At 33.0% G+C, this 66,796-nt stretch overlaps 3 protein-coding genes and 1 non-coding gene across 4 annotated transcripts; 1 reads left to right on the plus strand and 3 right to left on the minus strand.

Annotated features, from left to right (window-relative positions):
- Nucleotides 1-28,855: 28,855 nt before the first annotated feature.
- Nucleotides 28,856-28,927, minus strand: Trnae-cuc (transfer RNA glutamic acid (anticodon CUC)). Its single transcript has one exon. It is a non-coding gene; the product is annotated as a tRNA-Glu (tRNA).
- A 59-nt stretch (nt 28,928-28,986) lies between these two features.
- On the plus strand, nt 28,987-43,373 carry LOC132719746 (tRNA (cytosine(38)-C(5))-methyltransferase-like). The gene is made up of 9 exons (XM_060703596.1): nt 28,987-29,101; nt 31,269-31,378; nt 32,098-32,246; nt 33,583-33,694; nt 34,371-34,478; nt 36,214-36,821; nt 38,346-38,403; nt 39,287-39,443; nt 43,132-43,373. Exons 1-9 carry the CDS (start codon nt 28,990-28,992, stop codon nt 43,242-43,244), a joined length of 1,527 nt encoding a protein of 508 aa, XP_060559579.1. The 5' UTR covers nt 28,987-28,989; the 3' UTR covers nt 43,245-43,373.
- Nucleotides 43,374-46,998: 3,625 nt separating this feature from the next.
- Nucleotides 46,999-47,741, minus strand: LOC132719739 (ras-like GTP-binding protein RhoL). Its single transcript, XM_060703590.1, has 2 exons — nt 47,561-47,741; nt 46,999-47,420 (listed from the first exon to the last, which is right to left on the minus strand). The coding sequence occupies exons 1-2, from the start codon at nt 47,739-47,741 to the stop codon at nt 46,999-47,001; spliced, it is 603 nt and encodes a 200-aa protein (XP_060559573.1).
- Nucleotides 47,742-56,193: 8,452 nt separating this feature from the next.
- LOC132719740 (rho-related protein racD-like) lies at nt 56,194-56,903 on the minus strand. Its single transcript, XM_060703592.1, has 2 exons — nt 56,759-56,903; nt 56,194-56,618 (listed from the first exon to the last, which is right to left on the minus strand). The coding sequence occupies exons 1-2, from the start codon at nt 56,901-56,903 to the stop codon at nt 56,194-56,196; spliced, it is 570 nt and encodes a 189-aa protein (XP_060559575.1).
- Between the last annotated feature and the right edge of the window lie 9,893 nt (nt 56,904-66,796).

Consider the following 66,796-nt stretch of genomic DNA (forward strand, 5'->3'; position numbering starts at 1 on the left):
ACCTAAAACGTCTTTTCCAATGGCATACTTCAGTTACTATCTACTTGCTTTGTTAATAACAAGCATTTGTATAACCCTGGCAACAATTTTCAACCTGCGGATCTACCATTTCACTTCATCCGACCCAGTTACAGGGTGTTGGGTAAAGATCACATCTTGTTTAATTTCCGGGAAGACGAAACGTAAGAAAAATGAAGTTGAAAATACAAACGTGAAAATAGGTATTCAAAATTTAAGTAACCGTGAATATGCATATGATAGAAATAGGATTGTACATAATTTATATTTACCTAGCTATAAACAGCAAAAGCGTCAAAGTGATAGACAAAAATTTAACCTACACGACACGAAAAAAGGAATCAGAGAAATTTGCCGACATGAAAGTGACCAAACAATGACATGGAAAGATGTTAGTTTTGCTTTGGACAAACTATTTTTTATAGGTTTTTTTATTATTCTTTCAGCAGCAACAATCTGTTTTGTTCTGATTATTGTTTGCGAGCGTACACGTTTGTGATCTGTTACGATTGTGAATTGGTATCTGTAAGCACAATCCAGTTACAATAACAATTAATTTGTATCAAAGCTATTCCCTTCGAACTTTGTATGCATGCTTGCTATCAATATGTGACACTTTGTGAAAAGTGTAGATAATTTTGCAACTATTTTTGTAATGAAATCCTCCCTTTTCGACTTAAGGTATTTTCCCTTAAGTTAACCTTTTTTGAAAGTTCATGTCTCGAAAACTATTTAAAGTGTTTGCTTCAAACTTTAATTATAAAAACTGAAACGAATTTTAAAAGAACAGTCACAGTTATGATTTATTTTAGCCCAGTTATGCTCATGCTCATTTTCGATATTGTTTGTCTTGTATTTCTCGGTTAACTTATTAACATTTCTTATAATATATTTTTCAAAAACTAACACACGTATTCATTTTAAACTGTGTATACCTATTCACTATCAAAATATGACTGCTAAAGACCTATAACTCTGAAATATGATAAACATGATCAACAAGGAAAGGCGGCGTTCAATGAACGCAACCCCCATATGACCCAGCAACAAGAACCAATGGCAAGGAGCCCAGGCGGACCCCGAACAAAAACAGGACAGGCCAAAGACAGAGCACGGACAGGTTAATCATTAAATGATAAATAATTTGGAACCGATTAGTAATTCAAAGCAAATAATAATAGGCCCAAAAAGGGGAAGGGGACAGGAGAAGGCGGGGGGGGGGTAATTAAAGAAATAAAAACTAGAGGCAATGGGGAAGATACTTACCGTAGACGAGAATTTTTCTATTCATTTTTGCTTATTTTTATTTTCATTTATTTATTTATTTAATTCTTCCAGTCAAAACAATATTTTTATAGTATTTTTTATTGTGTTATAACAGAACGAGCTTTATACATCTAGTAAGTTTTTTAATCAAGTTCACAATGACTTGATGAAATATTTCGTTGTGTAGTGGTAAAAACCGAACCATAATTCTTCTGACTTCAGTTCTTTTTTCATGAGACGGAATACTTTGGAATATTTATATAAAAAGTGTTTTCCTGGGATAGATATATCAAGAGGTAAAGCTCATTGACATTTTTTTCTGTTTTGATCTTGGCTTTAGCAGTTTAGATTACCTTAGAAATCGAAATGAAAAAAGAAACAAAACTAGTTATCGTCACGATAATTGTTCCCGTAGGTAAATTATTGGCAGCATACGTTATATTTATTATTCCATGTATTTAGGAAAAGGGTAAACAAATAATAACATATTATGTAGTACATGAATCAGTCATATTGAATGAACCAAACTATTATTATATAACATGTGAAAACGTTTATGAAACTTTGATATTTAAACTTTACAAATGACTCCAATCCATACAATCATATATTGATAAACTAGAAATGTGTCCAGAGGATACGGATGCCCCCACACGCCACTGTTCTGTCAATCTTATGACTCTAGGTCAAATATTTTTTGGACTACATGTGCCACAAGTTGAAAACTAAAAATCAACAAAAGCCATAATTCTGTTAAATTTGGTCGCAGCAAAAATTCCTTCCTTAACTACTATTTACACATTAAAGTTGTTAATCCATGGAAGTTTAAGCAAAATCTGCCATCTGGTTTAAGAAGAGTTGCGTTCACAAAATTTCTACATAGTAAATAATGAAAAAATCAACAAGGGGCCATAATTCTGTTAAATTTGGTCGCAGCAAAAATTCCTTTTTTACTGCCATCTACACATTAAGGTTGTTCATCCCTGTAAGTTTAAGCAAAATCTGCCATCCAGTTTAAAAGGAGTTGCGTTCACAAAATTTCTACATAGTATCTAGTGAAAAAATCAACAAAGGGCCATAATTCTGTTAAATTTGATTGCAACAAAAATTCCTTCCTTTACTACCATCTACACATTAAGGTTGTTCATCCCTGTAAGTTTAAGCAAAATCTGCCATCCGGTTTAAGAGGAGTTGCGTTCGCAAGATTTCGCGACGAACGGACGGACGGACGGACTGACGGACGGGCGGACAAGTGCAACGCTATATGCTCCCACATTGTGGGGGCATAAAAACATTGTTAAAGGTATTTCCTGTTATCAAGCTCTTTATTAAGGTATGTAAGTAACACCCTGGTCAGGCCTAAAATTCTGTGTATTGGACAATCCGACCCTATCTAGCGTAAGCCTGAAGATATAAATATTCTAATATTCTAAGTGACAACTTAGTGAAAGTTATGCTAAACTGTTAAAAAACAATCCTTAACTCTTCCGAAACTATTCTTAAAAAACATTTTCTTGACCGATATTTAATACTTATGTAATGTTATATAAATATAGCATATTTGAAATGAACATACGGTTTGGCAGAACAAATGATAAAATATGTTATCAGCTAAAACCGTGACATCACAGTTAAAGTAGGTTTGACTCAAACCCTAAGAGTCCTGCGTTGGCGTTCACTATGGATCAAAGATTTGTCGTAGCTGTTTTATAACATGTCAAAACTGAGAAATCTTACACTGTCTTGCGTGATCGCCAGTTTGTCCTCCATCGTCCTAATTATGACCCTGCTTTGTTTTGTCATTTTAGTCGTGAAATTACGTAGGGCTGACACTGCAATGACTGATACTACGTTAAATGATCCAGTGTCTATGCATGTCGTCATACGATAACGTAAATTATCTACTGGGCAATGTCCTTGACTTGCCGTGTCCTAGTTTTAACTAGTACTGGATCAACATGACTACTAGTTCAACGGCTTCTACTGCCACGGTCCATACTTAACCTTTTTATTAAATATATATATTTAAAACACAGTTCGATTATAGATCTTCTGTGCTGATGCAGATTTGGGCGAACCTGACCAGGATCTATCGCAAGTTATTACCAAAGAAATTTGTACCGTAAATATAGCTCATTTAATTTTGACATTCGCTGCTGATGTCTAAAAGTAAAAGTAATTTTCAATGTGGATGTATTAAATCCATTACTCAAAATGACCTTTTACATACTGTCGATCACTCCACAATACACTGTCAATTAACGCACGTGCAACGTTAATCTGCTATACGAGGTGAGATCCAAACAAAAGTTTTGTCATTATTTTTACTACATGGTAAAAAGTAGTTGTCAATGAGAGTCCAAGTTAAATACAACAAATGTATTGTAAAATGACCAATAAAAATCCTACATCAGTTCTTACCGTAAACAGTCACAAACATCTTGACCTCCACCTTTCAGACGATTGCTCGTGGCATTGTCACATTAACTTTATTACCGAACGAGCCTGGAAGAGGATACATGGATTATGATTATGAGGAAATTGAAGTTTCAGCTTAACCGTATATATCCTTAAGTGATATATTTAACTTTCATCCGACCGATTTTGGAAAACGCCGATGTTGTCTATCTAGAATGCACACAATATGAGAAACTTGAGCTTGACAAACGTCTCGTATTGTGTGCGGTGCTACAAAACTTGTATCATTAGATAAACTCCATAGTGAGGTTCCTTGGGAATCCTTAGAGAACCTCGAAGAAACAATCATATGCTTATCTTACTTCATAAAATGAAAAATGGTTTAACACTAGATTACTTGTGTTCTTTACTTCCACATTCTGTAGGCGAAAATTCAAGGTACGATCTACGCAATGCTACAAATATTCAGACTATTCGAACCCGAACAACTCGTTATCAAAATGCTTTCATTCCAACTGCTCTGAATAAATGGAACGCCCTTCCAACTGAAGTACAAAATTAACGTTCATTGTTTGCTTTCAAATCCCATTTGAGACGAAGCAGCTCTAGTTGTCCGATTTATTTCTATGAAGGCGATAGAAAATGGCTGATCTATCATGCTCGACTTCGTACTGAATGTAGTTCTCTAAATCAGCATCTATTTAAGAAAATATTTCTCCATCTCCTCTTTGTCAGTGTGGCATAGTGGAAAGTAATTACCACTTGTTCTTTGAATGTCAACGCTATGCTGACAGCAGGGCCTCTTTTCTTAACACTATATCTACTATTTGTCCAGCAACTCTCCATAAATTATTAAATGGAGACCCAAACATTACTGATGATGCAAACCGAAGACTGTTTGAAGCGTTCATACATACATCCGAGAAAGCAGGAGATTCTCTTAAGCATATTCACATCAGCTCAAGTCAGTAAATACTTCCCATTTAAATCGTCGAACTATTCGAATGATCCACATTTCATTTATTTTTCTTCTTTTCTATTTTGTTGAAACTTTCTTCCGTCATTTCTTTCTATCTTAATTTGCGTTATTTCTCTTTAATTTTATATAACACAATGATGCAGTCTTGATTTCTCATTCCTTTTTTTTGTATATTTTTTTGCTTTATATTATAACTAAATGTTAGATACAATTTTGTTTTTAACTTCTTAAAAACAATGTAAAATCAGATACATGTATATTTCAAGCAAGTCACATATACTGTCATACCGTATTTCATGCATTGTAAATCTATAAGGTGAAGGCCTTTACAAGCTCAGCTTTCGGACCCAATCCTTTTTCAACATATCATGTTTGTATTGTCTGTATATATATTGTGAATTTGTTCGAAATAAACTGTGTTTAAGCTATTAAACTATTTAAAGATTAATGAACATTTTATAGAGTATATGAACGATAAGATAGAAGACAATTACATATTTTGTTTATTGTTGGCGTCCGCGCCAAAGCACGACGCACGCCCTTTATGGAATGAAATCAGATTTTGTAAAAGGGTTATTTCAACTTCTCGGACCTTTTTTGTTTGTCATAATAGCCGAACATTCCGATTGAAATGAGGGTGTTTGATTATCAAAAATGAAATGTCGCGATGTGTACAATGAATAGCCAACTGGAGAATTTCGCAAAGGAAATATATTTAACTGACATTATCTTATCCGTCAATTAATCACGCTCATTTGTTTTTTAATCATGTGGGTTATAATGTATGTTACTGCTGGACCTATAAATTGAATGATGACCTTAACATTGTGAAAGTCCGAAAATCTATTTATTGAAGTAGTTTTAGTTTAACAAAACGGTCATTCGTGTCGCGCTTTGGTAATAAATTACGAACTGGAGAATTTTGCAAGAAATGACATGCAAACATATTCAAACAATTAATTGCACTCCTTATAAATCTATAGAAAAAAATTAAATAGGCCATTTTTACGAATTGTTATATCATGGTATTATCATTTTTGAATTGTTTTTACGACCCTGATTGCACTTATGACATTTTAACGTGAATTTTTAAATAGACCTATAGTTCAAAATTTTAAATGTCACTTTTATTTCGACGTCCTGTTAACATGTCTAGCAGTAGTATACTATAGTTCAAGTGTCTTAAGCTTACTGTTCTTCGAAGTAGTTTAAGTGGATTTTATATTTTTGCCGAATATTGTGACATTTAACAACAGAAACTTTCGTCTGCAATTTTAACGTGAGTTGTTATGGTTTTAATGATAAAAATATAAACACACTGGTGGGTCAGACGAAGTTTTTTAAGTTATTCATTAAAATAGTAGATTGACCTCCCAGTTAATCAATTAACAGACTTTGTTTATGTTGTCTACTATTTTGTATGTCTTAACAAAATACCATATGAACTTGAAATTCTATCAAATAACCAAAATTAATGATATTATACAAAAATACCCCCTATTTAATATAAATAAACCACCATATAGGACGTATATTTTGGATATTATAGACCTGTATATTCTAGATATTAAAGTTAATATTGATACAATGTCAAGTTCCTGTGAAAAAGTATTTTAATATTCTTATCTCTAGCACGCCTACAAAAGTTCATGAGGAACAATGTATTTTGTCTGCCCATTCATAAATAATATACAATGCCTGTCAAAACCAAATACCCTTTGAAAATTTTATAAGAATATCTGGTCATCAGATGTCTACTAGTTCATCTTCACTTGCTGCATTTCTTGCCTTGACTCCTTTGATGCTTTGCATCAATGCTTTTCTTGTAAAGGTATTGTAATAAAATGTCTTCATGTAGTAGAACATTTCAACTTGACATTATGTTGAGTCAAACTTTCAAAAGTAGTTTTATTGTTGCTTATTTTTCCTAAAACTATATTGCAAATATGAACTATAATAACATGACTGACAGCATATCATAATTACATACTTAGATAATTTCATTCTGTGGCTTACAGGTTTTGCAATATATCACACCTATTTACCAATCAATAGGAGAAATCATGTTTAATTTATTCTGGTACATGAATAAATCAAATCCACTTCCATTTGGGGAATATCCCTTTTCAAAGTAATTGTTAGTAATATATGTTTTGCACAATAAGACATTTCTCTGCTGACCAGTACAACTGTCTGAATAATAGATTAATTAGATTATCTTGCTCGGAAAGTTGTCTATTGCTCTCTAATAAACACGACGCTTTTTCATCATTTCTACATTTTACAATTGTCGCATTGACCTCTTTTGATACAACATTAAATATGCTTGAATTGGACGTTATCAGTTTAAGAATTCATAGTGACGAAACGTCACTGAACTCCAGTTGGTCATCCTCATGTCAAAATTTGATTTTAATTTGTTTATCACAAACATTCGCATAATAGGAGATGGAAATGTGTTCTGCATTACACTTTTTTTCAATTGAGAGGAGGTGCAACATTTTTATAGATTCGAACAAATCATCATTAGTATCAATACTTTATTTTGGATTAATATTCATTATCTTGCAAACTCTTTACAATTTTTTACACTTTTCAATGAAATACAATAAGAATTCAGTCAATAACATCACTAATGGTGTAAGAAAATCTAATGATATAACAAGGTATTTGTATTGTTCTGTCCATAAGTCAGAAAATAAACATCCCATTCGGTTGTTATGCTCCTTTTAAGCTTCTATATTTGTCAACTTATCCTTTAAGAATGGTATGGAAAAACAATAACTCTTTTTACGGATAAAACGGTGTGTGTGAAGCAGGTTTTATTCTGTATAGAGCAGTTACAAACCTGTGTCAATTATCTCACTTTATATACAGATTATCAGCGCTAATGACTGATCTCAAGCTCCCTTTCTCTAACATGATCAATATAAACATAAACAAGAATGTCGAACGACACATATACCCCCCTTTCTAGCCATTGACTCACATAATTGGTAATTTTATTAAAGAAACTTGCCAAAAATGGGTACATGGAAGTGTTCAATTATGGAAAAATCAACGGAAACCATTTTGACATTTAAGGCCCATGTGACATTGACCTTTGACCTAATGACCCCTAAATCAATAGAGGTCATCTAATACTTATGACCAATCACTATGTGAAATATGGAGACTTTGTTATGAATATTTTTCAAGAATCAGCGGAAACCCTTTTGACATTTAAGGCCCCTGTGACCTTGACCTTTGACCTAGTGACCCCAAAATCAATAGGAATCATCTACTAGTTATGACCAATCACTATGTGAAATATGAAGACTTTGTGATGAATTCTTTTAAAGATAATCAGCAGAAATTATTTTCACATTTTAAGGTCCCTGTGACCTTGACCTTTGACCTACTGACTCCAAAATCTAGAGGGGTCATCTACTAGTTATGACCAATCACTGTGTGAAATATGAAGACTTTGAGATACATACTTTTTAAGATAATCAGCGGAAACCATTTTGACATTTAAGGTCCCTGTGACCTTGATCTTTGACCTAGTGACCCCAAAATCAATAGGGGTCATCTACTAGTTATGACTAATCACTATGTGAAATATGAAGACTTTGTGATGAATACTTTTCAAGATAATCAGCGGAAACCATTTTGACATTTAAAGCTCCTGTGACCTTGACCTTTGACCTAGTGACCCAAAAATCAATAGGGGTCATCTACTAGTGATGACCAATCACTGTGTGAACTATGAAGACTTTGTGATACATACTTTTTAAGATAATCAGCGGAAACCATTTTGACATTTAAGGTCCATGTGACCTTGACCTTTGACCTAGTGACCCCAAAATCAATAGGGGTCATCTACTAGTTATGACCAATCACTATGTAAAATATGAAGACTTTGTGATAAATACTTTTCAAGATAATCAGCGGAAACCATGTGGTCTACCGACGGACAGACCGACAGACCGACGGACGGACCGACAGACCGACATTAGCAAAACAATATACCCCCTCTTCTTCGAAGGGGGGCATAATTACCAAACTATAAATAAAGAAGGTATTAGTGCCTTTTTGCACTTTCTCCCATTTTACAAGAGAACGAAAATTCATAGCAATACAATTTATACCATTAAAGCCTATTATGTTTTAAAAATGCTTTTGTTTTTCAAAACCATTATTCTTTTAGTGTCCTGAAAAACAATTTCAAAAATGTTATTCACTTGCCAATTACCTTAAACATTTTTTCTCTGGTTTTATTTCTAGATAACATGTGTCAGGTACATTGTTTAACCAATATGATCCAACATTGCCATTTGAGTATTCATATATTGATATTTACAACCACAGTTACATATCAATAAATTTTTTCTATATGTTGATCAACGAGGTCATAGCTTTATTTACCACATGTTGTTTGCACCAGACAGTATGATAATATAGATATTGCTACAATTATCTTTGCTGTGAAGCCAAATGTCTTGATGAAAAGTTGTAATGATTTTTTATTGTGGATCTAAATTCTCCGCGGTGTTTGTATTACTTTGCAGTTTATAAACCGTCAATTGTTACACGCTCACCGGTTAAAATAAGAAGAAAGAAAATAAACATAGTCATGAATATGGTCACATTGAAAATTACAAAGAAAATTTTATCCAGAGCTATACTAACGTCTTTCCATTCTACTTCTGTTTCATGGCACTTTTTTCAGTTGACGTTGTATTCGTTTCATTTTCAATATTTAGCGGATGTACTTGGTTTTGCTTAGGTAGCTTTTCATTTTGAGAAGAAGTTTGAATACGAATGTCTTCGTGATCAGAATTTTGAGCATTTGTCATAAAACGATACAATGCCTCGTCGAACTTGCATAGGTCTATTTCATATCATTAAGAGCTGCTTTGCTTCCTTCAATTTTTCTTATGCACGAGCAGTTTAGATATGTTACTTATTTTGCCCACTTGCCTTTAGCTTTTGTAGTGTTATCTTTGTGATAAATCCGCAAACTAAAGATGGTTGCACAACATACACAGATGCCGGTCGCCAGCAACGATATTAGAAAGTAACTAAAATATGGCATCGAAGTGGATGTTTTTGGAAGATTGTCCCCAACTAATGTTAAAACACAGCAATCGCCAAGAGCATTGTAATGCTATATAAAATTCTCTCCCCACTTTCTGTCGGTATTAAAAACACAATATTACCTAAGAATGCCATAAAATTAAGAGGCAATAAAATGTTAGCTACTGTATACCGCGGTCTCTGTTCAGTTATTAATGAAATATCTACGGCCATGTAGTCCTTCACATATTGTAATTGAACTCTAGTGTCGAGTAATTTCCAAGCTCCGTTTTCACTGAAGTCGTCTAAAATGACTTTGTTGTCTTATATCTTGATGGTTATCTCAGTGCTCAAGTGACCTTGTGTAGTGAAGTGTAAATTGCAGATGTTGATGTCCCAAGGGTAAAGAGTTATATCAGCACTACAAGCGCTTACGTAAATTTCAAGAGGGAAGTAATAAGCTGTCCCGTTGTCAAACACTCGTATAGATTGCCAATCGTCACCAATTTTGCCCAATTTGGCCGCTGTATTAGCCAAGACAAAATTTAGCGTCCAAAGAGATTGGCTTTCAGACAAAATTGAATATATTCCGCCATATGTATAAGAGTTCCATTTAATAATCTCATCATACCAGTTGAGACGTAAGACAGCAATCATCGATAGTTTTTCATGAAGCTGGTCGAAATCCTGAATAGAAATCACCTGAAATCCAAAACTTCAATTAGATTTGATTGGTTAACTGTCGGTCTTACCTTCCGATTATAATTTGTAAGCTTATCGTTCAAAAGGGTGTAAGTGTCGTTTATTGTATAACAATCGTACAGGTGGTAAGATTGCAGTAGTTGAATACATAGCCAGAGAGTTTGAGAGCAGGTAAAATAATTCATTTTCAATACTGCGTTGATACTAATATATCCAAACTTTTTATATCCTTTTTTCATAAGAAATTAACAACATACAAATATCCCAATACTCTAAACACGGAATCGGCAATGCATCTTCGAGTGAAGCACATGGTCTAGATCAGAAATTTATTGAACACTGACAAACGCAACAGTCAGAAATTCTATTCTTAGTTTCTGTAATTGCTGCTCATGACGTTTGGAAATATTGAAATACTCTTTACTAGAAATGAGTAAAGGAACAGTTAATAGAACTTGCAAATAAATTAGCAGAATGATTTCAATGTTAATTACATGTACAATTTTATACAAAGAAACATCAAACACCTACCGCAAACTTATTGCACATTAAATTTAATCCAATTGTGAAATGTCGCGGATTATGTTATTACCTCTCTTGATTTTGCACCGATATAAGATATATTGTTCAATGTTTTTTTTTTGTATTCATATTTAATTCGGATTAAAAAGTGACCGTTGAACTATCTTAACTATAATTACAGTATTTTACAATACTGGCATTAAATGATCAATTAGATTCTGATTTCGTGTCAACTTTTTTCTATTTATCAATTGAATTGGTGTTATTTTGTTCAAACGGCCTTCGGCTTTTATTTCTTTTTTTGTTGGAAGAACAATTCTTTGCTGTTTCTTACTAGGAAAAATGCACTTTACTAGGTTAAGTGATGTGATGCAATTTAAATATAGAGAGCGGACCTGTAGAATAAATCTACTTGATCTTGTTAAATATTAAATACGTTTACCTGGTCGTTTTTAATTTGTTTTGATTTTGAAAATATCAGGTATTGTTATTAAATTTAGCACAATTTAACTAAAAACATATCAAAAATTATATAATTGAAATTAGGAAACAAAACATAAGATACATACCTATTTAATGTTAAAAAGTAATAATAAAAATAGAGACAACAAGTTTATGTTTCTTGGTTTGAGCCCACGACTTTAAATTTCAATTTGCAATTCAACTCAATATGATAGGAAAAATGAGCATTCATGCCACTTTAGTTAGACTATTTATTTTTATTTCATTTGGTTTGACATTTTTACAGCGTAGTATATTGATTTAGGAGTACAAAGTTAACGTCAATACGAAAGTTCACTTATTTTATCAGTTTAATTAGTATTCCATACAGTATAAATATATAGGGTCATGGTGTCAATACAATTAGAATTTCGGAGTGTCCTGTGAATTTGACCAAAATAAAGCAACTATATTGGAAGGCCTATACGTGCGGAGACTCATGTTGTTCGGAAAACGCAATATTAAAGTGTTAAAGGGTCACCGCTGAGATTTCTTGACATGACCGAGAATGAAAATGATTTTTTGAGTAAATGTCCTATTTGATGTTTGTCTAGACCACCACTAACTTGTGTGGAACTTTTTAGATCCTTCGCCATAATAATAATTCTTATTGTGAACAATTATCCAAAAATGGAAAAGGGTGGAAATGTTTTTCTCTCCAATAGAATTTAGAATAACACTAAAATACGATTTCAAATTGTTTCTGAGTATACTTCTTAATCATTTTGTTTTTGTTTCAGCAGATTTATGTAAGAAATTAAAATTTTATGTTTTAGGCTTTTGATATCTCATCTGAGTTCCTTTAAGTAAAAGATTAAACAAACGTTTGATGGATTCAAACTGAGAAATGTATAAATATCAACTAAAAACATTAGGTTGCCTGGTATTACAATGTATATTTATTGTTGTTGTTTGTTTGTTTTTGGTTGTTGTTGTTTTTTTTTGCATATAGAGTAGGAAATGAATTTTAAAAAACTAAACTCCAGTTAACAACACTAGCAAACATTAGTATATGAGAATATTTCATTAAGTAATTAAACACAAAGAAAAAAATATATGCAAAAACGATAAAGAATTTTTTATCTTTTACATAGAATACGTCTTATTACGTCATTGTTCTATTATCACTTTTGAAATTGTTTATTTCTTATAAAAATGTCATTTCCCTCATATTCATCTTTACATAAAGGTAAAATTATTTTGAAATTTAATAAATATTTGATGTACTTTAGTTGCCGCCATTATTCGGAACTCCTCGCCGATAACCAATCACCATCAAGCACCTCAAACGTAGTAATTAATCTTTGCATCACGAATAACCAATAATTCATTTTGGACATCGCAGTATCAAAGAGAATACATCTTTAATTATGTTATGATTATTTCTTGCATCCAGACAATTGAGAAATACGGGGGTTGATTGATTCAAACTTTTACACTAGAAATGTTTAAACAAGAAAAAAAACGGAATTCATGAACAATCAGTCTACGAATGACATTAGTGATTTAAGGATGGTAACCTTTCAGTGTTTGATGACAAAAGTTCATTTCGGACGCGTCGCAGATCACTGTTTGAAATGCAACGTGAGTTGAGGAGCTGTTAGATAATGACAGATGGTTTAAGGTGCGAGGTGCAGACTAACTATCCATCTAATGTTATAAAGTGCAGCTTAGTATTGTAGACAAGCTAAATATGGTTTTATATACAAAAATAAATGTACCTGGCTTTAGGTGGTGATTACGTCGACAAACTTAAACGGTCATACACCTTTCCGTTTATGTAATGCAACAGTGACCAAACGTTTACGTCGGAGTGCTTTAAGATCTAATAATTACCGTTGTTCAACGTTTCATTAAACTTGATTGTCAACGCATATGAATAATGTATGAACTGTATGTGTGTCGTGGGTATAAGTATCTCGTGCGTCGTTGTTTTCTATTCGAGGTTTTAGTAATGAAATAAAATGTAACAAAAACAACATATTTCAGCAGTTCCTTGCTCATTCAATTTTGTTATTTCTATGTATGAAATATGACAATCTAATGCATGCATTTTTAAATCCAGATATCGCAATCATGGACGTGTGCTCAAGTGTTCTATTTCAAACTATGTATATCTGCATTGTGCCTTCTTTTGCAACTTAAGAAATTTAAGCTATTATGCCCCTCTTTCTCCCAGTTTGCTTACCCTGCCCGTTCGATAGTACTTTGCGTGTCGTGTCATTAAATTGTCGGAGCTGCTGTGTGTCGTGCACGTTGCGCTCCATTGGTGATCTTTCGTATGTAAGAACCACGGCTTATTTAGTACGGATCAAAATTCCTTGCATTTTGCAGCAAAAACGAAATATTGTATAATACCAACAGTCATGCATTGAGCATCATTAACAAATCTGTTGATGCATCTGAGATTATATAAACTTTCCATGAGTTCGTTTCGATTTCAAGAAAAGCTGATAACGCTCTTTGTCTTTTTTCTCAAACCATTAAAAAAATTACATACGTCATGAAAACGTCATTTCACGAACAGTGTAAATTAAATTTTCATACAATATAATAACCTGTTCAATAAAATTGACAAAACATTTTTCTTCGCTCCCCAATATTTATTTATACAACATAATTATACACTTTCACTTTCTTTACGTAAATGTCAATCTAATTCGTGCCATCTTAAACTGTATACATGTACGAGTATTAAATAGCGTGAGGTGGCCAATTTTCGTATGCAAAGAGTATAATGAAAAGACAGTGGAAAATCAGATTGTGTTTGATATTTGTGCGCAATTAAACTATGTATTTCATGCACCGCATTGTGTAAACCGACAATGTCGAATTGTGTAAGTCCTATTGATCAAAATGCATACTTATCCGGCATGGGGTAATGTAAAATGCACTGTAATGATTTACATTTTCCAAAGCACTGCACTGATCTAAATGTAAACATGTTAACCTTTAAACATCTTAATCAATCTTATGTAACTGCAAGTAAGTTCTTTCTAGAGGGGATTGACATTTGAAGAGTCTTGAAGTACATTCCTTACGTCACATAGACAAAATAAATGAAAAGAGCTTAATCATACTTACATAGATAAATTTGCTAAAGTTTCAACATAAGTCACTTAAATGGAAGTACCAGAAAAATGTAGTTTCTATGAAGCCATTGTCGCCATCCCTCACATACTTGAAAAAATAAGATTGCCGACTTTGGTCATAACAGAATCAGAACAGAACAAAACTTTAATTCAATTTGTATATACCGGCAGATTATAAGTATATGCAAAATATTACAATCTTAAAGTAACACTTTATTTACTTCACAGTGCAAACACTAAATGAAATGAGCTGCGGCGTGACAAAACCAGCATAATGTGTTTGCGACCAGCTTGGATCCAGACCAGCCTGCGCATATGTGCAGTCTGATCAGGATCCATGCAGTTCGCTTACAATCCTATAACAAGTAGAGTACAGCATGGGTCCTGATCAGACTACGCGAATGCGCAGGCTGGTCTGGATCCATGCTGTTTGCAAATGCATTATGTTGGTTTTGTCATGACGCGGCGCAAATAATGAAAATATCATAAATTTTAATGTCGGTAATGAAACAACAGTAGATTGTTATGGTGTGTATTTTACGATTTAAGAAACCGTTTTCAAAACAAAACAAAAAAAGCTTTTTGAAATAATTTACAAGTTTCTACAACGATGTATATTTACAATCAATTAAAAGACTGTTTAATAATAATATACAAAAATAAAATACAAAACAACAATAAAACAACACCAACATCAACAATGTTTCTATAAAAAATAAATAAAAGTCTCTTTTGTCTGTTACAGCATAAACATTTTGTAAAGAGTGCTTTCATTTAGTTGTTTCCGGAAACTGTAGCCAATAATTATATCTGCTTTAAAATTATAGAACCGTTTATCATTTGAAAATATAACAACTGTTCCAATTATATTACAAGAGAAGAAAAAGATCCAGTGACCAACTTGACGACTTGGTTTCAAGGAGATCAAACATAATGCAGTACGAAGGTTATGTTCCCAAATTATGCCAAGAAGAGCGTCAAAGTTTACATCGGCATTGATCCAAGTAACACATTAACATGATTGTATACAATAATTAATTGAAAGCAACAAATGATTGATGTAAGAAAAAGTCACGACAAATAATATCATTAAGAAATGACCATTTTGTCATCACAAAGTCCCGTTCATGGAGGCAGCCAGTGCTAAGCAATGAATGTAAAAGTTCTTGGTCGATGAAGCAACGGTTTGGCCCTGACTGGGTTTGAACTCACACCACGACCAACAATCCTTACTCTGGCTCCTCTAATGAAGGGATAAGCAAATAGTGTCATCTCTCATGAACAGATTCTGGAAAACCGAGTTTTCAATGTTCAGCTATTTTTAAATATTGCCATGGAGGAATCTCATATTTCCAGAATTTTCATACATTCTAGAAGACTACTTTTTTGCTTAGAATTGATTTCAAAATTTCTCAACCACTTCTGACTTGCTAATAGGTTCGTGATTTATCAGATAATCATTTTATAAAAATTCTAACCATAATGGTTTCTTTCTTTAGATAGATAGATTTATTTCGGCAAAGGAAGCATATACATAGTTGACAATATAACATAGGATAAAATAATGAGCATTATTACATGTACATACTATATCACATACGAGTAAAACTATGACATGCTCACCAAAACCAAGGATAACACAAAAAAGGGCAAAAAAGCTCTTATTTCCATTGTGGTCCTTTGTATTGGCGGCATGACATAGAGAGGCAAAACTAAATATAATCATGTTTAAAAATACTTATAAATCATAAAAATGTATATCACAGTCAAATCTTGAGTTAAGGATTTAAAACACATTACTAAAATTTTAATAAGATAAATAGCAGACAATTTAAATCCTGAGCCAAAATATGTAAAATCATGTGTAAAAATTTTTTAAATACAGTTCATAAGATGACTTTAGATGGCAACCTTAAATCTTTGTAACCTGTTGATCTCCGTTAACTTTACAGGTAAATCATTCCATAATTAAATACCAGAGAAAGCAAAGGATTTAGAACCCTGGCCTTTGACCTTAGGTAGACAATATCCACCCTTTTGACTAAATCTTGTACTATAATTATGAATGGAATCTTGTGAAATAAAGTGTTCAGACATGTATCTTAAAAACATGACACATTATCTGTTCAACTCTTTTGTGGACTGGTAACCAGTTAAGGGACTTAAAGTGGGATGGGTCAATGTGGGCTCTGGAGTCCAAGTCAAGTACAAATCTCATTTTTTTGTTTTGACAAGTTTGTAACTTATTTTTTAAAGACAGTGTCAAGCTTTTATACCAAACAGAGCATGCGTCATCATAGTGGCACTGAATAAGAGACATAACCAGAAGTTTCTTGGCATGCTGAGTAAGAAACTCTTTCTTGCAGTAAAGAAATTTTAACAGAGAGTTGGCCTTCTTAAGAACAGACTCGGCCATGGCGCAAAATGACAGATTTTGGCCTTTAGTAATCCCAAGATACTTGATAGATGAAGTTGATTCAATGGATGTACCAGAACAGGTTATATGCAGGTTAGAGTGTGACCTAAGTTTTGCCTGGACCCAAATAAAATTGACTCGGTTTTACCCAAGTGCAATGACAACTTATTTTCCACTAACCATTGGCTGACCAATTCCATATCATCTGTCAATGTCTTTTCAACAACAGATAAACTTTTACCAGATTCAAGGATACCAGAATTATCAGCATACAAAAGCAATTTATTTTTTACCTCAGCTGACATATCATTTACATAAATTAAAAAGAGAAGGGGTCCAAGGATTGAGCCCTGAGGAACACCATATGTTATTTTGGAATTGGACGAATAAGTACCAGAGACATCTACAAGCTGCTGTCTATCTGATAAATATGATTTGAACCAATTTAAGACTTCAATACTAAGACCTGAAGTACTTTACGAAAGTTGAAATGGATATAAATATTACAAATTAAATTATTTTGATCGGAGCTATAGTAAATGAACAGATCAAATACACGTTGAAACATATCTGACAAAAAGCACGTTAAAATTGCATATTGTCATAACGTAAAAGAACTAAAGCTCAATCAGGAAAACACAGGAACAATTTATAAAACACATATGTGCAAACTGTTGATGTCTTCCTCGTGCAATGTCAATGGTGTGATGAGTACAAATTTTTTTTTGAAAATAATTGATCGATTTCAACTAAATTTTAATGTGTATTGAAGAGCTGACATATAGAAATTATAGAGAGATTAAAAAACTGACCCTTTTTTGACCTTTTATTTAAATAACGATAGATTTAACCACAAACGTTGGCATGTGCTCTTTCGCTAACAAATATGTTGTGGTGAAATTCTTACTGCATTCACTAATCTGATAAATAGAATAAGACAGGTCAGGGATCTATGCACAATCTAAAAGCGAACTAAAAACATTCAATCGATCACTGAAACTTCAGTCAAATCTGAGGTGACTGAAGCAGTAGAGAACGTGTATACGAAATCATCAAATGATGGATGAGGTGTATAAAGAAATGATAATCTGTCATCTTAAACGTACTGATACCAAAGCAGAAGTTTCAATAAGTTCAAACTCATGTCAAAAGGTGAAAGAACTATGTATATAATTATATATATTAGGGTTTTAAAAAAATACCAGTCAATAATCTCTTATTTACGGAATATCAAATTTTATCCTTGTAAATACTCACATAAAAAACCTTCATCTATCGATTTCTGGTACAGCCTTTAATCATCGGGTATTTATTATTATTTGTATGAATGTTGTGATAATTTAACAATATTTTAAAACTGCGAAGAGTAATCTATGAACTGATAATTTTTATCTTAAGGAAGTGCTATAACTAATCATCAATTTTTGTTATCACATCTATCTGTTCATTATTTTCACCCACGTTGCTAAACTGAAGATAATCAAAATTGCGAGACTGATACAAAACATCATAATATTCATTTTCCCTAGGAAATCAGCCCAAGTGTACTGATTGAAATTATCGCTTTCATTTCGATTTTTCATTAAATCTACTCTGACATGACTGGCAGAGTCCCTATTGATTTTGATGCGGCGAGTGTTCTGTTCTTTGATCTTTGTTGAATTTTCAGCCGTTTTATCATCGATTTTACCTGTAGCTTGAAGAAGCCCACCAATCTTAATTGATTTCGGCAACAAAGACCTTAAGCGAGATAATTTGAGATTGCATGGTTTTGTGCCCATTGTGTAATGTATTTTCGTTTCTACCATTACGTAAAGTACCGTTAACACGCTCATTACAAGTAGACCACATACGTAGATAACAAAGTAAGGGATTTGTACAGAATTGTGTGGAAGGGAATCCCGTGTTATTGCTATAAAGAAACCATAAGCAAGAAATATTGTAATTGACAAACTCCCTTTCTCACCACACTCAACTGGAACGAGTAACGTGAACAGACTTAGTACAGATAGTGTACACAATGGTAAAACAATTGTATAGAGCGTGAAGGAGGACCTCCTTTCAAGATGAAAGGTAATTGAAACAATGTTTGTGCCATAAATTGTTGATGTTGAAGGTGTAACTTGCACTAGTCGCCATTCAGCATTTTCTGTGAAATTATTAAGATTAACTTCCATGGATGTCATCAGCTTTACTGCCGAAGCCCTTTGGTCCGTGGCATAAAATTGCATATCACAACTCTGAACATCGTAAGGAAACAATGTCACATCAACGTCACATATAAAGCTGAAATTTACGATATAAACATAACTATAGAATATTCAAAGAGTCAGCATCTGAAAATTATCAATTTTATTTGTTTCTTTTAAACCAAGCACAGGTGCATTTATATCCTCATTTTACATCTATAAATACGTGATCTTACATTTTAAAAATGATTATGACGTTTTGAAAGAATTTATTTAGCTATTTTTTTTAAAACTGTATACGTAATTGCTACTTTTGTCATTATGACTTAAATAATTCAATAATTTTGCCCTTATATCATTTGTATCATACTTGGTTTTAAGTATTTTGGCAATATATATAATTCTTGTTTTATTTAAAAAAAGAAAATAATGTTATCGTTGCATTGCAAATAAGTTCACAAAGGAAAGTATGAAACAGTACCTATATATACCATTCGGAACCCATCGCACGTTGCCGCTGTCATCAACTCTCACTATGTCCATACTCTTTTCACCTATTATTCCATTTGTAACATATGCCTGGGAGAAATGATGTACTATGTTTGATATTGACATAGAAACTTTGTGTGTATGACTGTTAAATACATTATACATATCATGTATCAAAATGGAAACATATCATATTTTTCTCAAATCATTTAAAAATGCATCATGATTATGAATTTTTTAAGATGGTTACTTGCTGAAAAAAATAAATTTTTAATATACTTACTTTGTCAATGATCAATTTTGGATACCAAATATTTTTAAGTGGGACCATGATTGCACTGGTATCTCCAAATCTACTTGCATTCCATGTCATGATTTCGTCAGTCCATGATATACGAAAGAAACCTATCACGTCAAGCTTCTGACCCGTGACGTCAAAATTTACAATAGCGTTTGGTATAAAATTTGCCATCACTATCACGGAGTCGGATTGATTTAATCGAGGTCTCAGTCTTGTGTCGTAATCCGATAATTTATTTTTGAACAAGGTTTTCACGTTTTCGAGTGTGCCAGATATACCTGACTTACCACCAACTACGTAACCACTTGTTTCATAATCTTCTGAAGACGCCACGAATGTAGTATTCCAAGCAGTAACAATAATGATCGTGACAACGAATCTGGTAGTTCTAGAATGTAACATTTTTATTTCATTAGTAGATGTGCTCCAAATGGTAGCAAGGTATGAAATGATGATAGAGGTAATATGTACGCGATACAACCATGACCTGTCAGTCCAATACCTCATAAATTATTCATTGGAATTTTGTACTGTCCATTTTGAATCAATTGGTATTTAATTGCATAGGCTTTCAAAGGAATTCGGGATTCAGATGCAAACTTAATCATCACTCGTGTTTTGAGTTCAAGTCAATTTACGAAGAAATAAAGTCGCTTGTCTGTTTCAAGTTTCTGGCAGTTGATGTTTTAGGAAGTTTTAACATATTTGATATACTGGTAAAGTTTTGGCTTAAACTATCTGATATCTTTTCCCGTTGAATGTATCAAATAAATATATGAAACAACTTTATTTAAAACATATATTATTTCTCAGAATATATATACATGTTTCAATTTACAATTAACATAAAGCATTTTATATATTCTGACCAAATAGGATAAGAATGGAAGACAAAGTATCTTATAATTTTTTTCTCCTTATAGCTACTTTAATAAAGAATTTTCTTTCATATATCTATTACCAAGACATACATTTGATTTATGTCATTATTGCTTTTATTTATATGCAAATTATCGAATACGTTGATTTTCCGCCTCCGTCCCACTTAGCTTCTTTTATATTAAATACCATCCCTGCATATGTCGAACTCGCATATATCGATATCACATTAATCGATATAGAGTTAAGACGCAAACACATATATATTACCGCTATTAATACCACAATATTTCCGCCGTGGGGTATTTGTAAGCATGTTTATAACTAATTTAATTGAATAGAATGACCAGAAACACAGTCAAGATGTACTTATTAGTCTTGTTTCTTACAGCTTATCACTACAGGTGAGTAAAATGAAAACATGACATTGTTAAATATAATTTACCTAATCTTCTTTATAATTGTAAAAAGCTACAAATGAACGTATAGCTGTAAGAGAACTAAAAAGGAAAATTAAATGTTTTGCATGTTGAACCCAAATAATTATAAAGTGATATAATTTGTTATTCTCTAAGCACCTAAAATAAAATATTGGTGTATTGATTTTGAAAGCAAACAGATAATGTCATTTATATCTTGAAAAAACAAAAAGACTATACATATCTGCAATATTGTATTTGTAGTAAATGATGTAAATGAGATACTGTTAATATATAACTTATTTTCATAAACAATTTTCTTCTTTTTCATATCTAGAAAGATCATTACAACAAAAAAGTTGTTAATTGTAATTGATTTATTGTAATTCACTGTTGTCACTTTTCAGTCAATTCGATGTTTGTTCTATTTGTAGTTGATAGAAAAATCTTGACGATTTAGTTCAGTAGAATAATATTAAGCACTTACAATATTTCATTAAATTTTGATTGACCCCGTCGGCAAAAGGCTATTGTCTTATCAAAAATGAGACATACACTTATCTATATCCCCTGAGTAAACAAGTATGCATTGATTGCAATGACCACAGGGAAGATTGAACGCTTTGATAAAGTTTGTAATCCAAGTGACCTTAGTAGTATGGTTACAATGATACTGTACTGCTTAAAAGTGCATGCACGTAACGAATTGATAGGTTACGAGTACATGTTTATGTTTCGCCACAAAAAGGAGAATCATATCGAAGAAAAAGTAATGATATAAAAATATTGAAATACCGTGTATGTTGCAAATCTCTTTAAATATTTAATTTAACATCCGCACAACAAATCATTAGTTTTGTTAAGACTGGTATACTGTTTGTGCCTATAATTCACTTTCATTACAGCAATTAGCGTTTTCTTGGTACAGTCCGACATATTTCCTTATGTACGACAACAACCGTTAGTTTGTAAGTTGCCCTATGACCTCTGTGAAGACCAAATACCATTGCAAACATGATAAAAGATTTTATAATTAACATAATCGTTAACACTTTCTTAAACAAACCTGTCCATCTTTCATTCTGACCTGACAAAAACCATACATCATTTTCAAAGAAAATATCAAAACATATACTGACTGACTCGCGAATACAGAGCATATCTTGATCTTTGTCGGCATTTGTCCCTTACCAGTCCAGAGTTAAAGAAACTGCTGAAAATGGCATGGGTTCCAATGATTTTGGCATATTCTCCTAAATTATAGACAGGAAAGCAGCAGGAAAAAAATAAGTGAAGCGGTAGGATATTCTATCAACACTTTCAGTGGGAACGCACAACACCATATCACAACGCAAGCATGCATTGTATTAAAATTACAGGAAGTACTATATAAACAACACCAAACATAGGTTTTCTTTCATGTTTAATTATAAATGAAATAATTGGTTCATTTGATACAACTTCTGAACCATCACATGACCAGGCTCAATGTCCTTAATGGTAAGTTTCCTCATCTTGTTTTGTTTTTTAATTTATTTCACATGACTAATTGGAACATGGGGAAATGGTAAATCTACATAAATGACTTCAAATAGTTATGTAAGAGAATATGTGTTTTACACATTGCACTAATCCCCAAGAAAAAATAGGGATATTATTCATGCTTGAACCGAATTGGCTGCAATCAATCTGAGTTTTTTAACGTTAGATAATCTTTAACCATGGAAGGAAATAAAAAGAACAAATTATTTTAATTCTACGTACTAGTTTGAAAAAAGTTATACAGATAATATTCGAATCGAACAGAATGTTTAGATATTAAAATATCTATTGTAATTGTCTAAAACAATTAGTTTACATCTCAACATTCCCCTTTAATGAAAATTCGCATACTATTACGCGCGACATTAAACCGAGAGGTACTTCTGTTTCATATGAAATTAAAGAAAATAGTGAATTAAAATTGATAAAATGACAAATAGAATACCAAACAAGTCCTACTTTCTAAGCTTTGCCTGAATATTTTATAAAAATCGGACACAAGCATGGTATTCTTTATACCTAACATTAAGTTTGAAGTAGAGTTTTCTTCAATGACATTTGATAAACTGTTATAAATGTAAGTCCTGGCAACACATTCTTAACATGCAGTTGTCGATATGGTATCTTTAATTCTAGTTAACTCAGGATTGCAAATGACATCAATAAAGATATTTGCAGAAATCGAATCCGACTGATATCATGTTGGTTTAATATGACGGCATGTTGTGTATTAAAGCCTTCATGATATCTATGTGATACACATGTTTTAGGCATACGTATTAGTTAGTTCACCTTTGCCGGAAAGCCGATCTATCGACATTGTTATTTAAGTCTACAGTACACTTCTTTACCAATAAGAATCTAATGATTCAAAACATAATGTCCAATAAGAATATTGTAAAAGGCCAAAGATCGCTGTGCATTGCCGCATTTATCTAGTGGCATCGCTAGAACACACGTTTACGCCGGGTCACAACGCCTCACAAAACAAAATTTAATGCCAATGATTGGCATTCTATTAAGAGCGTAAAATGTTTAACCATTGCTGTGTTATTCCCGAGGAGGGTTTTAAAAATGCAGAGTATTAGTGATATTGAGTTCTCGAAACTTTTGAGGCATTGTGCCCTTCTTTACGACTTGTGAAATTTAAGCTCCCGTATGGATGATATTATGCCCCTCCTTCGCCCAGTTTGTTTACCCCTGCCGTTCGATAGTACTTTGTGTCACGTTTCTTTAATTATATTGTCGGAACTGCGTTCCGTGCATGTTACGCACAATTGATGATCTTTCATATTTAAGAACCACGGCTTATTTTGCACAGAATAAAATTCCACGCATTTTGCAGCAATAACGAAATATTGTCATATCGACAGTTATGTACTGAGCATCGAAAACAAATCGGTTGATGCATCTGGGATTATATAAACTTTCCATGAATACAATTCGATTTCATTAAACTCTTTGTCTTTTTCTCCAAACCAACAATGAAATTACCTACGTCATGAAAACGTCATTTCTTGAATAGTGTTAATTAAATGCTCATACAATGTAATTAACTGTTCAATAAACCATTAGACAAAAGATTTTTCTTCGCTCCCCTATGTTTATTTATGTAACATAAGTAATCACTATGCTTACGTAAATGTCAATCCAATTCGTGTCATCTAAAACAATATACATATCCGAGTATTAAATAGCTTGAGGTGGCCAATTTTAAACTAAATATTTTGTAAACCGACAATGTCGAATTGTGTAAGTCTTATTGATCAAAATGTATACTGAAGTACCAGAAAAATGTAGTTTCTATGAAGCCATTGTCGGCAGCTCTCACATACTCAACAGAAATATTGCATACTTTGGTCATGATATAATCAGGACAGAACAAAACTGTATTTTTATGCCCCCACAGAGTGGGAGCATATAGCGTTGCACTTGTCCGTCCGAGTGTCCGTCACGCCGTACGTCTGTCCGTCCGTCCGTCCGTCTGTCTGTCTGTCCGTACGTCCCGAAATCTTGTGAACGCAACTCCTCTTAAACCGGATGGCAGATTTTGCTTAAACTTCCAGAGATGAACAACCTTAATGTGTAGATGGTAGTAAAGGAAGGAATTTTTGCTGCGACCAAATTTAACAGAATTATGGCCCTTTGTTGATTTTTTCACTATATACTATGTAGAAATTTTGTGAACGCAACTCATCTTAAACCGGATGGCAGATTTTGCTTAAACTTTCAGGGATAAACAACCTTAATGTGTAGATGGTAGTAAAGGGAGGAATTTTTGCTGCGACCAAATTTAACAGAATTATGGCCCTTTGTTGATTTTCTCACTATATACTATGTAGAAATTTTGTGAACGCAACTCCTCTAAAACCGGATGGCAGATTTTGCTTAAACTTCTAGGGATGAACAACCTTAATGTGTAGATGGTAGTAAAGGAAGGAATTTTTGCTGCGACCAAATTTTACATAATTATGGCCCTTTGTTGATTTTTTCACTATATACTATGTAGAAATTTTGTGAACGCAACTCATCTTAAACCGGATGGCAGATTTTGCTTAAACTTCCAGGGATGAACAACCTTAATGTGTAGATGGTAGTAAAGGAAGGAATTTTTGCTGCGACCAAATTTAACAGAATTATGGCCCTTTGTTGATTTTTTCACTATATACTATGTAGAAATTTTGTGAACGCAACTCCTCTTAAACCAGATGGCAGATTTTGCTTAAACTTCCAGAGATGAACAACCTTAATGTGTAGATGGTAGTAAAGGAAGGAATTTTTGCTGCGACCAAATTTAACAGAATTATGGCCCTTTGTTGATTTTGATTTTTCAATTTGTGGCACATGTAGTCCAAAAAATATTTGACCTAGAGTCATAAGATTGACAGAACAGTGGCGTGTGGGGGCATCCGTGTCCTATGGACACATTTCTAGTTAATTTTGATATACCAGCAGTTTATAACTATATACAAAATATTACAATCACAAAGTAACACTTTATTAACATCACAGTGCAAACACATAATGAAATGAGCCGCGCCATGACAAAACTAACATAATGCGTTTGCGACCACCAGGCATCGCATCCGTGCAGTTCTCGGAACTTCTTTAAATTTTTAGCCAGCATTGAAACTTAATGCTCAACTCTTGGGTGGAAATGGCATAACCTTTTAAATAACAAACAACATGGAATCTTTATATATGCACTTAAATCCAAAACCTAACATCTACAAAATTAAAGCAAATAATAAATTGTCATGTCTATTAAAAACGTTATACAAAATCCATTCATTAAAATGTGGTTATTGGTATCATGTACAAGGCCATGGCATCAGCTACAATTGCTAGTCTATTTTACAATAACAACATCAACAAATGCCGCCACTCGTAAAAAACAACCCCAAACAAACAGACAATAAAAAATATAAAAAACAAACAAAAAAGACATTCTTATAATATTTCTTTGTATGACTGAAACCTTTTGTATGACAGTGTTATACAACAAAAGTTGTGTAACCACAGCGACTTTGACGCACTTTAACTAACTTCATTCGTCACAAAGATGTTACTCCTAAATTTAGGAGTTTGGGATTTTAAAATCAACCAATATAATCAGGAAAACTGCAGAGTTGTTTGTGGCAACTAATTACAAGGAAGGAATGAAATTATGTAAAGTCATTCATATTCGTATGGACCGAAAAAAAAAGGAATACAGATTAGGATACAGTTTTCATCCAATAGAGCGAAATCATTATATTCTGAATTGAATTAATAAAATTATCATTTTACAATAGATTAAAGAAATAAAACTTATATAAACGGAAATGCTTTCCTTTTAAAAGTCCCTGATGCCTGTTAAAAAGAATATAAAAACAGTGAACACTTGGTAGATCTAAAACACATGTATCGCTGAAAGAGGAAAAGTTTCAATCCCTTTGAAATAATTATACAGATTTTACATGTATGTGGTTACCAGCAATTACACACTAGAGATTATCTATAAATACAATTCTGAATTATTTATTTTGTTTCATTAAATATCAATCATGATCATATTACATTATTGACGTTTATTATTGTTAATGGTTGTTGTAATGGTTCCCATTTAATTTGGTGTCATTCCAATATCCCTAATAGCTCATGGATGGTAATCGTTTATATGTAGGTTGATAAAAGTCAGGTCAGTTATTGTCTGAATAACTCAACAAATTGATTCATAATTTTAAATAACTTCAACTTTTTTTTCCTATCATGAAAGCTGAATTTCATTTTCATTTCTGATAATTGTTTCAAATCAAAATCATTAAATGAACGGGACATTAAAATTTTTACGAGTCTTACAGAATCATACTTTTGGTAACAGTTGGAAAGACTTTTAAGTTTGTCAAGGTGACAGTCATCATCTTGAAAATGCAATATATAGACAATAACTTATCGCATTAAAGATTTTTTTTTAATTATATTAAATCTTGATTTTTTTAGTAAACGTCTACGATTTGAAAGTTATTGAACTACATTGTAATGTACTCATATTTTCTTTGGCTGATTTAAATGACATGCCAATAAATTTCACTACTGGCAATGATGCTGAAAATGATTCTAGCATCAAGTTAATTCAAAGAAATGTCAAAATTGACAATAAACAGGTCAAAACACCTATGTCCGTCGAACATTATGCTAATTTCTGGCATTCTTGGCAATAAAAGAAAATCTTTTTCAGATATTGTTGAAAAGTTCAAAGGTCAGCAGCCCATAACTTCATGTCAGACAGCAAATATACAAGCAGTGTCAATAAAACGCTCAATATTTTGAAATGAAAATCGCTACAACAATGTAGATTTAAAAAAATACCTCACCTTGTTCTACAAAATTAGAGACAAAGCAATTGCAAGGGACAATAACCGACTTACCACCAAAGACCTTAATTATAATTAATATCCCCCATCTAGAACAAACTCTAACTCATTCTTCTCGCGGACAATAATACTTGGTCAAGTCTAGCCCCATATATAGTCTAGTGGTCCACTGGTGGTGGTTACCATTTAAACCTGTCCCTGAGAAGAGTAACAAGATTTGATGTTCTTTTTTTTTCATGTCCTAAATCAGGGTCTTTTGAAAGACCCTGTCTGATTGAATAAAATATGTTGAATAACATAGACAATTGAATTTAAGGCTCCTTTAACGTAATTTACGAGGGTCGTCCGGAAAATTCGTAGACACCTGCTTTAATACGAGTATTTCGAAGCATTGCTTGTTGGCACCGTCCATGAACAGGCTCTATATCAAACCGAGCCTTCAAAATTGTTATTTATTTATTTATTTATTTATTTGCGTTCTTTGGGAATTTTGATTTCCATTAATTAATTGTAATACGGGGAAGTCAAAGACCGGGCCCGCGAAGCGGGTTCGGGCTTTGGCTTGCCCGGCTATAGACTACATGTGTATATTTAAAGGAAATGAAATAAAAAAACAATTAAAAAATATATAGAATTCTATACCTATCAATGAAATTTTCAGTGTCAGTTCTAGTCGGGCGCCGCCATTTACAATGTAACGCAATGATAATAGGCGGGGTATTCCGATAACGGAACAAATCTCAACTTTTCGGATAAATGATAATGGTCGAGTGTTCCGAGTGAAAACGGAAGCGGTGCATATAATACCGAATGACACTTTTAAAACGGAAAGAATGAAAGGAATTTTTAACAACTTCCCCGTTCATAGGCTTTGCCTAATTTCATATTAAATATTAATTAACATGCCAGTGATATGAATCGACACTTAGATCGACCTGGAACATAATATTATATACATTAATTATATATCATGTCCCAGCGTCGACCAATTTATTGTAAATATACATAAGTACATTTCAACAATCAAAGAAGAACAGGGTTTTTCAAATTTGAATGACCCTGGTAACAACATATTATCGAAATATATGTAGACCTCATCAAAATTCAATTGTATTAAAGTTATCATTATTGCAGTAAAATTTGGTATGAAACTATTTCTAATTTATAAATGCGATTATTTGTAGAGCAACATGAAATAAAAAAAAATCTTCCCAAGCGGGGAATCGAACCCCGGCCGCCGCGGTGAGAGCGCGGAATCCTAACCACTAGACCACTTGGGATATAAATAATGAACGAAGCAGTAAATATATAAAGTAATATGACGTATTTGACAAAGGCGCATATGGGACATGACCGAACAATCCCGATTGAAACCAAAATGGCTGCGCCCATATCACGTATTAAAGTTTTAGAACTTTACAGTGGTATTGGGGGTATGCACTTTGCGCTTTGTGGTAATATACAATATTTCTGATATATCTTCATACTTATTTATTTGAACAGTCTTTTTTGAATGGGTAAACTAGTTGATCGGTTATGATTCGACCCACTGACGATTCGCCCTTCACCACATTCGCCAACTCACCCCTTTAGTGCCTACTTCATAGAGCTTGACTTCAAATGGCATTTAAGTTGTTTACTTTCTTTTATTAAGAATGCTTATTTTAACAGATTGAGAATACTTTTAATATGAAAAATATGGCAAAGACTAATATGAAATTAGGCAAAGCCTATGAACGGGGAAGTCGTTAAAAAATTCCTTTCATTCTTTCCGTTTTAAAGGTGTCATTCGGTATTACATGCACCGCTTCCGTTTTCACTCGGAACACTCGACGATTATTATTTATCCGAAAAGTTGAGATTTGTTCCGTTATCGGAATACCCCGCCTATTATCATTGAGTTACATTGTAAATGGCGGCGCCCGACTAGAACTGACACTGAAAATTTCATTGATAGGTATAGAATTCTATATATTTTTTAATTGTTTTTTATTTGATTTTCTTTTAAATATACACGTGTAGTCTATAGCCGGGCAAGCCAAAGCCCGGACCCGCTTCGCGGGCCCGGTCTTTGACTTCCCCGTATAAACAGGATGTCGGTTAAAATAATTGTTTACTTTACATTTTCTGTTTTAAAAGTGTTAATTCATGCAGACCTTCCATTTTTACTCGAAACACCTTAACAATTAATATGAAAAAGGCAACGCCTTGAAGAGAGCATGATTTTCTTTTACCGTGAAATAGTATAAAATAATCGTTAATTTTTATTTTACATTTTCAGTTTTAAAATTGTCATTCGGTATTTTATACACTGCTTCCGTTTATTCTGGTTCCCTGTCCTATTATGGTTCCCATATAAGTGCGCAGGACACCAGTCTACGCTTCTGTTTTCAATCAGAATACCTCGGTTTTTATCGTTATCTTGTAATTCGAAAAGTTGCGATGTGTCAATTCAGTACTTCGGACGAAAGTTTTCAAAACCATCACTATCTAGCAGGTACTCGCGTTACCGTAAAGCTCGCTTTGTGAGCAGGCCCTTCGGGCCAGCTCTTTGAGCTCGCTAATATTGAGCTTAATAGTTGCGATTGTTACGTTATCGGAATACCCCGCCTATTATCATTTAGTTTCATTGAAAAATTATCACGGCGCCCAGCAAAATATGACAGTGAAACTATGTCAGATACAAAAAATTTCTCTGATAGGTTTAGAAATGTATATAATATTTTTTAATTGTTTTTAATTTGATTTCCTTTTAAATATACATGTGTAGTCCCAGCTGGGCAAACCAAAGCCTGGGCCCATACTAAAGTGCTCTAACATACCTTTTATTGTGACATAATTTAATAAACTCTTTTAGTTTTAGTACAGGTTCTGTAAGTCTTAGTCTTCCCCTTAATTTTCAAGCAAGTTAATGTCAGAGCATTTGAACAAAGTCATGGCCCCTGAATATCCCAAAATTATTGAACTTTAGTTGAATCTTTCTTTTTTTCCCGTTATTTTGATATTAATGAATACAAATTTATGGTCTTTATATTTGAACAAAACACTTGACAGTTGCACTTTGAACAACACCTGCAGGAGTTCAAACTGAATGAGATCTTCAACATGAAGAACTGGGTTTTAAATTGCATCAATATTCTAAATTGTATTTCAATATTGTATTGATCATTGAATTTCTATGATATATCGATATCCCAATATTCAATGACAGCCATATAAGAGTGGCATATATTTTTGCTGACTTATCTTCCTGAAGATAAGTACTTATTACTAAATACAAAACCATTCGAAAGGTCAGCTGGCACATCTGTTCTGTCTGTACATTGTCTGCAGTGTTTGTTATTCAATTTCAGTCTGTTTCTATTATGAAAATAACACCCAAAAGATGATCAGCGGCTTTATCCCAAATGAACGATGGACAATTTGGTTTAAGATATTTAGTGTGGCAAGGAATAAAAATGATGGTTTTAATAATTTGATACTGATTTTGATACTAACCCTCAGTTTTTTGGGGGTTTTTTGTTGTTTTTATAAACATTTACAAATTCAAAGAATCACAAGCCCTTACACAGGTAAAGCATGGTATTATAATGATTTAAAATTACTTTTTTATGTTTGCAGAAAGTGGTAAAGAGTTTAAAGTGGTAATGGCTATGGATGTGAACACAAATGCCAATCTTGTATATAGACATAATTTCCCCAATGTAGACATTAATGCTAGTGCAATAGAGGTATATATGCTTCATGGTCATTTTTGTATTGTTTATTATGTAAATATCTATGTTCCAAGTTATGAGTGTTAAGTGTTATGAGTGTGCATTATTGTTTTAGTTATAACATAATTTAAACTTGCTGTTTCTCTCAGTTTAAAGAGGGCAGTACCTGCAGAAGGGAATCTAAAGTTTTATGATAGCTTTGGAGTAAACATTCCCCCACCTGGTCCCTCTAATGATGACTTTATAATTCTTTTCAATGGATATAAGATGAGCCATGAGCATTTCTTGTTCTAACTTTGTTCCCCGCTTTTTTGAAGAAAAAGGTAGATATAGAATGGGCTCCATCCGTCTGTCTGTCCGTCACACATTTTTGTCCAGTCCATTATCACTGAGCCATTTATCAAAGGAATTTGAAATAACTTGACATAAATTTTTATTATGATAAGACAATGTGTCATGCACAACGCCCAGACCCCTACCTCTAAGGTCAAAGTTGCACTTTGTGATTAAAGGTCAACATTGTTGGAGGGTATTATGTTTTGTCCGGTTCATATCTTTCTCATCCATCAAGGTATAAATTTTGAGCTTCATGTAAAACTTACCTTAGGCAGGGACGTTGGTAACTCTGCTACAAATTCTTATTATTCTGAGGATTGTTTTACTTATCTAGATGCATACTGCTTTAAACATACTGAGATAATATTACACATTACGTTTATTTTGTTTAATTGCAGACTCTTACTAAACAAAAGTTTGATAGCCTTGGCATTGACATGATTTTGATGAGCCCTCCCTGCCAACCGTTCACACGTGTAGGAAAACAGCAAGACACAAAAGACGTACGGACCAGATCATTTCTACATATTTTGGAGCTACTTAAAAAGTAAGACTGTTCATTTAAATTTCAGGAAAGTCCAGCATTGTAATAATCATAATTTATTGTTCTTTAAAATAAAACTGAAGAAAGTTTAACATTACTTAGCAAAAAGGTAAAAATAATTATAGCCGGAATCAGGTTTGCATGAAATAAGATCAAATAGGCAATGTATGAGTGATTGTCTCTAAAGTTCCTGAGTAATGTTTATGAAAGGTATGAGATTATATCCAGAACTTGGCATATGTGGGTTTTTCCAAACTAATTCTTGAGTTCATACAAACTTTTACTGATATAGCTTCACAGCTCACCACCCTTCACAATATAATGATCAATAAGCTGCACTTATTATAATTATTGATATGTTCAATTTCTTAAACATGAAGGGCGATAATCACTTGATGTTTGTATTTATTTGTTTTCTGCTTTTTATGTTCATTTAAACTCATTTTAGTTCTTGGCAATGGATATATTTAATGGGCTTCCCTGTTTCACTCACCAGTAATTACTAGTTTCTCCACAAGTAAATGGTTACTTATTTCACATCTTATCTGAAATCAGCTGTAAGAGACAAATGACCTTTAGACTTAATATCAGATATCAGTTGTTCAGGAAGATATTATACCTAAGTGCCCAAGGATCAATATCTGGAAAAAGTGATCCCTCTGAAGCATTAAAAACAGCAAAAAATACAAACCAGCAACCTGGGAAAATCTGATGCTCTCCCTTTTGAGCTAAGTGGCCATGACAATTGTGACCCTGGGTAAAACCTGTTTAGGCAACCCGTTGTTCCTTTGAGCAAGAAACTTTGGTGTTCAAAACTTTAGCTCCAAACCCCAATTAACTAAATAATTTGTATAAACTAAACCAGACATATCATATGATGAGGTCATGTAAGGAAATAATTAAATTTTTTAAATTCTTATTTTGTTAGATGATGAAGTATCCTTTTGATATTACAATTTTATCATGTTTTTGATATGTGGAAAAATTTCATTTTTATCACATACCGAATTTATAAACTCTGAAAAAGGGTTGGGCAGGCCGTGCATATATTTTGTGACTCATTTGGTTTTAAAACAAAAAACAAAACCCCGCTTAATTAGGCTCACATATAGGCCGTCAATGAAAATGATTCTTAAATTTAAAAATTTTAACTTAAAAATTTAATTTTGGGTATGTGTAAATAGAAATTATTTGGTGCGGGTTCTTTTTGAATTTTGAACTTGTCGAATAAAAGAATATTTTTCTCGCCAGAGGCTCGCATAATATAATTTTTTTCAACTCATTCAATAAATTCAGTATTGCACCTACTTTCATGTAATATCCTCTATATAATTGACAGGTCAGACAAATGCCCATCGTACATACTTGTGGAGAATGTGAAAGGATTTGAAAGCTCTGAATCCAGGATGAGGCTGATACAGACCCTCACTCAGTGCAACTATAAATTTCAGGTAAATTCGGGATTTTATTTTTAAAGTGTTTAAAGTAGGGAATCAAGCTGGACAAGTATACCACATTGTTTGTAAATGTATACCACCAAGTCTTGTGATAGTGAAAGGTCATAAATATACACTTTCTCCGAAATAAAGAATATTTTGGGTTTCCTAGCTGATCTGGAAGTACAAACAAAATTGTACAAGTATAACTTTGAAAATAAACACAACAGATTTTGCTACTCTATTGTTAACAGCAGTGCACCATCAAGTTATAACAATAAAAGTTTGTTTGTACTGGGGGGGGGGTTAGTTTAGAAAAGCCCATATATACTGAGTTACTGTTTCTGTTAGAAATTATTATATATCTGACTAGAATAATAAATTGTCAAAAGGGGGAATAGTGATAATTTTTAAGATGGACATTGGATCATATGTATGCATTTTATGATTTGGTACTTTTTGATAAAGTGTTGGCAAACATTTTCTCATTAATTTGATGTCCTGCATTGATATAATGATACAGTTGCTGATCTGGGAACAAAGTCTTTACTTGTACACAAATCTAAGAATAATATTTGCCAACATTCGCAACTTCTTTATTGAAAAATATTATTTGAAAATTGGCATATTATTTGTTAACCATTCAGTTGTATGTTTATTTCCATTTGAAAATTTATGCTTTCACTTTCAGGAATTTTTGTTAACACCGTTGCAGTTTGGAATACCTAATTCAAGGTTAAGGTACTTCCTTATAGCAAAGAAGAAGCCATTACAGTTTTGTTTTGAGCCAACAGAAGAAGTAGGTATATTTTTTCCTTTTTTAGCTAAATTTTTCAAACAATGGAGAGAGCCATTATACCAGCGTCACACTTTGGTTAAGTTTTTGCATGCAAGTTGGTATCTCCAAAACTACTAAAGGGAATGGGTTGAAACTTCTCATAGTAGTTTAAGGGAATAATAGGAGTTACTGTTCAAGGCCCATAACTCAAACATAGTTTTTGACAGAGTCATGGCCCTTTTTGAACTTTAAATTCTACACAATCTAGGCACTTGTGTTACAATCATGCACGGGGAAAAGTCTGCCATACTGTCCCACTGGCAGCTCTTGTTTGTCTAGATTAGATTGATGTCACATCATAACTGTAACAAGAATGTAATGTTTTTTAACTGTTTTATAGGACTTAAAGAGGGACAACCCTGCTGTTATACTTGCCTGGATTTTCTTTATTTGAAAGTACCCTTAATAGAAATCAGATGTTCTGTTCAACAGATTTACTAGTAAATTCTACCAACATTTGGTGATCCTTTACCAAGTCTGCTTTCATTTTCTGCTTTACTTTTATATACATAAAATAATAAACAACTGACCAAGAGAAACAATAGAAAAAAAATTATTTTCCCAGCCTGTCCACAGTTAAACATAGTCTTCACTATTTTACTGTAGCTGTTTATCTTTCTGTCTGTGTATTATACTTATGTGTTGTTAATCTTTCTGTCTATCCTATGTTTTAAACCCTAGATTGAAATTTAAAAAATGTAAGGAAATTTTTCTGTTTCTGAATACTGTATTACGATAGGATAGAAAAGAAGGCAATTAAATATATGTAGGAACATTAATGTATTAAATGACCTTCTTACAGCATGAGTAGTTATTAGCCAATCACAATGTAGATTCATATTCACTGTCAAATCAACTTTCGTTGTTTGTCTTTATGTCTGCCCATTGTTTTACTGTCTATTGTATGTTTGACTTTCTGTGAATCCAGTTTACTAGTGCTGTTTGTCTTTATGTCTGTCTGTTGTTCTATTGTTGTTTGTCTTTATGTCTATCTGTTGATCTATTGTTGTTTGTCTTTATGTCTGTCTGTTGATCAATTGTTGCTTGTATTTATGTCTGTCTGTTGTTCTATTGTTGTTTGTCTTTATTATGCATGCCTGTTGTTCTATTGTTGTTTGTCTTTCTTTCTGTCTGTTGTTCTATTGTTGTCTGTCTATCTGTTGTTCTATTGTTGTCTGTCTTTATGTCTGTTGTTCTACTGTTGTTTGTCTTTATGTCTGTCTGTTGATTTATTGTTGTTTGTCTTTATGTCTGTCTTTTGATCTATTATTGTTTGTCTTTATGTCTGTCTGTTTATCTATTGTTGTTTGTCTTTATGTCTGTCTGTTGTTCTATTGTTGTTTGTCTTTATGCATGTCTGTTGTTCTATTGTTGTTTGTCTTTATTTCTGTCTGTTGTTCTATTGTTTTCTGTCTTTATGTCTGTCTGTTGTTCTATTGTTGTTTGTCTTTATGTATGTCTGTTGATCTAGTGTTTGTATTTATGCCTGTCTGTTGTTCTGTTGTTGTTTCTCTTTATATCTGTCTGTTGTTCTATTGTTGTTTGTCTTTATCTCTTCTTATTAAACTGTTACTGTTTGTCTTTGAGTCTCTCCAGTGTTCAATTGTATTTTTTGTCTTTATGTCTGTCTATTTTACTATTTTCATTATGTCTTTATGTCTGTCCATTGAACTGTTGTTTCGGCTTCTTTTTTCAGATAAAAGATAAGCTACCTAATTGTCCAAATGATTGGCTAACATACAAGTTAAAGTCTGAATCATTGAGACTGTCAACAGATTCTGAAAATAATTGCTGCCCATGTAGAAGGAAAGCTGAAAACAGTACTGTGCAAACTGAGACTGGTTCTACAGGTCAAAATTCTTGCAAGAGAGTAAATGCAGACTGTGGTACAAATTTTATCAATAAACGTCATAAACAAGAATTAGGTAGTAATATTTCAAGTGAAGAAGAAAAGAAAGATAATTTTCAGAGTGATGATTCTGACAAATGTATTACACCAAAAGGTGAATCTGAAGGACATGTAACAGATAGGAAAACTTTGGACCAAGAAACAAAAGAGACAAAAACCTTTTCAACTGATAATTTAGACTGTCTGCAAAATTATGGAAAAAACTTGCGTCAGTTAATGACAGACGACCAGGCTGATTACGTGCCTTGTTTAGACCTGTATAATTTTCTAGAAGATAGATATTTTACACAAAACTTGTTTGAGGAATATCAACTTTTAGAGAAAGATTTGAAAAGATTCATGTCGATGGATATAGTAAACCCGTGTTCACAGAAGACATGCTGTTTTACAAAGAGGTATGATTGATTGGTTATCTTAAGTCTTAAATTATCATTTAAACCTGGAATAGTCTGTCACTACCCTAGGTGTCAGTGTTGGCAATGGTGTTACTGTAACAAGTGTTTATGTTGTGCCTCTACTATAAACTTACTTGTCATGTCTGCATGACTACCTGCCAGTTTTGGCATTGATATTACTGTAACATGTGGTTAATATTTTGCATGTTATTTCATGTGTCATGAATTCATTTGTCATGTCTTGTGTCTTCATGTGTCATATTACTTCATTTGTCATATTACTTCATGTGTCATGTTACTTCATGTGTCATTACTTCATTTGTCATGTCTTGTGTCTTCATGTGTCACATTACTTCATGTGTCATATTACTTCATGTGTCGTGTTACTTCATGTTTCTTCATGTGTCATGTCTTTGTGTGTCATGTCTCATTAACCACTGAACATATTCTGTCATAATTGTTGTCACTGATCAAGACATGTAGACAGGTTTTACTTGATTTCTCATTTGTGTACATGAACAAAGAAAACTCTTATATAATGTTTTGCTTGCTTTCTCACCACAAACATTGAACATTTTCACATCATGAAACTTTACATTTCTTAATATTATACTTAAAATGCATGATTTCCAAGAAAGACCCAAAACTCTAGCATGTATTCAGCATGATCTAATTGTCAATGATCAACATATACATTTGAGTATTATATATGTAATTATATATTTGAGTATTATATATGTATAATTATAAATGAAATATTGAGAAATACTGATGAAATGAAATGCATTTTCATTTCTGTATTTTCACTGTAAAAAAAAATAATTTTTAACTGCAGTGAAACACACTGTATTTTCCATATTTTCACTGGTGTCTTGCCAGACTTCTTTCTTCTAAATTCAGCCAATACTTTATTTAAAGGGGAAGCCTTTCAAATTGAAATGTCAAAAAAAAGAGAAGAAAAATGTACTAGTATATGATAAACAGAAAATTCAAGGTTTTTCTATAAATACAGGATTTATTTTCATCTTGTGGTATGAAAATTATCATATTTCTTGTGGCTACTCATGAAATGTTTATTTTCATACCTCTTAATAAAAATAATGCTGTCTTTATAGAAAGAAAGACTTGAATATCCTCTATGTATAAAATTTTACTGTTTCTGTCAGCTCTTTGAAACTTTATAATTCCTACAAGTCTATTGTTACACTATCAAGCACTTAGTGACGACAGCTCTATAATTTAAACTCAGGTTAAAATGAGCCGCGTTAAAATGAGCCGCGTCATGGCAAAACCAACATAGTGTGTTTGCGACCAGCATGGATCCAGACCAGCCTGCGCATCCGTGAGCCTGATCAGGGTCCAAGCTGTTCGCTTACAAACCCTATTACAAGATGAGAAACTGATAGTGAACATCATGGATCCTGATCAGACTGTGCGGATGTGGAGGCTGGTCTGGATCCATGCTGGTGGCAAACCCATTATGTTGGTTTTGTCATGACGCGGCTCATTAATTCTTTTATTCAGGTATGGACACTATATTGATGGGGCAGGCTCCTTAATTATGATGACTTCAGATACACAGGTAATTAAAGCATTAATAATTAATTAATATAAAATATATTATATACAGCCAAGTCAAAACTGTCATTAAAACTACTTTTTTTGTAAATCTTTTTAAGAGAATATTTCAAAAAGTTACATGTATCAGGGTCAATATTGTAATTAGCCTTTTCAGGGTTCTTGTTCATTATTATAAAAACACAGCTCCCTTGGTTAAGTGGCTAAGGATGCTGGTTTTGAACCTCATGCCCCTCACCACTTTGGGTTTGAATCTTTCCAGGGACTTTCGACTTTTTTGTGTGAGGAAGCTTGCTAGGAAGTTGGTTTCACTTACAAATGAACCATGCACAAGTTTGTTTGTTTTGTTTTGTTTTTCAACCAATACTTGCATATGGCAATTCATTTGAAATGATATGCAATTTGCATTATGAGTATAAAGCCTCTCTAAGCTCTAAAACTTGCAACATTAGATTCTATTTGGAGTGAGGCAACATAGCTCAAGTATTTGTCATTAGACCAGAGATAAGGCGAGCCAGTGAAAGTACTAGCAATTAAAGACAGTCATTCTGGCAAAATAAAGTGATTAGATGATTCCATTATATAGAAACACTTTGTAATATATCAAGTCAATACAGATATCATTTTAGTGCTAATTATTTTTTGTCTTGGCTCCCCATCAGTGGACAATTATTTTTGTCTTGGTACCTCATATGTGGACAGCTTTTACTGTTGCTTACATATCTTCAATCAATAAATCACTTTTTGGAATAACCGCTTCATTTTGACATACAGATATATGACCTTGACCTCTAAATGACCTTAACTCAAGGTTCAAGTTTCCAAAAAAAAAAAAAAAAATTCACATAACATTTTTTTTTGCGTAATTCAATTTTTTGTTTCTTCAGGATATACACAAAGCATCAGCCTTAAAAGAGAGAACAATCTTGGAGCAAAATAAAGACCAGTGGAAGGAGACAGAATACCAAGTGTTGAGAAATCTCAAACTAAGATATTTCACACCAAGGGAAATAGGGAATATATTATGTTTTCCAGCGTGGTTTGGTAAGATAATCTTGTTATTTACAGTTGATACATTTACATGTGTACATCATATGCATTTAAATGAGATACTGAATTCAGTATTGAAATATTAAGGTGAGATATAAGTGATACTGTTAAAAATCAAGTGAGTTATAGAATTATTTTTCCTCTTATAAACATTGAAATATACATGTATAGCAAAGAAGATTGTACAGTGAATAAAGATCTTCTTGACTTTCTATTGAATATACAATAAGATCTTTATGCGTAATACACAATGGAAAAATATCTTCATGATGTGATTAAAATACACAATGGAAAAAGAGATATTCATGTAGAGTGCACATTGGATACAGTTCTTTATGATGACATGGAAAATACATAATGGATGAAAATCTTCATGACTTCATGTAAAATACATAACATGGATGAAAAACTTCATATAAAGTACACAATGGATGAAGAACTGCTTGTAAAATACACAATGGATGAAAAACTTTATGTAGGGTACAAAATGGATGAAAAGCTTCAAGTAGAATACACAATGAATAAAGATCTTCATATAGAATACACAATGGATGATGAACTCAATGTAGATTACACAATGGACAAAGAACTTCATGTCATCTTGGAGAATACATAGTGGATAAAGATCTTCATACAGAATACACAATGGATGATGAACTCAATGTAGATAACACAATGGACAAAGAACTTCATGACATCTTGGAGAATACATAGTGGATAAAGATCTTCATGTAGAATACTCAATGTATAAAAAAAAACTTCATGTAGAAATTAGAATACACAATGGATGAAGAACTTAATGTAGAATACACAATGGATGAAGAACTTAATGTAGAATACACAATGGATGAAGAACTTAATGTAGAATACACAATGGATGAAGAACTCCATGTAGAATACACAATGGATTAAGAACTCCATGTAGAATACACAATGGGTAAAGAACTTCATGTAGAATACACAATGGATGAAGAACTTAATGTAGAATACACGATGGACAAAGAACAAATGACACCCTGGAGAATAAATAGATAAACAGATAAAAATCTTCATGGATAATTCACAATGGATCAAAAACTAAAGAACTTTATGTAATCATGGAGAGTACACATTGGATAAAGAACTTCATGTAATATACACAATGGATGAAGATTTCATGAAGAATACAAAATGGTAGAAGGATTTCATGTAGAATACAAAATTGATGAAGAACTTCATGTAGAATTCACAATGGATGAAGAACTACATGTAGAATACACAATGGATAAAGGACTTAATGTAGAATACACAATGGATGAAGAACTGCATGTAGAATACACAATGGACAAAGAACTTCATGACATCATGGAGAATACACATTGGATAAAGATCTTCATGGAGAATACAAAATGAATAAAATGTCTTCATAATGTCATGTAGAATGCACAATGGATTAAAATCTTGAGAATAAATTTATAAATTTCAGTTTTATATTAACAAGAACAGACATTTGTGATGTAGCCAGTTTTGGTTCAGAGAAGTTATAATATTTGACAGAGTTATAGAACTGAAAATCATATTTGACTTATCATACATGCAATGTAATTGTTGGTTAGAAATGGAATTCTAGTATTTAACTATGATAGTTCTTATTCAATCTTAACAGACTTTGGAAGATTCTCTGAGTATTACAGCTGTCACGTACAGGACCTTACTTCATATAGAACCAGTTACTTTTTATTTTACAAACTAACTGCATAGTTTCTTTGTATACAAAAGAATTTTGATCATCCCTTGTAAAAATCAATGACTTCATTGTAAAGCATGTAACCTTTATAAATAGAAACTCAATGCTGTATTATATAACCATGTACTTTACATGGATAACCATGTACTTTACATGGCAGTGATACTTTTAATACAACACATTATCATATCCTATAACAAGACGCATATATTTTTTTATAAATTGTACATAATATTTTTTAAAAATGAATAAATGTAAAGTACATAAAACATATCATGACTATAATTTAGTTTGAACAATGGAAGTTCACAGTGTTATGACAAATAATATTTTTCCATTGTTTTACATAAACAGTTTTATTTCAGATGAAAACAAGGAAATAAGTAGGAAAAATACTTTTTATCATGCCAAAGCTAGGTTCTGGGATATATTTTTATGCTCCCCGAAAAATTTCGGGGGAGCATATAGTCGGCGCCTTGTCCATCTGTCCGTCTGTCCGTCCGTCCGTCTGTCCGTCCGTCCGTCTGTCCGTCTGTCCGTCCGTTGTCTTGTCCGGAGCATAACTTGAAAACCCTTGGAGATAATTTGTTGAAACTTCATACAGTGGTAGAGGGCATCGAGGGGGAGTGCAGTGTCAAAGAACCATAACTCTATTTTGCCCGGTTTTTAAATTATCACCCCATTTAGAAAAATCTTGTCCGAGACATAACTCTAAAACTATAACAGATAGCAACATGAAACGTTGTAGGTAAACAGACCTCAATTGGTAAATGTGCAGTGCACAAGAACCATAACTCTTTTTTTCTAATTTTGGAGTTATTGCCCTTTGTTAATTTTAACACTTTGAACTTTGTCCAGAACATAACTTAAAAACCCTTGGAGATAATTTGTGTAAACTTCATACAGTGGAAGAGGGCATTGAGGGGGAGTGCAGTGTCAAAGAAACCATAACTCTACTTTGCCCAGTTTTTGAATTATCTCCCCTTTATAGAAAAATCTTGTCCGGGGCATAATTCTAAAACTATAAGAGATATCAACATGAATTTTTGTAGGTGAATAGATCTCAATGCGTAGATGTGCAGTGCATAAAGACAATAACTCTTTTATCCTAATTTGGAGTTATTGCCCTTTGTTTATTTTAATACTTTGAACTTTGTCCGGAACATAACTAGAAAACTCTTGGAGATAATTTGTTGAAACTTCATACAGTGGTAGAGGGCATCGAGGGGGAGTGCAGTGTCAAAGAACCATAACTCTATTTTGCCCAGATTTTGAATTATCTCCCTTGTAGAAAAATCTTGTCTGGGGCATAACTCTAAAACTATAAGAGATATCAACATGAAACTTTGTAGGTGAATAGATCTCAATGGATAGATGTGCAGTGCAAAAGAACCATGACTCTGTTAAGCCTTATTTTTGAATAATCTCCCCTTTTAGAAAAATCTTGTCCAGGACATAGCTGTAAAACTATAAGAGATATCAACATGAAACTTTGTAGGTAGATAAATCTCAATGGGTAGATGTGCAGTGCACAAGAACCAAACTCTACCTTGCCTAATTCTGGAGTTATTGCCCTTTGTTTATTTTTACTTTTTGAATTGTCCAGGACATAACTCAAAATCATAAGAGATATCATCAAGAAACTTTGTAAGTTGATAGATCACATTGATTAGAAGTGCAGTGCAAAAAACTGGAACAGCCTTGCCTAATTTTGGAATTATTGCACTTTGAACTTTTTCCACGGACATAACTCTGAAACTACAAGAGGTGTACTTTCCTGTGTCCAAAACCTATTCGGGGAGCATCACCCGGCTCAAACCGGGCTCTTGTTGACCTGAGTTAGAGACTTGGTTAACCTATTTGCCTTGCCATAGTAGTCACTTGATTTAATTTCATTATATGTTCTTGATTATGAAGGTTTTGATCATACTTAAAGGTTCTTTCTCCTTTTTTCAGGTTTCCCAGATCGATTAACAAACAGACAGAAATATATGTTGCTAGGCAACAGCCTGAATGTCCACATGGTGTCTCTACTTATCAAACTTATGACATCACCAAGTGATTTATAAGAAGTTCAATTTTTAGACTTGTAAATTTTTTTTTGTTTTAGCTAAATCATTACAAATGTCAGGGGGTAGCTATAGGAATAGAATATTCTTTATTGGAACTTTCTTGTCAAATGAACTTGAGTGAATTTATAAATAAAATAAATGACATCAGAACAATTTTCAGTTTATTATTTAGAGATGTAAAACTAATGAAACAAAATGGTCAAGTTTCAGCACATTTTCTAATGACTTACTATATGGCTGTTCAATAGCCTTCATCAGGGTCCTTTGATTATAATTACATGTATGTATAAATATATATTAATTTTGATTGGACTGTAAGTCAAAAATACTTTTGTGACTCCTTACAGCTTTATACGTGGAGGAAAACAACATATTCCTTTTTAAAACCTGCATTTTAAGCTTGAATGTTTTGAAGAAAAACGCGAGCTATTATGATCACTGTGTTATTGTCGTAGCCATGAAAATTAAATGTAGCCCTTTATCAACATGAAACTTGGAACACTTGCATAGAGGCATTATTCTGAAAGTATATTTTTTTAGAGTTATGTCCCTTTTTAACTTGGAATTTTTGTCAAAATTGATTATTGATACAGTAGCTTTTACCCTAAACAAAGAGCGTTAAGACTGCATGCAGTGGTCTTATTTCAACCTGGGTTAGAATTTCTAACAACTTGAACAACAGGTAACTTTGTCACAATGAAATAATCCGAGGTTATCAAAGCCATAGCAGTAAGTGGCAGATAATTCAAATTATAGTAGCCCATTGTTATTCTGATCAAGGTAGTCAGTTGTCACTCAACTCATTATAGTAAGTCAACTCATGGTAGTCTTTCAAATAATGGTAGTCATTCAAATAATGATAGTCAGTTTTCATACGTATTACTGTGCGCGTGTTTGTGCGCGCGCAGGTGAACAAAAACAAGCATGTTGCTATCAAATTTCCTGATATTTACATAATCATAATAAACGGTAAAAAATTTTGTGCTTACGAAATGCAGTCAATTTTAATGGAAACTGAAATGAGCTAGAAAGTAAACGTAAAACTTGCATGTAACAGTTATAAATGTAATTTGTTTGTCCAAACCCATGTCTCGAAATTAATAGCAAATACAAAGTCCGTCCGTCAGCATTCGCTTGTACAGCTTTAATTAACTACGTCCGTTAAATAAACAAAGAAAAACGTTCACTGGTGAGAAATCATAAAACGCACAACCATGCCAATGTCTTATTGCAATAACGAGGTATTTGAAGTGTTGGTTGTGTTTTCTAGTTAACACTTTGTTAATTCTAGATTTTCATTTTTTTCTAGTTAACAATTTTTGTTAATTCTGGATTTTCATTTTTTTCTAGTTAACTCTTTCGTTAATTCTGGATATTCATTTTGTTCTTCTCGTAGTGAACACTTTGGTTAGTTCTGGATTTTCATTTAACACTTGTTAATTCTGGTTTTGCATTCGTTTTCTAGTTAACACTTGTTAATTCTGGATTTTCATTTTTTTTTCTAATAAACATTTGTTAATTCTGGATTTTCATTTTTTTTCTAGTTAACACTTTTCTTAATTCTGGAGTTTCATTCCATGGATATTTCATATCGAAATTAAAATTGTTTATAGATGACCATGAGTTAAGAGAGACTAAAAAAAATATTAGATGAATATGAATGAGGTTTGAAGTAACTTGCCGGCAAGTAACTCATTACTGGTACAAAATCCAAGAACATTGAGACAAATTCCTTCCGGTTTGTAACTTATTACTCACTAAACAATTACAGCATTGGACAATGTTATGAACTGTCATACTAGAATGCATGTTTAAGTTACCCAAACTCACTGTCTGTCTAGGGCATATTAGGACTCGTTGATTGGCTCTTTTTCTGGGGTTTACAGGGAAAGAGATAAAAATAGAAAATTCAAATGGTCGAACATTGGTTACTTTTTCTGGGGTGTTATATTGTCACGACAGGGAATGTGTTTTTATTTCTGCTGATGATACACTGGACAGTCTGATTTATACTGGGGTGTGTGGGGTCGGGGGGGGGTGGATAACGCCCCCTCGTACAAATCGGATAGCCACCTGTTTCATTGTATTACTTTTCAAATCATTTAGAATGAGAGGTACCGGTAAATATCAAGTTCGTTTCAATGGATCGATTTGTGACATTTTAAAATCTGTCTCCTCATGGACGGTGTCTAAATTTTGTCATCTTATGCGGTTATGTACGGAATGAAAACAAAAAATATATATTATTATATATTCACACATGTTCTAACAAAAAAATGCATATTGTATAAAGTGCTTTCAGAATTTAATGTGGATTAAATCTAAAAATGTAATGATAATGATGTAAAAATATTTATTTTATGATCATTTCAAGATGATTGGAAAATTTCATGCCATTCTAAGTTTTGTAATATCTTAACAAATATGAACACTAGCATAAAAAATTCATAACACGGGCGTGTACGTGTATGGCAGTATTTTACTTTTGATGACCAAATCTCACAACCATGCGCGGCTCCAAGGGAGAAGTGGTGGTCATGACCACCGAGCTTGGCCAGCTAGTATGTTGAATCTTTCTACGATGTAAGATCAGCTTAAGTTATGTCGAAAATCACGTATAATCTAGTGAAAATCCGCAAAAAATTGTTACTTATAATCCTCTCTGGAAAGCCAGTATTATGTCAACATCCTTTGTAATATACGTTACTCCATGTCGAAAAACAACCCCATCTGGTAAAAAAATCCTGGATCCATGCCAAATGATGCTTTCAAAAAGAAGGTCATATTAACGTGGGGGGGGGGTCGTTGTGTGAATTTTGACTAAAAGATATTTCTTACTTAAATATTTTATTATACAAAGTCTTAAAGCGCAAATCGGTCCTATTTCAAAGTACTTTATTTAATTTGCAGAAAACTTTAATTTTTACAAAAATCTAATTCATACAATTTGATTCTTTATTTCGACATTCAAACCGGTGCCGTTTTAGCATTTCTTGGGTAGTTACATACGTATCATACAAGATTTGTCTTGTGTATTTTAATAACCATTAGATGCGAACTACTAACTAACTGATAAAAACCAAGTTTCTGTCCAACAAGACGCTTCAATATATCTTGCGACCACAAGATGTTTTATTCTATAAATCATCAATAATGACACGAAGACTTTTTATAAATTTTATTTCACATTTTATTCTCAATAGATATATCAATAAAAGCAATAAATATATAATAATATACAATGTAATATGATATTATACCTTTCGTAAAGAAACATTCCATGTAAATTAGGAACAAATATATCTGAAATGTTCTCTGAAAGTGTCATCTGTGTATATTACATAGATTGCTTATATCACCAACCTCTTACTGGCGTTTGTTCATCCTTCATTTGCATTAATTAAGCATCGAATCGCTGACCACGACGTGTGACGGGATGATACCGCTTTAACAAGATCAAGAATTGATAAGATTCCCTTACATGTCCTGTAGCGTTGTGTTTATTTAGTGATTATTAATTTCTTTAAAATAATAATCAAGACTGCGACAAAGGTACACAGTTGCGGTAATGTTATTTAAGTTAAAGGCTCTTTTGTACAAGATGTGACCAAGTCAAGGCGCTTTACTCATCCAACGATTGGTTAGAAAAGTCCAGTGCGCGTATCGTGTGTTTGCTCTATCAAACGTTAGTAACTTTTCATTGATTTTGGGTTTAATCAGCTTTAACATAGATGAAGCAGTCCAACAGTATTCATCTTCTGAACAGTTTTGAAAAAATATTCTTTCTCTTTTTTGTGACTTTTGTCACAACAATTTCAAATAATTTCGATATGTTTTCGACGTCTTTAGTGGAGGTCTCAATAAAACTATAAGCACCGATTTTTTTCGCCAGAGACACCCCTTCGTTGTTTTCCACGGCTGTTAGATTGCGGTTCCTTAAATCACAGTGGGTTGCAACAAGCACCACTGCGGTGCCTTTCTTGGTATATTTCTTGATTTCTGGAAGCCAGAAATCCGAGACGCTGTTATAAGACTCACGGTCGATAACAGAGAAACAGACGACGATGACATTACTGAGGACATAAGGTAGTTGGCGCAAACCTTCAAAATCATGATCTCCTGTTGTGTCAAAGATACTGATAGTAGATTCACCTTCTTCTAAAGTCACTTCACCTGTAAAGTTAAAAAATGAAAATTAAGTAAGTGAAATCATTCAACTTAAAATTTCAACAATATTAACGTCAAAACTGTTTGATGTATAAACCGACGCATAATTAATTCCAAATCATACTTTAAATAATTTTTTAACTTACCAGAAAAGTTATCAAATACTGTTGGGATGACGTCTTCTATATTTTCTTCTGCTCTAAGGAATTTTTTCACTAAAGAGGTTTTCCCAACAGAGCAGTCTCCAACGATTGTACATTGTACAACCTTTTTATTAAACGTGCGTTTCATTTTTAAAGATTTATAGTACGATGCCAGTGAGCTCATGGTCGCAAAGCTGCAGGAAAAGATTGATATTCTTTCTCGTCTTCAACTTATATAGTCTCCATGTGGCTATGTGCTAATAATTTAACATACGTCATCATAGAAATACTACTAAATTAATACGCTAAATGATTTTGTCGTACAGGAAAAACAGAACACTGATTTTATAATCAAAAATCTTTTAAAGCTAGACTTTTGTTTCAAAAACTTTCCATCACCATTTGACTTATACTGCTTTTTTCCGCAATAACAGAAGATTTATTTCAAAAGGCTACAAATTATTGAACTCCAAACACGTAAAGTTTAACCATCATGATATGTAAATCCGGTATGATTGTCTTTAAATCAAAATAATGTTTGTTTTATTTTTTCTTAACATATTTGTGTTTTGCTTAAAATTTTTAACATATTTGTACTTTGCTCAAAAGATTTAAGCTTAAAAGTTTTAAGCAGACAGTAGCATGATAAAGTATTATAGTGTGATATCGCTCCGCCCCATCCCACATGATACCTACATACGTGGTTTACAATAAATGGAAGTTTTCTTATGACTTGAGAACATCTGACGGACCAAGTGGGAGACTCTATGATGGACAGTTCTTAAAGCCCTCTGGGACTAAATTGCCTTAATGTTCGTCTTCTGTCTTGCTTCGTCGGGCCATTGTAGATGATCTTCTTGTTGCTCTGTCTTCCTTTAAGACATTGAGTACTTTTGTTATGGTCTTTGGGTTTTTGTGTCGTCTCTACGGAGTAGTGGCGACATATAGGGAGGAATGATCAGTACCAAGTCTAGTTGTGCATATTGTCAGCAATTTTCGGTTCAATAATTTTGTCACAGTAATGGCCCTTTAATATTTTTATTAAAGATTGTCCGAACTACTTCTCTGATACCACTAATGCAATTTCAATGAAACTTTACAGGATTAATCTGTAACTCAAGTCCTTGCGCAAATTACACAGGTTTTCCGGTTGAATGATTTTTGGCCGAGTTATGGCCCTTTGATAAAAAGGTGTTTTTTTCTGTGTATTGCCAGATACACAAACGCTTGTCTGGACTACTCCTCAAAAACTACTCGTGCAATTTCATCCAAACTTTACAGGAATGATCAGTACCAAGTCTAGTTGTGCATATTGTCAGTATTTTACGGTTCAATGATTTTTGTCAGAGTGATGGCCCTTTAATAATTTTTATTTTTAAAGTTTGTCCGGACTACTTCTCTTATACCACTAATGCAATTTCAATGAAACTTTACAGGATTGATTTGTAGGTCAAGTCCTTGAGCATATTGCGCGGGTTTTCCGGTTGAATGATTTTTGGCCAAGTTATGGCCCTTTGATAAAAAGGTGTTTTTAGTCCCCTAAATACTCTAACAAGACTATTTCCAGAATTATGTCCCCTTGTTTTCCTGTGTTTTGCCAGATACACAAAGGTTTGTCCGGACACTCCTCATAAACTACTGGTGCAATTTTATCCAAACTTTACAGGAATGATCAGTACCAAGTCTAGTTGTGTACTGTCCGTCTGTCTATCTGTCTGTCACAAAACTTTTCCCAACATAAAATTGGCCAGCATGGCGCGACAAATGTGATTACTGATCGCTCTTGTCTTTTGTATGTTTCTACATAAGCATTTCGATGTTTTACTTATTTCACCTTTTGTAACCATGACAACTGTTAGAATTTCACTTGGCGGGGATTCATTTTATTTACACTGTATCGTTTATAGGAACATGGTGGGGCTAAGAGTGAAGTTTGGTGCACCATTAACCGGTTTAAACTCCCCAGCAGTATGTATGCTGCTGACCGTTCCAAGGCGGCGCCCTCTGTGTTCCTTAGATGTTTGTCTATGTTGTTTTATACTGTCTTGGTGACACTTTTGTGTCCCTTGTTGTTTTCTCGTCTACGGTAAGTATCTTCCCCTTTGCCCCAAGTTTTTATTCATTCTATTTATCTCCCCCCCCCCCCATCCCTGGGTCTCAGGTTCCCTTACCCTGTGCCTTTTAACTTTATGGGCGTAATATTCAATCATTTATTTGTTTTCTTTTAGTTCCTTATCAGTTTCTTATTATTTAACCTCAGGTAGTGGTTTGCCTGCCTTTACTCTGCTTATGCCCTCCCCTGTTTTTGTTTGAGGTCTTCCTGGGCTCCTTGGTACTGGCTCTTGTAACTGGGTCGGGTGGGGGCTGCGTTCATTGAACGCCGCCTTTCCTTGATGATCTTGTTTATCATATTTGATATTAGTATATTCTAGTCTATATCCTCCATATTCAGAGATGATAAAGATCAAAATACTGGATGCCAACCAGGGAATCTAGAAGTTTTGTTTTTACCATTATTACGATCACAAGCCTACCTGTATTGTCATAAAAACACCTTTTATGTCACTTTATCAGGTACAAGATAAAGCTATTTTGCAAGCAGGTAACTGTTCATCGTAGAATTTGTAAAACTTTGACACGAGGTACACGTGCGACAACAACAGCACTGCTGCTGCCATAAAGTAGCTTCACCAATGCGCATACCAAGAGGTCGAATAAACTTTTTCGAAAATTTTAAAGATATTTGCAGGAATTAGACTATAAAAAAATAAACATTACCATTAATTAAATACAATTCTACACAATTTCATTATTGACTCATAAACTTAAAGAAAAACTGTTATTGTGTTGTTGTCTTTTTCTTCTTCTTTTTCTTCTTCTTTTTCTTTTTCTTCTTCTCGTTCACTGCTACAATATCAGGCCAGCCACAACGATGAATGTTGCCGTCTTTTGCAATTCCTCCATTGCGCCGTAAAGTTTTGTTTGTATCCCGGTCTCCACTGGCCACACCGCTCTTCTCTGTTGTTCCAGGAGAGGACATTGCTGTAGTAGATGTTCAGCTGTTTGGCTTTTACGTCCACAGGAGCACTTGGGAGAGGCAGCTAGTTTTAGTTTGTACATATGTGCGTTCAGCCTGATATGACCTGTGCGGATCCTAAAGATAGTTACTTGCTCCTTCATGTCCAGGTAATGGTACTCATCCTTGTTTGACTGGCACTTTATTGCTGCTTTGATTGTAATGGTCTTCTCCTTGTAGCAGATATGGTTCATGGGTTGATCCCCTTCCGCTCCTAGCTTTGCCATTTCATCAGCCTTTTCATTTCCAGGGATGCCGCAATGTGTGCTGATCCACTGGAGTGCTTTTTGTCGGGTTTGTGACATGCGAGATAGCACTTCTTATAGTTCAGGCAGCTGGTGGTGTTCTAAGGAATGAAGCACCGACAGAGCATCCGTTAATATGGTAATCTGCGGGCAGCCCACTGGAGACTCTCCAATAACTTTCAGAGCTGCCATGATGGCTTCATACTCTGCCTTGTAAATGGTACAGTATTTCCCCGTTGCTACACTATCTGTGTCACTTCTACCATTGGTATGTTGTCAAAAAGCTCACTCATGGCGAAAATCGAAGGTAAACTGTGGCAGCGAACAAACAGGGTTATATTTTTTAAGAAGTCATAAGCAACACTAAATACCCTAATTGGATAACCAGCATATATTGAAAAACGATAATTTAAGATTTACCAGTTTTGCATTTCACTGTAAAACTTTCGAACGCATGTTCTGATTAACCTAGTGAATTGCAAAACATGACAAATATGAAATTAATAAATTGGAAATGAATTGGCATAACCATTACAGAAGATGGCATACGTTGCGTTCAACTGTAAAAAAAGGGCAAATGTATTTGGATAATAAAAGCAGTATTCCTCCAGATTCAAGCTAATTTTCAATATTTTTTTAAAAATGTATTTAAAAGTATAATCTTGTAAAGTGGACGATGAAAATGATTTAAACATTGCAAACAGCTCTTGCAATCCACATACATTACCAAAAAAAGAGGTCAAAATAAGCAAAATTAGCCCTTACTGCGTTAGTAACGCAGTATAAATATGGCGAAAAATACCACAAAATCAGCCCTTAATCGCTTATATCATGTTAATCATTACTTGAATCTTTTAAACATTTAATTTTCTTAAAATTTATCAAATTTTTCTCAAATTTGATTTTCTTGAAATATTTCGGAGGCATATGCAGCTTTAATATAAGCGATGCGTTCTTGAAACCTAGAAGATACTTTTTGCAAATGACAATTGAGTACAATATTTCTTTATTGTTTTACCTCTCATATTAAACCTGTTCCTAAACAAGTTGAATAATTTGAAGTATACTAGTTTATGTACAACAGAGTATTTCCCAAACTTAGTATCCTCTTATAAGAATCCCAATTTGACATGGAATACGTTAATACGTTTTGATTTTATTAATTTTACAGACGTTTCAAATATTGAATTTTATTGTACGCGTTGTAAAACATGTATAACGCTAATATATACCGCTAATGAGTAAAGCTAATATACAAACCGTCTAATGCCCATGGTAAAATAAGATTAACAGTACAAATGCTCAAAGTTCTATTTTCCAATATGCTGAATACACATGTGTGGGTTGGTTCAAATCTCGCCAGGAGATATGCCGCTGTTTTTTTGTACTCTAGCTGTTGTGTCCTGTATCTTTTAGGTCATTGCTCTCTACACAATGGACCTAAACTATATTATGAAAAAACATATATACATATAGTCGAAAACACACTAGCCTTCGACAGGGACAACTACCTATGAAAGCTGTTGTATTATTAAGAAATAAGAATGCCAGTTGATGAGCAGGTAGTCATCGGGACAGGCTTTTATGTTTTATATATATTTCCAAAGGGTTTCTTTGATAAAATACCTGTTCATTTCTTTTTATCCACAGCAATTTGTTTTTAAAGACATTTGAGGAAATAACTAAAACAAATAACATAGAAATAACGGAATAGGGAATAAATAAAGAACAGTTGTGGACGTTTCGTCACTCCAATACTCATGAAACCATGGTTAAGGTATACGTATGTTCAATATATTTTAAATTTCGAAAAATGTATCTTTAAGAATGTTACGAAGGCATTGATTTTTAATTTCACGTTTGATTTTCAATAGGTATAGAATAAATAGAAGGTATTAAAGTTTTTTCTATATAAATCAGGATTTATTTTCTTCAAGTAGTATGAAAATAAATACACGTATTTCATGGTTGGCGGGAGCCGTGAATGAAATATGATAATTTTTATACCACAACATGAAAATAAATAAACCATAGTATTTGTAGCAAAAACTTGAATTAAAGGTTTATTTATTTATTTATTTATTTTTTTTTTTTGGCATAACAATTTGAAAGACTTTCCGTTAGATTATGCATATTGGCTGAATTTAGTAGTCCATCAAGACACCAATGAAAATACGGAAAATATGTTTCACTGCAGTAAACAAATTTTTTACAGTGAAAATGCGGAAAATGAAAATACTCATTTTATTTCATCAATATTTCATTTATAAGTAAAGAAGAAATAATGGTATTATACTTGTTCATTGCAGCTATATTAACTGCATTGCAGTATGCTTGGCGACAATACAACGTTAATCTTCGCATTGTGCCTGTCAATTATACACACCGGATTCTGGAAAATTTTCCGTTAATGTTCTCCATGGTAGAATCCCGTGTTTTCAATAAAAGGAGCAACACTTATTGAAAGTTCTAGATGACACAAAATCAGACCATTCCCACAAAACTATCCTAATATGAAGTCAAGGGTAAATACTCCTTTTGAAAGATTTTTATATCCAAACAGAGTTTTTCCTCTTTGTTTTTTATAAACCATGAAAGAATATTAAAAAGAAAATGATGAAGCTTGTTGCCTTTTAGAGGGTATATTTTTTGTTACCAGTCGTATACTTTACAAGGACGACACCCAAAATTATACAAAATTCTTAATTAAATTGATGTAGAGATCGATTGGGTTTAGTTCTGCCTTTGAAGGTTCCATGATAACCGCCGTATGAACACATCTGCGGATGTTTCTAAATTCAAAATTTCACCATTTTTATGTTTAAATGTTGAATTCTGCTTAAGCCGGTGCTAGGGGACGTGGACGGTAACTTGCACTTTCCAGTACCGTGCATGAACAGGCTTAATCAAATCGAACCTGCATCATTTTACAATTTTGCCGTGTTGGGCTTTCTTTAGGACTCCCGTTTTACTCTATTTCATTGTCACATTCGTGTTATTTGTGCCGTGTGGCGGCTGTAAAAGTCTCTCCGTACATTCAATCAATGATGTTATATTTTCGATCCTTGAAGATCGTTCAGCACGTCATTATTGTTGTGTATACATTTTAGATGGTATTTTTAGTTTCTTGTATTTGGCCTTTTTCAACTTGGGTGTTCAAGTATTCCTACCTGAATACTGTATAATCCCCCTAAGGATATGTTGCCTGTTTTTTTATTTTTGTTTTTGGACGTCTTGTCTGTGATATGCAGGCTGCATAACCTCAGTTCTCCTTTCAAAATTCCATTTTATCTAGTTCCGCCCGTTGTTTTCTCGTTTCGGGCACACGCATTCTTTTACTTGGGGACCATATGCCGCTTTTCAAAGAATGACACTACTGTGTCACATAGAAGGTTCCATTATAACCGCCGTGCGAACACATCTGCGGATGTTTCTAAATTTAAAATTTCACCATTTTTAGCTTGACTATTCGCATATGCACATTGTAAAATCTGTATCCTCATGGGCGGTGTCTAAATTGCGGTTATGTTCGAAATGAAATATTTTATTTCTTAAAACAAACATGTATTGTTATATATTCACACACATGTTCTTACAAAAATGTATATTGCGTTAAGTGCTTACATAATGTAACGTGAATTAAATCTAAAAATGTAATGGTAAGTGAAATTCACGTAAAACCTAGTATAAAAAAATTTAGTGGAAATCAGCAAAAAATGTAACTTATAATCTTCCTGTCTGGAATCCAGTATAATGTCACACCCTTAGGAATATACGTTGACCCATGTCGAAAACTTGCTACGCTTTCTTGTAAAAAAATAATCCTTGATCCACGCCAAATGACGTTTTTCAAGACAATGTCATCAACTTCATGGGGGACTTGCTGTGAGAATTTTGATTAAACGATTTTTGTTACTTAAATACTTTACTTAAAGTGTAAATGTCGGTCCTTTTTCAAAAGTACTTTATTTAATTTACACATAACTTTAAATTACAAAAGTCTAATTCATTCAATCTGATTTTTTATTTCGACATTCAGGCCAGTGCCGTTTAAGCAACTCGTTGGTAGTTACATTGTCTCATAATGAACGTCATTGTAAAGTGAAAGGTCGTATTCCTAAACTTATATTGGCCAGTATAACCGAGGACAGTTGTAAAATTCTTTTCTTCGTTCTTTAGTTATGTATAATTTTGATACGTTGTTGAACAAACTGTTTGTACTGTCTTGTATAAAATACAACGTGTCCAGAATGTTCCAAATATATCTATACTCGTAGAAAGTAATGAAAATCTATGTAAGTCAAGGTTACAAAAAATCAAAGTCTGCATAACTGTATTATTGTTCTCCGTAAAGTATTATGTTTGCTCTATGCAATTAAAAAAATCCAAGAAATCAGATTTACTTAATTATTTTGATCCTAAAAAGATACTTTCAAAGAAATACATGATTTTGGATTTGACTTCCAGTATTATTTGTGAACAATTTATCTTATTTTATATAGCCTAACATAAAAAGTACAAACCGCTTTAAAGAAATCATGGCCTTGAAAACTGTCAATAATGTTTTAATATTTGTTCAATGAAAATTGAAGTTAAAAACATGTGTATTTTAATAACCATTAGATGCGTATCTCTCATCAGAACTACTAACAAGCTGATAAAAACCAAGTTTCTGTCCGACAGGACGCTTTAATATATCCTGTGACCACAAGATGTTTTATTCTATAAAATCATCGATAATGACACGAAGACTTTTTTTAATTTTATTTCACATTTTATTCTCAAAAGATATATCAATAAAAGCAATAAATATATAATAATATGCAATGTAATATGATATTATACCTTTCATAAAGAAACATTCCATGTAAATTAGGAACAAATATATCTGAAATGTTCCCTGAAAGTGTCAACTGTGTATATTAGATAGATTGCTTATATCACCAACCTCTCCCTGGCGTTTGTTCATCTTACATTTTTATTAATTAAGCATCAAATCGCTGACCATGACGTGTGACGGGATGATGCCGCTTTAACAAGATCAAGAATTGATAAGATTCCCTTACATGTCCTGTAGCGTTGTGTTTATTTAGTGATTATTAATTTCTTAAAAATAATAATCAAGACTGCGACAAAGGTACACAGTTGCAGTAATGTTATTTAAGTTACAGGCTCTTTTGTACAAGATGTGTGATCAAATCAAGGTGCTTTACACATCAAACGATTGCTTTGAAAAGTCCAGTGCGCGTATCGTGTGTTTGCTTTACTTTTCATTGATTTTGGGTTAAATCAGCTTTAACATAGTCCAACAGTATTCATCTTCTGAACAGTTTTGAAAAAATATTCTTTCTCTTTTTTGTGACTTTTGTCACAACAATTTCAAATAATTTCGATATGTTTTCGATGTCTTTAGTGGAGGTCTCAATAAAACTATAAGCACCGATCTTATTCGCCAGAGACACCCCTTCGTTGTTTTCCACGGCTGTTAGATTGCGGTTCCTTAAATCACAGTGGGTTGCAACAAGCACCACTGCGGTGCCTTTCTTGGTATATTTCTTGATTTCTGGAAGCCAGAAATCCGAGACGCTGTTATAAGACTCACGGTCGATAACAGAGAAACAGACGACAATGACATCACTGAGGACATAAGGTAGTTGGCGCAAACCTTCAAAATCATGATCTCCTGTTGTGTCAAAGATACTGATTGTAGATTCACCTTCTTCTTCTAAAGTCACTTTGCCTGTAAAGTTAAAAAATAAAAATTAAGTAAGTGAAATCATTCAATTTAAGATTTCAACAATATTAATGTCAAAACTGTTTGCTGTATAAACCAACGCAAAATTAATTCCAAATCATACTTTAAATAATTTTCTAACTTACCAGAAAAGTTATCAAATACTGTTGGAGTGACGTCTTCTTTATTTTCTTCTGCTCTAAGGAATTTTTTCACCAAAGAGGTTTTACCAACAGAGCTGTCTCCAACGATTGTACATTGTACAACCTTTTCATTAAACGTGCGTTTCATTTTTAAAGATTTATAGTACGATACCAGTGAGCTCATGGTCGCAAAGTTGCAGGAATTGATATTCTTTCTCGTCTTCAACTTATATAGTCTCCATGTGGCTATGTGCTAATCATTTAACATACGTCATCTTAGAAATAATACTAAATTTATACGCTAAATGATTTTGTCGTACAGGACAACCAATACAATGATTTTATAATAAAAAAAAACTTTTCCGTCACTATTTGACTTATACTGCTTTTTCCGCAATAACAGAAGATATTTTTTCAAGAAGTTTACAAATTATTGAACTTCAAACACGTACAGTTTAACCATCATCATATGTAAACCCGGTATGTATTGTCTTTAAATCAAAATATTGTTTGTTTTATATTTTTTCTTAACATATTTGTGTTTGCTTAAAAGTTTTAAGCAGACAGTTGCATGATAAAGTATTATAGTGTGATATCGCCCCGCCCCATCCCACATGATACCTACATACGGGGTTTACAAGAACTGGAAGTTTTCTAATGACTTGATATTAGTATATTCTAGTCTATATCCTCCATATTCAGAGATAATAAAATCAAAATACTTGATTCCAACCAGGGAATCTAGAAGTTTCGTTTTTACCATTATTACGTGCACACACCTACCTGTATTGTCATAAAAATCATCACTTAACAAAGTATATGATTTTGCATGAAGGCAACAGTTCATCGTAGAATTTGTAAAACTTTGACACGAGGTAGACGTGCGACTACAACAGCATTGCTGATGTCATAAAGTAGCTTCACCACTGCGCATACCAAGATGTCGAATAATCTTTTTCGAAAATTCTAAAGATATTTACAGGAATAAGACCAAAAAAATAAACATTACTGTTAATTCAATGCAATACTACACAATTTCATTATTGACAGCAAAAAAACTGTCATTATGTTGTCAAAAGCCTCACACATAACGAAAATCGAAGGTAAACTGTTTCAGAGAACATACAGGGTTATATTTTAAAGAGGAGTCATAGGCAACACTAAATACCCTAATTCGATAACCAGCATATATGAGCCGCGTCATGATAAAACCAACGTAATGCGTTTGCGACCAGCATGGATCCTGATCAGACTGGCTGGTCTGGATTCATGCTGGTCGCAAACGCGCTATGTTGGTTTTGTCATGACGCGGCTCATATATTTTAAAAGAAGATAAGTTAAGATGGCTTATTACTAGTTTTGCATTTCACAGTAAAAACTTTCGAACGCATGTTCTGATAAACCTAGTAAATTGCAAAACATGACAAATATGAAATTAATAAATATGAAATGAATTGACATTAACATCACAGTAGATGGCATACGTTGTGTTTAATTGTTAAAAAACAAAAACAAGGCAAATGTATATCGATGCGTGCGTGCTTGAAACATTTAATGTCACCATGGAGATACTTTTCGCAAATGACAATTGACAACAACATTTTCTTTATTGTTTTACCTCTCATATTAAGCATATTGCTAAACAAGTTTAATAATTTGAAGTACACTAGTTTATGTACAACAAAGTATTTCCCGACGGCATTAGAACTTATAGAAACCCACTTTTAAGAATCCAATACTGATATGGAATACGATTTTAATAATTTTACAGACGTTTCAAATATTGATTTTTTTGTACGCGTTGTATAACAAATATACCGCTAATGTATAACGCTAATTAATATAAACGGTCTAATGCCTATAGTAAAAGCACAAATGCTCATAGTTTCCATGTGTGGGTTGGTTCAAATCTCGCCAGGAGATATGTCGCTGTTTGATTTTGTTTTATTTTACTCTAGCTGCTAATTTAGGTCATTGCTTTCTACACAATGGAGCTAAAACATATGAGCCGCGTCACGACAAAACCAACAAAATGGGTTTGCGACCAGCATGGATCCAGACCAGCCTGCGCATCCGCGCAGTTTGATCAGGATCCATGATGTTCGCTATCAGTTTCTCTTCTTGCAATAGAGTTGGTAAGCGAACAGCATGGATCCTGATCAGACTGTGCGGATGCGCACTATGTTGGTTTTGTCGTGATGCGACACCCAGCCCTCGGCATGAACAACTACCCATGTAAGCTGTTGTATTATAAAGAAATAGGAATGTCAGTTGATGAGCAGGTAGTCATCGGGACAGGTTTTTATGTTTAATATATATTTCCAAATGGTTTCTTCGATAAAATACATTTTTTTCTTATTTTTTTCCATAGCAATTTGTATTTAAAGAATTTGAGGAAATTACTAACAAAAATAACACAAAAATAACGGAATAGGGAATGAATAAAGAATACTTGTGGACATTTCGTCACTCCAATACTCATGAAACCATGGTTATTAAGGTACACGTATGTTCAATATATTTTAAATTACGAAAAATGTGTCTTTAAGAACGTTACGAAAGCATTGAATTTTTATTTCACATTTGATTTTCAATAGGTATAAATCCAGTATTTGTAGCAAAAACTTGATTTTTTTGTTTAATTATATATACATTTTGTATTTTTCTCTATTTCTTTTGGCATTAAAATTTGAAAGACTTTCCGTTAGATTATATATATTGGCTGAATTTAGTAAAAAGCAATCCATCTAGACACCAATGAAATTACGGAAAATATGTTTCACTGCAGTGTAAAACATTTTTTTACAGTGAAAATGCGGAAAATGAAAATACTCATTTTATTTCATCAATATTTCATTTATAAGTATAGAATAAATAATGGTATTATACCTTTTCACGGAAGTTGTATTCACTGCATTGCAGTTTGCTTGACGACAATACAAACGTTAATCTACGTATTGTGCCTGTCAATTATACACACCGGATTCAGAAAGATTTTCCGTTAATGTTCTTCATGGTAGAATCCCGTGTTTTCAATAAAAGGAGCAACACTTATTGAAAGTTCTAGATGACACAAAACCAGACCATTCCCACAACACTATATACTAATATGAAGTCAAGGGTAAATACTCCCTTAGGAAGATGTTTATATCCAACCAGAGTTTTTGCCTCGTTGTTTTTCAAAACATGAAAGAATATTTAAATGAAAATGATGAAGCTTATTGCCTTTGAGAGTGTATATTTTTTGTTACCAGTCGCATAGTTACAAGTGTCGACATTGGCTATTTGAGGGTATATGCCGTGTCCGGTCCATAACTTTCTTATCCATGAAGGGATTTTATACACTTATATATATATATATATATATATATATATATATATATATATATATATATATATATAAGTGTCGACATTGGCTATTTGAGGGTATATTCCGTGTCCGGTCCATAACTTTCTTATCCATGAAGGGATTCTAAAAATACCGGTAGTTGGCATATATGTCCACAATAATTAGACAGTGTGTCGTTTGCAAAACCAGTTGCCTACCGAAAAGGATAAGGTCACAGTCGGAGGCCAAAGATTTACATTGTTTGTCCAAGGGTTTGTGATGTTCAGTCCATAACTTTTTCATAGATCAAAAAAATTTGAAATTACTTGGCACAAAGGTTGGCAACAATAAGTCAATGTGTTATGCTCAACATCCGGACACATGCATTCGAGGTCAATGTTACACTTAGAGGTCAAATCTTAACATGGTCTGTTATAGGGTATATTTTGTGTCCAGTCCATAATATTTTGATCGTTCAAGGGATTTTAAAAATACTTGGTACCAATGTTTACAATAATGGTACAATGTGTCATGCGCAACACACGGGTCCCTTCCAAGGTCAATGCCTCACTGATGGGCCAAAGTTTAACATGATCTGTTCTAGGGTGTATTTTGTGTTCCGTCATGGTCACACTTGGAGGTCAAAGTCTGAAATGGTCTGTTACATGGTATGATACCAAGTCATGCCCATGCGAATAAAATGTCATTGGTGAATCGCCCACATGCCTAAAAGTTACGGAATGGACACGAAATATACCATGTAACAATCCATTCCATGTATTGATTATGTATTTGTCACAAATTGTGGTTTTCAAACATGATAACAACTATACAAATGTATTTCTGTTAACACATACACAGGAGTTATTTTATAATATTTCTTTAATGAATTTCTTGTTACTTGCATGTGCTGATCTACAACATTGATCACAAATTTACACTGAAAGTCCTAAGATCAATACCTCAATCTTTTGAAATAGCACAATTTTGTGTTCCATGTAAAACTTTCTTTAGGCAGGGGACATTGGTAACTCAGTTACAAATTCTTGTTTTTCTTGAAAAGGTGGATAGGTTTTGCAAAATGACAAAAATGTCTCAAGAACTACTTTCCGAGCCGTTTGGTTGTTTTATTAAAATTCAACAACTTATAAAAAAAATTTAGGCCAACTTAGGCAACCTAAGTTGGCCTATTGGCCTATTGGCCTATTTTTTTATAAGTTGTTGAATTTTAATAAAAGCGAGCACAATAATGATAAACTTCATCTAGAGCATTTTAAAATTTTAACAATTTTAAATGTTTAGGTCGTTAGATCGTCAACTTTACCCCGCTATGTCGAGAAGTCGCTTGGCCGCCAACTTTACACATCACGCTGTTCCATCGGTAGCCAGCGAACGCTCACGATTTAGGTCATTTGTGATTACGCAGTAAATACTTACTCTAGCAATCATAAGAGATAATATCTCAAGTTGTTATCATACATGGCAATTAAAGCTACATCAAAGAAATCAAAATCAGCTAATGAACTTTTAACAGTTAGGTAATAAAGATTCACTGGCGGCTCCATATCCTGTGGTCGTTTACATTTTAACATGAATTCTACCATCTTGTTTAAATATAAGCAACCGATATCTGATTAGTCTGTTTTTTCCCGAAATTCACTTAAAATGTCGGAAAATCGATCGGTTAGATAAAGATAATCGCTGGAACAAATATCTTTACTGATGTACCTTTTATGGCCTATAGGCAAAAACAAGGAAAGAAATGTTACACAACTGTAACGTACAAGAAAACAGGTAACGTGCAAGAAAATTGTGATTTTTGCTTTAATTTGGATTATGCCGACTGCTTTTAATTTGTCATAATAAAGAGATTCCAATCCATTGCATTGGCTGATCCGAAACGAAGTCGGACCAAAGGGTAAATCATGGTTTCTTCCAGAAAATGTTTTTTACGAGAAGTCGAGGAGTTCATTATACAGATAGAGTACCTCGCCATAACGGCTAAAGCCAATAACACCTCTATGTAGATAGAGCACCTCGCCACAACGGCTAACGCCAATAACACGCGGGCATCTAGCGGTCTTGTTTCTTTGCTTTATGTGGATAGAGTACCTCGCCACACCTGCTAACGCCAACAACACGTGGGCATCTATCGGTTTCGTTTCTTTGCTTTATATTTCCGTCATTATATGAATTATAAATACATTCGTGAATTATAAATAATAAATAAGTAATGAAAATGAATTTTTATTAGTAAATGATAAGTGTTCCTCGAGGGTTTCCCTAATATTGTCAAGATATGTTGCATGTGTACATATAGACAACATGTCGGAGTTGCACACGATTTCATTTGAATGGTCAACGTTCCGTTTCTAGTTCTGATGATGTGTCATATGCCGAGATTATTTGTAATAAAGAAACAGAAAATGATTAAAAAATCATACGGTTTTCAGAAAGTCGTGCAATTCGTGTTGTATACCTGGGTTAGTAACGGCAGAGATGGACCCTAGTTAAAGAAGGATTTACAGTATGAAAAAAATTGTCGCAACTTGCGCGATGAAGAAATCGTGTTGAAAATACATCACATCAGACAGGACCATGTCTATGTGATACATTGGGTGTAAAGTGAATTTTTGCCGGTATCTCAAATTGAAGAATGAAAAAAACAATTTATCCTGTCTTTGCCCAATGGGAAAGCCGTGCATAGGTAGTTATTCTTGCAAAACGTCACTGCTAAAATTCCAAACACAACAGAATAGATTATGTTTCAAAAAGCATGTAACAACATGCATTTATCCGCCATCAAACAGATTTAAATTTGCACCAAATCTGATACAGTCTAGGGCAATATAGATATAATATTATTTCGCTTTTTTCTCGAAATATTCGTACACTTTATAATATTCTTGTTTCTATTTTATCAAAGTCACCCACGAAGATTTTCAATTTTCTTAACCAATTATATATCATAATTAAATTTTATCCTGAATGCAACATTGCGATTGTTCGATTACATTCTGTTAGAGTTCAAATTTTCAAGTTACATTATTACTATATTCGAAAATTTCAAAATGAGTCAGAACACAAAAATGCGCTTTGAATTTCAACTGAAAACTTTTACTGACAGCTTCAACTGATAGAGAAAGTGTCGGATGTTTCCACAGTAAAAGTGAAGATAACGGATTTATTTTCGTTTTCTACTTGATCAGCAGACTGTGCGGGGTTTTTTTTGCGCCATATATAGAATTCCCAGGATATATCAAAACTACTGCAACGATAATCTGACAATTACGTTCATCCTCTAATTCATTCATTTACGAAACGATGAATTATAAATTATTTTAGTTATAATTTAGAAATAATATTGATATTTCGGTCCAAACGTAATGCATTATCCAACAGATTGAAATATAACTGTTTTGACAGGGACTTTGATTCATGTGACTTTGATTCACCCATGTGAGTTTGATTTCCTCCATGTGGTAAAACTATCCAGCCAGCAGAAGGATTGTATGGGTTCGTATCCAAAATAATGCTGGAATCTCGCCGTATAACCTCTACAGTACAGTGTTGGTGCGACGTAAAACCCAACCAAAAAGTAAGCACATACATACTCAAGTTGTCATATATAAATGGGAATGACAAAACTGATAGATGTAGTACAAGTGTTTTTTAACCATGACACGTAGGTGTGTTTTCTTGGATTTAATTCTAAAATGAAGATCTTTCAGTTTTTGACCTTGAAATCTTGCATAGAATTTTATCAGTCGGCAAGATTGTTTGATTTTTTCCACATTCAAATACCTAATTCTCATCTTATAAACTAAACATGCTTTATATTTGTGATAAAGTGGTGTAAGTGCTTTTACAATATCCAGAGAGATTATTTGATAAGTATGGCTGCACATTATGTATGTCTAAACACATTGATTCTCTGGTCATATTCCAAGAAACGCTGCAGATATTTCCGGGTGAATCAGAATATTGTAATGTAGCATTTCTTGTCACATCAAGTTTATTCATTCCAACAGGTGTGAGAAGCATCAAAACACAAATTCACTATCAAAGGCAGCAAATACGATCTGCCGTATATTAAGTTTTTTTATCTTGAGAGTTTGACAGACCATAAGTTTCTGTACTTATATAATATTTAGATCGCAATAAGCAAATTGAAATTAACCCAAACTTAAAAACCAAAAGTTTTCAAAAAAAAAGTACTTCAGCAAAGTTATTAAAGTGAGCATTAGAATAGCTTTAAACAATGCTACTATATCTCATTTGAATTCTGGATAAAACACATGGTATAGAAAAGAAAGACATAGTTTGTAACTACAGATAAACAAACGTCCCATAACTCGACCATTGTTAAAAACAAACATTACTTTAGTTTAGTGGATTGTCAAAATGAATCTGTTCCGAGAATTTTTAATATTCATTTTGTTTTCAATTTATGTCATAGCGTACTTTGTAATTTGAAGTGTCGATGGCTAAAGTTTAAAAAAAATGAAAGTATTTTAACTTAATTGAAAAGTATAGAAGCCACTTTGTGTTCTGATTTTGTTCCAAGAAATTCTGCAGCTGTACAGAGATGATTCATCCTAGCACAATTCAGATTAAGCCACTATAGATATTGCAAGATCTCTTTTCTTTCTCTTTTTTTTTAACTTCCAACATCGCAAGAAGACTCTTCAATACCAAAATTTCTTTTCTCTTTCTTGAGACCGTGTTTTGTGTTTTCTTTGATTATGGATTTTTATTTATTTATTCATTTATTTATTTATTTATTTATTTTTATTTATTTATTTATTTATTTATTTTGCTAAGTTGTGCTCGTGTTATATATTTATGTTGTCAATTCAAATACTAACATAATAAATTTTCTAAATGAACAGTGAAGATATTTCACCACAACGCACACGCCTTTCTTATTCTTCCATCATCAAAATACATTTACGTCAGGGTGTGCATGCTATGCTCATGCTATGGTTCGTCCCGAATTCTCGGAATCGATTTAATTCATGAAATTAAATTTCTAAATCTAGGTTACGTAATATAAATTAAGATTTTCAAAATTTGCTCTTTTCAAAATATTTGCTTTAGTGATAAAAGATCAGTCTAGCACAGTTTATCTCCGCACATTTGTAAGATCTTCCCTATATTCGCTATGTGATATGTATTACTGCATGACTTGTGTTTACATTGCTGCATATAACAACCAACTCCACACTGCTTTATATCATAACATTGAGCACTGAAATTGAAGAAATAATTGTATTACATAACATTAATAATATATTACTATTTGTCTTATTTCGTCCAATTACAATGTAAATATAAGTACAATCTTATTGGTTTTTATATTGTTAGATTGAAGTATCTAAATACATATTTTTTCAATCAAACCGAAGACGTAAAGATATTGTTGTAAATTACTGAATTTATCTTTTCTGTCTGAGAGTCGAGATAATAGTTCCTTTGCGATGCATCAAATATAACATTGAAATATCTGATCCTGCAAATGTTCAAGATTTTCAGACGTCGTTCGCCTTCGTATAATTCGAGAGTTTGTATTTAAGATTTTTTCTTGATAATGATTACGAAATGTGAACATTCCATGAAAATAACACCTTATGGTATCTTCGTTTGCTTATTTTTTTTTCATTGAATTTTTAATGCATTATTCTTGTCGTGACAATAAACACATTCATATGGCGCTCCACTGTAAGTATAGTACTTTGGGTGCCTTCCTTACACAAACAGTCTATGTAACTATGTATTTTTATTTGAAGCTTGAATGCGGTGCTTTTTTCGTCGTCATGTGCAGCAAGTTCTAATAATTGCTTATATATCTCATGAAATATTTATGTAATGAAATGATTTTATGAAATTTATAAAGTATCAAAATTCTCAAATGTATTTCCTTCATCTTTTGGTCAATTCTCAACATAAAATACCGCCATGAATATTACACGTTTACAGAATAAAATGTTCTGGTAAGAAACATTATACTGCTATTTTAATAAGGGTTTTAACTGTTTAGCAATTATATCATGCATGGTCCATTTTCATAGGAAATATACAAACACGATTCGTTCATACAGGTATTTTAGATAGAATTCATACAATAATTTTGTAAACAACATGTAGCCGAAATATCACTTTATACATTTTAAGATAAATTGTCCATCTTTCAAACGAATGTCATTTAAAATTATATCTGCCTTAATCACTTTTTGATTTAAGGGTTTTTAATACATTTGTTACTATATATAGTAACAAAATTGCCTATGATTTCAACAGATTATGAGTGTCACGTGACCTATTATGTGTTTGCGGACCGGGGCCGAGAACTAGTTATCAGCCCGCAGAACATGTGCACGTGCACAAACTGAAACAATGACGTCACTTTTAACGTCATCAAACAGTTAACTGTAAAAGTGAAAGTAGGTTGTCAGCACGAATCGCTTTATTTTTATTATGAGACCTTAAGCGTATTTAGTAAAAACACATTTTTGTTACTATTGAAATTTGAAGAAATAATGTATTTACGACATATTCATTCCGAAAAAAAAGAAAATAAAACTTGCTTCTTGGTTCTACTGCTTTGAACACACAAACAGAAAACATGTCTGTACATACTGTACAGAACAGTAGAAGAGTAGACAAGAATTTCAACGAAAGAACTTCAAAGTCTATTTGTTTTGATTATGTTT

Source organism: Ruditapes philippinarum, unplaced genomic scaffold (assembly GCF_026571515.1).
Source record: "Ruditapes philippinarum isolate M1 unplaced genomic scaffold, ASM2657151v2 ctg4402_1_1_1_1, whole genome shotgun sequence".
NCBI classification, from domain to species: Eukaryota; Metazoa; Mollusca; class Bivalvia; order Venerida; family Veneridae; genus Ruditapes; species Ruditapes philippinarum.

What these genes read in the sequence shown, in the direction of transcription:
- LOC132719746 (XM_060703596.1), top strand. Translation starts at nt 28,990, where the DNA reads ATGGGACATGACCGAACAATCCCGATTGAAACCAAAATGGCTGCGCCC. An exon ending in TTAATGCTAGTGCAATAGAG is followed by an intron (nt 31,379 to 32,097) that starts GTATATATGCTT and finishes GTTTAATTGCAG; the next exon opens with ACTCTTACTAAACAAAAGTT. An exon ending in AGTGCAACTATAAATTTCAG is followed by an intron (nt 33,695 to 34,370) that starts GTAAATTCGGGA and finishes TTTCACTTTCAG; the next exon opens with GAATTTTTGTTAACACCGTT.
- LOC132719739 (XM_060703590.1), bottom strand. Translation starts at nt 47,741, where the DNA reads ATGAGCTCACTGGCATCGTACTATAAATCTTTAAAAATGAAACGCACG. An exon ending in AGTATTTGATAACTTTTCTG is followed by an intron (nt 47,421 to 47,560) that starts GTAAGTTAAAAA and finishes TTAACTTTACAG; the next exon opens with GTGAAGTGACTTTAGAAGAA.
- LOC132719740 (XM_060703592.1), bottom strand. Translation starts at nt 56,903, where the DNA reads ATGAAACGCACGTTTAATGAAAAGGTTGTACAATGTACAATCGTTGGA. An exon ending in AGTATTTGATAACTTTTCTG is followed by an intron (nt 56,619 to 56,758) that starts GTAAGTTAGAAA and finishes TTAACTTTACAG; the next exon opens with GCAAAGTGACTTTAGAAGAA.